This window comes from Lissotriton vulgaris, chromosome 8, assembly GCF_964263255.1.
Source record: "Lissotriton vulgaris chromosome 8, aLisVul1.2, whole genome shotgun sequence".
Classification (NCBI taxonomy): domain Eukaryota; kingdom Metazoa; phylum Chordata; class Amphibia; order Caudata; family Salamandridae; genus Lissotriton; species Lissotriton vulgaris.
This window is the reverse complement of record NC_141696.1, coordinates 399,803,971-399,876,059: the sequence shown is the minus strand read 5'-3', so window position 1 is coordinate 399,876,059 and position 72,089 is coordinate 399,803,971.

Below are 72,089 nucleotides of genomic sequence, written 5' to 3'. Positions count from 1 at the left end.
CCCCCTAAAACTGCGAGAGCACCAAAGAAAGAACAATCTCATAGGGAGGCAATTGAGAATCCCCCCTCCACCCGTATGACGAGACAAAGCGTAAGGCTAATGGATGATCGGGCCACTGAACAAAGGAGTATAAGACCACAGAGACATGAAGAACTCAATATAAGAACCAAAAGCCGGAAAGAAGGAAGAACAATCACCAGTCATCAGATGAACGAAATAAACATGAACTTATACGAGAGAGCTGACAACAAATGGATATTCCTGGACCTGATACCAGCAGGGAGGAAAGTAAAGCCGATAAGAAATACTAACCCCCCGAATAGGGCACAGGTTTTGTCGGCATTTGCAAAATGCGTCAGTCTGAGGGGGATCGGTACAAAAGACCTTCAGCACGTTGGCTTTGTAGAAAACAGGCAGGGTAAGGAAATAACAAAAATCACGCTATACTCAGACCTGGTAAAAAGGGCAATCCTGAATGCCACAAAGGAGATAACGCAACAGGGACTAAGGATTATCCCAGAGAGAGATATAAAAACCGTGAAAGATAACAATTTCTTAAAACAACATGCCGGGCTTCAGAAGAGACAAGTGATCCTATACAAAGAAACAAAAGGTGAGCGAAGCTCTCTGAACATTGTAATTGAAAATACAGGCAATGAATCCTCATGGGGGAACTGGTCGTCACATAGCACTCCCGCGGAGGAAAGTATTGAAAGGAATACAGTGGCTACAGATGAGGCAGGAGAGCTGAGTGACGTCGAATAGGATAGAGGGGGTTCGCAAGAACTAGGTCTCTTATCTTGGAACGTAAATGGGCTAGGCAACGCACAAAAATGGGAATACATAAAGGAATCCATAAATAAAGTAGACATTGCCTGCCTGCAAGAGACCTGGTTATGCGACGATACCCCAACCTTTGACGGTTATGCCCAGATACATCAGCCCGCCATAAAGAAAAATCGTGGGAGGCCCTCTGGGGGTCTGTTGACATTGGTATCAACAAGAGTAATGAGGGAAATAAAACTGTTGAATACAAAATGTAAATGGGTAGAATCAAGCAGAATTGAACTCATGACGGTGGATCCAAAATATAAAATGATGATTTTATTGAATGTATACATGCAGTGGGAAAATGGGGCGGAGTATGAAAGGGAAATGAGGCTTTTTAAAGAGGATGTAGACAGTACTTTAGAAAAGTATCCCGCAGACACAATAATGATATTGGGGGACTTCAACCATAAACTAAACCCAAGAAAGGCTGACCTTTATAATATGGAACAGTTAGAGGTATATGGAATAAACCCGGCAAGGTTCCCAGTTGGGGAAATTTCGAAACAAGACCGGGAATTAATACACACCTTAGGAGGCAGGGGTTTTCACTGCATTAACGCAAGAACAGAGTCAGATACACCGGCAGGAAAAACGTTCATGCAAGGGCAACAGAATTGCCCAATTGACTATATATTCCTGCAGGCCTGGAACTTTCACCAGATAAGAACCTTCAAGTTAGTTCAAAACGAGATGAGTGATCACAAACTCCTCCATATAGTAATAATGGGGGGTAGGAAATTACAGAGAGAAATAGTGATTAACCAGGAGGTTGAGTACCCCAAACGAGTGACGGCACGTCTAACAGAGGAATATTTGGAAAAATTGAAGGCCACGCAAATAAAAATGGCACCTGACAATTTTGAGAATAAAAAACTGGAATGGTTTATTGTAAAACTAGAAGAACTGGTTCAATGCCTAAAGATAAAATTAAAAAGGGAAGATCCCAAAAGGGTAAAACAAATAAATTATGGTAAAGGTTTCTCTGTAGTATGCCAAAACAAGAAAAGGGAGATAAGAGCAGCACAGAGGAAACAAAAAAGAACTTTACACAAGAGAGACACGATCACCTGGTAAAATTGAGAAAAGAATTCAAGCAAATGGTACTCTCTACAAAAAGGTTACATAAAGAAAAATGCTGGTTAGAACTTTTGGAAGCCATAGAGAATAAAAATCTAAGGCAATTCTGGCAACTAGTAAAGGCAGCAGCCGGAACACCAGAGGGTGAATTAAACTGTGTGGTGAGTGAGGCAGCATGGGATACGTACATAAGGGAATTGTACGGGGCAAGGACTCCCAGTCAGGAGATGGAGATTAAAACATGGCAAGATATTTCTGAAGACCTACTTGTCAAATTTAATGAAGAACAAGTTGAGCTCACAATAAAAGAACTTAAGCTAACCCGGGCAGCAGGCCCAGACAATCTGCCTGCAATAATCCTGAAGACCGAGGTTACATGGTGGGCAAGATTCCTTGCCAATATGTTCCAGGTAGTGCTAAAAGATGGAGTAATGCCCCCAACCTGGAAGGGGGCCATAATTAGGCCGATACACAAGAAAGGGAGCAAAGAGGAGCCAAGAAATTACCGGCTGATTAACCTCCTAGATATTGGAGAGAAAGTGTTTTCTAAAATTGTATTGAAACAACTGAATACATGGGTAGATGAGTGCCAAATAATCCCCACAGAACAGGGCGGATTTAGAGCAGGCCACTCGACAATAGACCACGGGTTTGCTCTATGGGCGATGGCGAGGAAGTCGACGGAACAGAATGGCAAGCTATGCTGCTGTTTCGTCGACTTCAAAGCAGCCTTTGATTCTGTAGATCGGGCCTGCCTATGGGAGACATTAAAGAGGCTAAATATCCCGAATGATCTCCTGACTATAATAAAAGAACTACACAGGGAAAACTGGGGGCAAGTAATAAAAGATATGGGGGGCTCCATAACTCCTAAAATACCCATATCTAATGGGTTAAGACAAGGCTGCGTGCTGGCCCCCCAGCTTTTCTCTATCTTCTTGTCAGATCTCCCGGCCTATTTGGAGGTGGAGGGCAGCGCCAGTCCAAAAATGGATGGAAACAAGATCCCGTGCCTATTGTACGCGGATGATCTGGTGATAGTAGATCAGACCGAGAGAGGCCTTCAAAGGAAGCTTAATGCCTTTAATACTTACTGTGCTGATAAATTCTTGACTATCAACTTGGATAAAACTAAAACCCTATGTTTCGGGAAAAAGTTAAGCAGATTCAGTTGGTACATAGGTGACCTTAAATTAGAGACAGTAAATGAGTACCGATACTTGGGTATTTGGTTTGATAGGACACTAAATTGGAACACCCATTTGGAAACGCAAAAAGCAAAGGCACTCTCCTCCATATGCGGACTTAAAAGGTTCAATGGGGAATATGGTGAGATGTCACATCGCCCAATGCTTAGAGCCTTTGAGGCAATGATCCCCCCCCAAGTTTTAAACGGCGCAGAGATCCTTTATTTGAGCGGTAGGGGATCCTGGGACATGATAGAGGGAAATTGCATAAAAAGGCTCTTATCACTTCCTCAATCTGCAATGATACAAGCCATCAGAACAGAAATAGGCACAAAGTCCTGGGCGATATTAACCCAGATGGCTGTGATCAGATTCTGGAAGAGATTAGAAGACCCTGAAACAAAAAAAGTGGCATACTGGTGTCGCAAAGAAATTCAGAAAAGCGAGCTAAAATGGGCGAAGTCCAGTAGGGATAAATTGAAGGGAATCTGTAATACACTTGAGTTCGACTTGGACCTGAGCTCATATCAAATCACTAGTACTAAAGGTGATTTGAAGCAAAGAGGGAATGAAGTCTCGAAAATGCTTGATAGAGGCTATTTAATAAAGAAAAAATCAGTGGTACATATGCTAAATGCGTGGTCTCTTGATAATTGGTTCCCCTATCTTGACAGACTACCCAATCCTGAGAATTCGAATTGGGATCAATCCATGGCTAATAAACAGAGACCTTAATTTAAAAATGTTAGATCAGGAAGGTCACTGTAGGTGTAATTTGAGAACTAAGGGAGACCTGCTGCATATCTTGTTAGACTGTTTGACACTCCTAGAACATAGGAAACTTTTGCTGCGTCCAGTCTTTATAAAATACGATGTAAAAACAAGATCACAGGCAGCCAGTCTCTTAACAGAAATCCCCTATATCGATATTGCAATCGCCCTCGGGAAATTCTTAAAGGTGTCATTGAGTGCGTTGAGAGCCAAAGAATAACATGTAGTACTGTATGGTTTTTAGCAGAATGAAATTGTTCGGAGTAATAAGAATGTGAATAGGTTTTATTAGACAAAATAAGTTTTAAGATAACTGTAAATTTTACTGATTTTTTGTACTTTTGATAATGGTGTGTACGAACTTTTTAAATGGACAAACTTTTAAAAACAATAAGTCATACTCCATTCTGTGCTATTCTCATTGCATTGTTTAAAGACTATGGTCACAATAAACATATATTTTGACTTGACTTGACTTGACAGTGGTACTAAACAGGCCACTATTTTTATCTCCTCTGGTCTGATGCTCCTTCACTATTGTGAATAATGTAAGGTTAGCCCTATTGCAGGTGACATAGCATAAAATGATACAGTGGATATTCAAAACGTTACATTGGTAAGTTAGCTTTATACACAAATAAAGTGAGCCCAAATCTCTACCAACATCAGACCAAATGGCTACATTTTAGATTCAAAACATATCCCACATGTTTTTTTAAATTGTAAAATACTATTTAATTCATGTTGACAGTGATAGATTTGTAGGATGTCTTACTGCTTCAAAATGTGCATGTAAGCCAGTCTGTTTTTTGGGAAAATAATTGTGAGAGGTATACAATTTTCTTAAAAATGCATACAGGAATGTGTACACATTGGTGACAGAGTAGCACATACCCAAAACCATTTTCAATGTTCTTTACTATAGCCACTTAATAAATCAATGATGGAGGAAAATGAAATACTTAAATGGACATTTGCAGATGGAATGTTCCATCCCATATATGTTGGAGTATACCATCTGGAGAACTCAAAATTCAGGCCCAACTCATGACTCATTAGGAAAATGTAGATGTGAATTGCATTTTAATCTTTTTGGCTAAAGTGCAAGGAAGCATGTTTTGTACAGCATTTTTTCATAATGGTAAAATAAACTTAAAATTAATTTAAATATTTAGCAGCAAAATGTGTTGCTCTGTACTAAAGTAGATTAGAAATGAATCAAGCTCTATGTATTTACTTATACTGTAGAAGTCATTTGTTAATCCACAAAAAAGATATATTTCTTAATTTCTTCTACAGAATAGGTATATCCAGAGTGCATGATAACATAGCATGTGTATTTGTAAAGCACACGTTCACCTCCAAAGGGGCATCTTGGCACTGAATAACAGATATTTTTTGCTACCCAACTCAAAGGTACTCATTTTATCGACCTGAGAAAGGATGAAAGGCTAAGTGGACCCTCCGGGTTTTGAACCGATGACCATGAGGTTGAACACAGGGCCCTGCAGTGGATGGATTAGTCCACTAATCCAACAGACCCAGATAATTCGATAAACCACTGCAGTACTGACTCCATATAATATTTTTTACATTTGAAATATATTTTAGTTACTTGAAGTAAGTGTTACTATTGTGAAATGCATACAAAGGAGGCTTTCAGATAATATAAATATTGGTACAGCGTTGCAGTATTTGTTGAAATACACTGATACATATTGTTGTTTTTGTGAATCAAAATAATGTAGATTTTTTGGCCTCGTAAACACACTGTACACAGGTATTTTTGGTTTATTTGCCTTTTGGTGACATGAATTCACATTTCTAAACAACCAAATCCAACCATTCAGGGGTGTTAAACAGTTCCTGGAGAGAATAAAAAAGAGGCAAGATCATACATGATATAGGAGCTATCATGGGGAATTACAAAACTGTGACCAAATGGTTTCTGAAAATGTTGCCTGCATGCAAGAGATATCGATGATGTAGAACCTAAATTTGAGATCCTTGATGCAGGTTAAATATGAAACTTTTTTTGTGAGCAAATTTCATGATCTGTTCTGTTTACACAGATACAAAAAAATATTGTATGTGTCATTTCAGCTTCATCAAAAGCAGATGAAGGAGAAATGGGCAACGTAGGTGGGGAAGCAGCTGGTCACTGTGTTTTGGGTGCTGGGACCACTGACACAGATGGACACAGTGGCATGGAGGGTGAGGGGACTGACACGGAGGCCACCAGCTCAACATCATCTTCAGTGGCCTCCACAAGCGGAAAGTGCCTAGTGGTGGCGGACCCTACAGCAACTGTTCCACCTGAATCTTTGTCTGTCACCCAGAGAGCCATCTCCATGCTCTCTCCTGCTCCTCCCCCACTGGCCAAACTAGCGCCCTAAAAGGGGTAGTGTCTCATTTGCTGCAGGCCCCTCACCTCGTTCCCCTGTGGCTATTCACCTACTATTATACATCTATGTAGGCCAGACTGCACTCCTGAATGTTATCCAGAGCCTTAGTTGCCACAGTAAACAAATGGTAGCATACCTGGAAGGCATTCATAGTGCTATGTGTCTCTAATAGAGATCATTTACAGGACTTGCCGCCTCACTCGCTGCAGCCTCCCAACTAGTCCAACCTTGTTCCCCAAGTCAGGCCCCTTCCCCATCCCAATTCCAAACCCTGTCCCAAGCACACTCCGGTGTGTTTACTTCAACTTGATATGTGATGATAATAAACACATATGCATTACAATTAAAAAAATGATGTGGCAATTGAAAATGTATAAAATACAGGAATAACACTAGACATTACACTAGACAAGTGTGAATGTTACATTCATAAATGCATTAACTGATTGAAGTTTAGGACTGACATTGATTTAACAGGTATTTAAAAAGTCAACATTACACCTTGTCTAATGCAATTTCTACATTATGCTACATTTTACTTATCACAATGATGTGTAATGCATTTGTTATTAATTTGAGAAATTATGCTGTTTTACACACCTGTATTGTCACTTTTTGATTTTTGTATTGATGTCCTTTTTTGTGTAAGTGTCCATTTTTTGAAGAAGCTTGCACCAGATTCACATATACAATGTAATCATGCAGGTGTGTTTCTTTACATTTCTTAAAGGTCAACATTACACACATATGCATTGCACAATTTTATGCTTTTTCTTGTGAGAGAGATTTAAAAATGCATGAGTCCGCAGCTATTGTAAACAGACAAGTCAAAAGGTAACATGTAAAAGTGGAGCATACCTTCGATACCGGCTCTAATGAGGTTGATTTTCTTAATCGAGCAGCAGGAGCAGAGTCAGGACTTGGAGGATCATGTAGATGGTGGAAAAGGAAGTGTAAAAGAGAGAAAGGTGTGTTTCTGCCTGATATCCCTGGCAAATTGCCAACTTAGATGTGGAGGTTTTGCCACCACAGTCGCGTTGGGCCGAAGGCACATCGTGATTCGCCCATTGGACAAACTGACTCTCTGCCCTGTGACATCGGCTTTTGCCTATGGCGCCGTTGACGTGGGTAAACATACTTGGTGGAGTCGGCGGCACTACAGTGGTCTTTCATTCATCGACACAGCAGCATCTAAATAGAGTGGGTAGACTGCATAGTGGGAGGACAGTGGAACCATTACCACCAAGATCTAAATAAGGCCCAAATGCCCACATGCATCAAAGAAAATTGCATTTGCAAACGGTGAGAATCGCATAATTCGGCCGTTTGCGAATGCAATTTATTGGTTTTGGATCATCCTCTTTGAAGTGTATTTTCGCTATTTTAGGATTCGCAAAATGCTTTGCGATTCCTTAAAAAAATCTCAATACGTGCGAATCGCATTTTTTTTGCGAAAAAATTGTATGCATGAAAATTCGTTATTTGCGATTTCTCAAGAAATCGCAAATAAGAATTCTTAAAATAAGAAGAAGTCAAACCTGCTGGTAATTTCCTCAAGATTGCACAATGCAGGTGTAATCCATCAAGAGTGCATATAAGGTGCCCCAGAAAGCATCAAACTTTTTTTCACAATGGCAGCACTCTTTTTTTTGGCAAGTAGGCAGAGGTTGAGAGCTGCAGCAGGATGGAGGAGAAGGATTATTCAAGAGAGAATTTTCAGAGTGCGCATTACCTTACTATGGCAGACAGAAGCAGAAATCTATGATAAGTATAGCTTAATGCTCATTTAATTTTACATTTAATTGCTGAATTGGACCCAATTTTGCAGAGACAAACACGCAGGACACAAGCCATACCAACCCATGTTCAGGTATTATGTTCACTACACCTCCTTGCCTCTGGGTCATTTCAGGGTGTAATAGCCATTGCTGGTGGTGTCTCCCAGAGTTCCCTTTTCAAGATTCTTTAATGCTTTTCTGAATGCCATGTTGCAAAGGATAAGGCATCACATTAAATTTCCGTGGCATTTTAACGTTTTCTTTAACTGTGACAACATACGGTGGGATCCCAAGATGGCCCACATCATTTGGACCCATAGCCCAAAGACTTTCAGGAAGAGAGAGCAACTCAGGTGGAAACTGATCTCGGGATAAACACATAGAAGATGTCAATTTCTTCCCTAACGTAAGATGTACACAAGAGGGAGAACAATACAATGTTGCATGTAGCCTTTTCAACAAATCCAAACCCAATAAATTCTCACCACAACCAGTTGACAGAATAAGTGAAGCATCCAATTCATAGGGACCAATAGAAACAGGCAAGGGACAAGAAACTGGATTACGAACTGGGGCGCCAGAAAATCCTACAGAAGTATTTATTAAGCCAGACAAAGGTGCCCCAGGGAGTTTAGAATGAATAATAGAACTTCTCATCGCATCAGTATCCAAAAGAAACAGCTCTGAAACACCCATAGCATTGACAATAACATACGGTCCTTTTTGATCTACTGGAATCGACACAACTCCCTTGCTTCGTCCTTGGCTGTCCTATTCAGTATGGAAATCTTCTCCAATCCTATCTTCAACACGATAATCATCATTATAATACTGCGCAGACTGAACTCTCTGCTGATCAAAGAAATTCGTAGCAGATGGAGGGAAAGAACGCTGCTACTGAGAGGACACACCACGTCCTCTACCTCTAGATCCTGACTGAAAATTACCACAACCTCGTGGAGCAAATGTCCCATTATTACGCTGCAATAAAACCGGACAACTATTCTTAAAATGTCCTTCTTCCTTACAGTACGCACATTGATTAGGACCTGCCAAAGATCGTGGTACAAAAGACTCAGGCTTCTGGAACACCTTCTGAAACTGTGGAGGTTGAGAAAACTGAGACTGTGCAGGACGTGGGGGATAAGCCTGCTGCAAAAGAACCTTCGTTTTCAGATCTTTATTTTTCTTCTCTTGTTTCCTCCTTATCTCTATTCTCATAATACTGTGCAGTAGCCATTATTTTAGCAGGGTGAAGAAGCAGCCCATGCACTTTCAGAACTCTTTAATTTATTCGATGATTCGGGAAGCAGATTATATACAAACTTATCCACAAACAATCGCTGACCACCCTCTACACTCTATGGTCAATAAACGTCTCTTCTAAACGAGTGAAGAAATCCGAAGCGCTTTCGTCTTTCTTCTGCTTGCATGCGGCCAGCTTATCCCAATTTACTCGCACCACAGGCATTATTGTCTTCATTAATTCAATTATTCTGCCAGGTAAGGCAGTAATCAGATCATCGGGCTTCGCACCACCCACTTGACCTGCATCGGCGGCTCTAAGAGCAGCCCAATCACCACCTAATTCAGCAACATGATTTTCTCTATGAATCCGTGCCCATAATTCTTGGGGAACAACATTCCCAAATAACATATCAATATCAGCCAAATTCATGATACAAGCCTCAACTGTTTGAGACAATTCTTTATAATACCCAGCAGGGTTTTTAGGGGGGTCCGGAAGAGTCTGTTTAAGCGCCAATACTTCAGACCTTTTCCAGGGTTCGTGGACCCATATACGCTGGAAATGGGCAGGTATCTGTGGTGGACCAACTACCTCTTCTCTCCATATGGGAGGAACTTCACGCATCGGATAATTCTTAATACCCTGTTTATGAACAGAATCAGTCTCAGAAAGAGTCAGGGACAAAAACATGGCCCGAAACGCAACGAGTTTATTCACCGCTTCTGCAACTTGTGGTCCTACAATAAAACCTTTATCAAAATCAGCTTGCAACTTCAGCAGCTCCGAAGGAACTGAATCTAGCTCCATATCTTCCCATCCCTTAATAAGAGTTTGACACATAACATTAAAAACATATCTCTGTGTAGGCTCCACCCACTGATGAAAAGAACTCATAATGTCCTCTGTACTATATTCTAGTCCTTTCTCAATCCATTTATGAGCAAGAGATCCCAAGACTACTTTCTCGTCCGTAAGAGGAAGTTGACAGCGAGATTGTCGTCTAGAAAAAGCTGGAGACATATGCAAGGACCCAAGAAAAGGAGAGAAGAAGCTCGAGACAGCATCTGCTAATCTCCTCTGGGAGGTAGGAGAATCCCTAAAAAGAACAGGAGACATGACAGGTGTAGAAGGCAATGGAGACTGAGATGTAGCCGATCAAGGAACAGGAGCAGCGGATTGTAGAGAAGGTGGGGGCTGAATTACAGAATGTAAAGGCGGAGCAGAGGCAAGCAAAGGAGCATTAGTAGGTTGAGCCAGTTGCTGAACAACCGGAAATGGAGCAAACACTTGTTGAGCAACAGGAGGGGGTAATAGAGGCACATTAGGAGTTTGGGCATAGGGCGGAGGTGAATTCAATAAACAAGACATTAGGGAATCTTCTTGCAATTCCTTACTTTTATCTGAAGAAGTAGGCAACATCGGATAGCATCTATCTATCGCCATGCGATGTTGTCTTTCCAATATCTCATTCGCACCATCTCCTTCATTATTTCTAAACTGCTGCGCAGCCTGTATAATTGACATGTCTTGTGCTTTCTTATCCTTTTTTGCTTGCTTAATTTCTTTCTGTTTGGCTTCCTTACGCCAAAGGCGAAAAGAGTCAAACATTGCCGGACGGGCTTTCCTCCTGAACAGAATCGCTTCCAAATTATCTAATATGGCGGGGTCAAAACTACCATTTTGGGGCCATCTTAAAGCTCCACTATTTTTCGTGTACCGGACCCATGTCTCATTAAAGGTAATGGGACCAATACCATGTTTCGAATAGAGCTCATAAGTGGGAGTTCCAACTGGAGGAATCGGGCAGGATGCCTCTAACTGGAGATCCCTAGTACAACCTAAACAACAAATTCTTTTAAATTTACTCTGTCCAGGCATCGTTACTTCTCTAGACTGCTCACAAACAACAAGGGGTGTAAATTAATAAATACAGTACAAACGTACTCACCCCTTGGCTTCAGGTATTGCAATAACTGAATAAAAAAACCAAAAACAAAGCAAAACAAAGTTTGTGGGAGCGGCCCACCAAATACTTAACTAAGAATCGTCCTACACCAGCGGAGGTCCGTCTATCGGTTCGCTTTACCAAACATTATCAAAGGGTCCAAGGCAGGGTGACAGTCAGGGCAGCAGTCGTTAGCAGCTGTCAGAAAGGAGTAGCCGCGCTGCAAAAGACCTTCGGTCCACTTTAGACATACAAGGGTCGATCACATGGTGCGCTTCCTCCGGGATTTTCTTGCGGGGCTCCTCACGACCCTCGGGCTCAAATGCTACCACTGAAGTCGCCCCACATTGGGCGCCAGTTGGAGAACCGTAGCCTTAAGGTTCGGCGGCGCAGGGTATGCCTGAAATCCCCGGAATTCACCTGCCTTGTCAAATACAGAGACACAGACTCTTCGTCTGGCGTAGAAGATCGTATTTATGAGCTGCAGCTAGTACAGTGGTCTTAGAAGTCGTTGATATAACGAAGTTCAAAAGAGACTGCCACTTAACTCCGTGGCGCACAGGCTTATATACGGTACAATACAATGCAAAATACAAACACACAAGAGCACGAGGCATACGCAAATGTTATAGACAATACTTTAAGTCTAAAGTAACCAAAGTTCCAGTGGTTATGTTTGTCACTCGACCCCTTAAGTAAATTACAAATGAATCCACACAATTCAGTTTACAAGTAGAGAAAACACAGTTGTATGCTCTAGAAGGACAGTTGTGAAACAGGAGAATGCATGAGACGTGTAGCGAAGGACAGCAGATAAGACAACCTACAGGAAAGAATGGTGCGAACCAATAAATCGTCCGGACGGAGATTAATCAGCGGGAATTAGTGTATTCGGCCAGACCCTGACACTCGTTAGTAAACCAGGGCGAAGAAACCACCTGACACGTAAATGCAGAAACGACAAGAACATCGTGCTCACCGTACTGCCTGAGTGAGGGCAACACAAAATTGCGGCGACTAAAAAATGGAGGCTGAGCAAGAACGAATTCGCAATTTACAGAACCTCACACATGTGGATAAAGAAATAACTAAAGTACATTAATCAAATGCATATCAAATCTACATCACAGGGAGTGCTCCAAGCTAAATGATTTTTACATCCTACCCAATGCAATGTCAGCCCCATTTGGAATTCATCCCACATAGCCATCCTTGGAACAGTTACCCTTCTCCTGTGCAACTCCAGCACTGGTTCCAATGTCAGATTATACAAACCTCTTCAAATGGATCAGCAATCAGTGGAAAAAACACAACTGTAGACACACATATCAAAGTACATAATAGCATCAAATTGTTAGAAAAATGATAGCAGGACTAATGTATTCTAAACCAAACAAATGTTAAAACTCTCCAAAATACTCTGATGTGGTAAACCAAAGGTCAATGGCCAGTTCATGTCCTCATTCTATGGTTCAGCACACTGCTGTGCCACTAAATTTGCACTTCATGACACTGCCAGGGAAGTTGAACCCTCTCACAAAGGGACATCAATTGGGCATATCAGGCACCTCAATGATCTTATTTGTGATGAGGACGTTTGGTTTTGGAAGAGGTGTCCTTGGATTGTGAAGGTACGACTTCGGAAGAGGAAGGGGTGGACTAAAGTTTTGTGAGGTTGGGAGTTGGAAGGGGTGGATGACATTAGGAGGGGGGCACTGGGAAGTGGAAGGGGTGGATGGGTCAGGAGTAGGGGTGAATTTTGAGAAGGAAGAGGTGGTCTTGGCTGTGGTAGAAGGAGAAAGATTCTTTGATGGGTTGGTAGGAGATTTTGTAGCAGTGAGGGCAAGGGAAAGGACGGGACTTTAGTAAGGAACTTGGGAGGGGGTGTGGGAAACCCATAAAAGCATCACATTTCATACATCAAACACACACAGGGATAAAAGCAATCAATGAATATTAATCATTTATAATACATAGACACAATAAATAAGTCATACACATGTGTAAAACCACAATCAGACCCACAATGAGTTTCTTGATCTCAAAGCAGATTTCAAAAAGCTATCAACATTAAAAACAATATCTGCAGTAAGCATTTGAAGGAACACAAGGGTGGGTTGTGCTTGTTTAAAATGTCGGGACTGTAAAAGATGAACTATATAGGCCTTCCTGGGATTATCAGAATACCTACAGAACAAAACAAAATTCATAGTGTCCTGTGGAGACACATGGTTGTAGATGCAGGATACTAATAAGGGTACCTCCTGCCATCCCCAAGGAGATTCTATTAACTGGGCAACAAGTTTAACCTAAATCTGGTCCTCAGGTACCTATCATCGTTAGAGGTAACAAATGTGAGATAAGGTTCTGTGAATAAAGTTGTTTTCAACACCAAAAAACCCAGCCCGACACCTTCTGAAGAGTAACAGACTCTCAAATAATTTGTGTTTTAAAAGAAATTTTCCTAACCCAACCACGGTGTACCTTGACAATCTTACCTGGACATGTAAATAGGTCACGCCTTCCTAAATTCTGTAAGATACATTGAGATACTTGTGCCAGGGAATACATAATGCAAAAACAAGGGATTAACAATCCTGCAAAACCACACTGTTTAAGAGTGGACCTTTGATCCGCATATCAACCCAAAATAAAAGTGGGCAGAGAGCTATTCTATCAAAAATAAAAAAGGGGGTGTTATTATCACAGGGTATGGAATGGCGCTTCGCAGATCACGTGGAATTAGCTCACAAGTGAATTCCGTATATGGTGCTACAGGTGAGGGAGAAACCCCTAAACCCTCAATCAGGACCAAGGTCCATCTAAAACAACAACAGGCCCTGCACACATGCAAATGAGTGGATAAACAAAATACAATGTAATTGATGACAAAGATGCAAACAAATGTTCTTTCTTGACGTGTTGTTAATTAATGGTGTATTACTTCACAGGCCAGCCAACACATGCTTTGTCAAATGGGTGTAAAACCCTTGACTTCTTCAGGGCTGTACTCAAGTTAGGTGAGTAATAGGACCTAGCCACTGGTGATAATTCTGACTCAGCGGGTCCTAAAGAAAACTTTTTCTCAAAGTGTTGTGAATAATTTCTCGTGATTCTTTAAATCCCAAGTTTAAGTTAATATAGACATGGTCCTCAATACAAGTTGCTATGTCAGGCAAAGTGAGCCACGGTATTTATCTTAAGACAGAATGTCTCTGCGTCTCATTAGGCAAAACCACATCAGTTTGGCATCAATCGCTGTTAGACCTGACATCATTGGCGTGAGCCTCACTTCCATTTTTGACGGATTGCCTCCCGTTTTGATATGTTTTTGCTGGTATATGTTTTGGGCCCTGTGCCACTGCTAATAAGTGCCATAGTGCAAGTGCTCCCTATGTTAAATTGATGTGCTAATTGGTCATTCCATGATTGGGTATTTGATTTACTGTCAGCCCCTAGTACAGTGCATCATGTGTGCCCATGGATTGTAGATCAAATTCTGCTGGTGGGCTTGCAGCACTGGTTGTTGCTCCCACAGAAGCAGCTGTAAAGTGTGTCTCAGGCCTGCCATTGCAAGGCCTGTGTGTAGTCTGTGACTACCATGCCGACTTGGCCAAGTGCACCCACTTGCCAGTCCCTAAACCTTCCCTGTGCTTCATATTAGACACCCCTATGGTAGGCCCAAGGGCAGGGTGCATTGTAAGTATAAGGTAGGACATACTCTGGTGTGTGTAGCATGTTCTAATAGTGAATTACAGCCATTTTCGTTTTTCACTATTGAAGGCTACCTGTTCTCATTGGCCAGAATGGGCAGTTAAGCTTGTTACATTCCTACAATCCTAACTGACTCAGGGAACATTGTAGAAATTTAAATTTAGTATGCCTGAACTCGGAATAATAAAATACATCTTTTAGTAATGTTTATTTTAATATTCACTTTTAGAAAGCAGGCATTTGCTTGCCTAACCATTTGAGCCCGCCTCTGCTGACTTGTGTATTCCTTGTCTGGGTTTCTGTGTGACAGGGCGGGGGAATTCCAGGAGACAGGCTGTGGCAGCCCAGTGGTGAATAGAGAGATCGGCACCCAGATGGGAGGGGGGAGTTGCACCTGGGCTCTGACTAGGGCTGGGCCTTCCCTCTACAATGCTGGTCCACCCCCCTGTGGTTTGTCTGATGTCTCTGCCCTGCACTGTGAAAGAAGAGGAGGAATCATGTCAACAGAGTGCTCCAGAGCTGCATCTTCGTTCCCCTGTGCTGGCTCCACCTCCTGTGGGGCGTCTGATGTTTCTGCCCTGCACAGTGAAAGGAAGAGAAGAGTCATGTAAACACAGTGCTCAGGAACTGATTTGAACTAGGCAGAGGCCTCTCTGCCTTCAGAGAACAAAGGCTTTTGGGGTATAAATACTGGGACCAAGTCCCTCAGACTTTAGATCACTTCTGGAACAAGAAACCTTTCTGCCAAGCAGAAGAACCAAGTAAGCAGCAGGAGTTTGGACTGCCCCTCTGCCAGTGTGCTGTTTGCTGGGTTGGCCTGCAGTAGTTGCTTCATTGCCAAGGGAAAGGAGAAGGAACTTTTGAAGGACTTTCATTCATCTCTAAAATATTCTCCAAGGGCTTGAACTGTGCTTGCCTCCTGCTGAAGTCTCAGGGCCAAAAGACTTCACCTTGAGCTCCCTCCTGAATTTCCTTGCTGGGAATTCTGACTCCAGACACTTGCGTTCCGCTGGGAGCTGGAAGCGCAATGCATCGAGAAGAAGCGAGTCGCCGCCGCAGCTGAAATCATCGCATTGCCGAAGAAACGAGCTTTCGTCGCATCTCCCTGGAAGCGTGTGTTCATCGAAGCTGTCTGCTGTCGCATCACCGGAGAAGCGCGTCTCTGGGCCTGTCGCGGCTCCAAAGTACAGAGTCGTCGCAAGGCTGCCAGGGCATCATCACATCGCCATTGCATTGCCGCATCAAGGGCGCCATCGTCTCGCATCGCAACTGGATCATCGCATCGCATCAAGGCACCATCTTGCGCACTGCATCGGGACCGCAGGCCGAGAATCTACGCATCACCTCCACACCGGTAAGGCTCATGACGAGTCCCCTACTCTGCGCAAGCATTGAGGAAGGACGCATCCGTTCCCCCTGGTCACGGAACCGACTCATCTCCCTTTCTGCGAGCCTTTTATTTACTTTGCGTCACGCATCCAGGTACTTTGTTGAGAACTTTGTCGCATTTACCATCAACTTGTACTAAGAGACTTTTATCATCTTTTAAACAATCTTAAGTGTAGTATTGTGGATTTTTGTTGTCTTATGTTTAAGTCTATATAAAGAATACTTATTTTTATAAAACCTGTGTTGTGTCCATCTGTAGTGTTTTCACTGTATTACTGTGTATATTCACAAATGCTTAAACACTGCCTCTGAGATAAGCCTGTCTGCTTGTGCCAAGCTACCAAGGGGATGAGCAGGGGTTATTAAGGAGTGTAATACCCTTATCCTGACTTAGAAGTAAGGGACCCTTTTTGGAGAAAGGTGAATACCATTGCCAACTAGAGACCCCCAGATCTAACAATCGCCATAAAACACACAACTAGGCGAGTACGTCCTAACTGCTCCTCTGGGCTACTGGGACTGCGTATACTACCAGTAGCTATTATGTCCATAAGATCATTTATATTTAGTTCTTCATGAACTAGATAGGCGAGGTACTCTGGGGGACACAAAGAAGACATCTCAAAAATTTATTTTCAATCACCTGAAAGGAATTGTGCTTAATATAGCCCCAGATATCACTCCTATCTGATACTTCAGAAACACTTTTAGCACGATAAACTAGTAATAAGGTTCTTAAGGCTTACTGCCCAATCTGGAGGCAAACCTCCAGGCTGTAGCATTAGCCCTAGTAAAATTGGACTTCTTCCAAATGAACAAAGGACTCCAGCATAGGTCAGCTTTGAACAAAACACCCCAAAACGGGAAAGCTTTAACCCATGTAAGAATCTGTGATCCTACCTTGTAGATTTGTGTCTCTGTGTTTCTTGGACCAATTACCATCACATGAGATTTGCTAATGTTAATACTGAGAATCAGCTCTTCCATAAAACCTGCAGATGCGTTTATAAGGGCTACTAGACCGCCAGCAGTTTGGGCCATAAGCACTTCATCGTCCACATACAGCAGGGCTGACAGGGGCTGACCGTCTACCTGTGGGCAATCTGTCTCCTCACCAACAAGAACTTGCTCTCATTTATTTCATCAGATAATACAACACAACATTGGATTTGTAAAGTCTAAAGGTGCACAATAATCATTCACCAAAGTCCATTACACACAGTGACAAATCAAGGAACAGTCATTGGAGAAATTATCACTTTTCTTAGTAGTAGTAATCTGCACCCAATCAAATTTCCAAAGGGAAATTAATAAGATTGTGGCAGCTACCACTCTAACTATCAATTACTAAATATCTAGTCTCGTTGTCAAATCTGGTGCAAACTAACATTTTTGATCACCACGTGAAACTGGATCGTCTTACAAAGTACTCTTGTATGCATCACTTAAAGATATTTACATTGCGCTTATTTTATTTATTTATTTACTTTTATCGTTTATTTCAGTGGTTTAGCCAAAGAGGTGAGAAAGTTGGATGCTACAGAAAATACATTTGCAAAAGGAGCCACACTATAAAATCACATGAAACAAAACATCAGATTTGGACAATCGTAAACATTTCGCCTCTAGAATCTTTTAAATTATGATACATCTGCTATGACACTTATATGAACGGTGAGCATATTCCACAATTATTTGATAAGAGATAAAAAAAAAGATTAAAAGAGAGAGAGGAAGCACCTGGCGGATAGAGATCAGATAGGAGAAATCAAGCAGAGGAACAAAAAGCAGAGAACATAAGTGGTAGTTAAGGAGCGAACACACGAATTAGAAAACGAAATGTACATCGAAAACATCAAGTATTACAGAAAACATGTGACAGTAACGGTTTCAATAAGGATATAGGTCAATGACTGCCATTTCAGGCATTTTATACATGCGTGCTAAGTTGCTGAATCACGTCTACTGATGTGAATGTCAATGTGTCAATATCACCAAGCACTTGGCTTATGAACTGTCTGAATTGGGCATGCACCCGCAGTTTCATAAATCTTATTATTGATTGAAATACTGTCAGTAAAGATGTTCGAAATGTTTGATTGGCAATGTATGCAGATTTTCTGTTTTCATCATAGTCGTTGCCTATTTTTGATTGCCAGTACACAAGCCATATATTACGTGGCCACCATCAAACACTCAGCACAACAAATAGCTTGACTCTGCATCCTTTTTTGGTACAGTGGATTTAAAGTAGCAATATCTTCATCTCAGAGTACAGATTTATAGCAAGAAGCTTTAATCATAATTGCTTGTTGTTAGATCCTCTGTTGACAAATATCAAGCTGTCAATTGCATTAACAGAAGGTTCTTTTTATTTTGTCACACCAGACAAGTGCAAGATTCATACACTTACAAACCTGGAAAAGTCAAGAAAAGTGATAAATTATACCTAAACTAAATTAAAGCTGAATATAAAATTAACTGGTGTTAATTGAGTTAGAACAATTTGGCAAACTCTCACATTGAGAGTTGTGTGACACTTGAGAGAGGCAAGGAACACTACAGTAATCAACACCATGCAAAAGAGATGTCGGCTTGTATTTTAGTCCCCTAATTTAATTGAGGTTAATTTATTGGCCATGTGCATTCACCTCGGTGGCAAACGTGATTTTATATTGGAGGATACGAGTGTACCTCCATGGCAAACATAAAGGAAGACAACATTCTATAAGGGGCCATAAAGGGAGCGACAAAAATTGTGATTTTCTTTTTTCTTGCAAAATACCTTGGATTTTTGTAACACGTGGATAATGCAAAATGCATTTTACTGTTTGCTGGCATGAACATTGTATATAATGCCACACCTTGCATACAATAGTCGTAGGAGATGGTGGCAAGACACACATTTTATAAGATAATGTCTCTTGCTCATAGCACAAACAATTTTTACAGTTTTCCGTATTTTCTTCAGATTTAACTAGTGTCATTCACCCAAATAATTTCACGAACAAGTTACAAACAAAACTAGACACGAAGGATATCCTGGGAAAATTTGAAGGTTTTAACTGGTGTGAGAAATTGACTTTTGTTACTTTAGACGTAACGGCTGTATGAGCATTTTTATCTGATGAAATAAAGAAATCTAACTGAGGAACCTCTCCTCTCGTGATTTATCAGAATTTGGACTTGATACTGGTCCTTATTGAACCATGTGTTGTGGTGCACCTGTGCGTTCATGTTCAAATTTCATGAACAAGTGCCTGCAACAATGGATAAAACACTGTGGCAAACAATAAAATAAAAAGGGAATTATTATCGATTTTGCATAACAAATAATACATTTCACTCGTGTCTACTCTAAATGTGATTATAATAATTGTTAAATGTGATAGGGCTCTCCAAATGTCCTCATAGATTGTGTGTCATGCAGTCATCAGATTTCCTAACAACGAGTAGCTCAACAGACTCACCCAGGAAGTACATAATCGAATCCATTGAAAATTAGTGTAATAGTTCTGAAGTGGTGTTTAATGTAACCAAACGCTCTTTAAATCCAGCAAGAGTTCCTAAGGCACAAATAAAGTACATTGGTAAATTAGTATCTTTATCTTTTGTCTTAAAGTTTAAAAATGCTGGTACTCTGTCAAATGTCACATACACACATATATGTATTCACACACCTACTTAAACATCCATACTGGCACTCACCACCTACCAGTACACACACTCATATATCCACTTAGTGAAAAAAACAGCCACTCACACAGAGCCTCAATTGCTGCTAGACCCTCTCACACATCCACTCACTCACCCATACAGCTACTCACACAACCATTTACTCACCCATAAAGCCACTATCACTCTCACTTATCACATCTACAGCCACTCACACAAGCAATCATTTACCCATGCATTTATTCACACACCCAGTTACTTATCTATACACTCAAGTCACACAACAACAGACAGAAGAAGACATATTCACACTGCAAAAAACATACATATATCATGTCATTATTCATTCTTAAACTAAAATTGGTGGTTCTAACAAGAACCATTGTTTTTTTCTGTTTTTAAACTTTTTTCTGTTTTTTTATATTTTCTAACAGTTGTGGGTTTTTTGGGTGGTTGTTGTTTTGCTTTCTTTATAGAAAAGTTGAAAGCATAGTGCTTCTCAACCAAAAGCACACACCTTTCATCAAACACTGGAGCAAAAATAGAACTAACACTTATGAGTGTGATGCAGGCAATTAGAGCAGGGATTGACTTTTCCCCCATGCTTAATATTTGTTTGCACTTGAAGCAAAATGCTGGCAAACTCCTGAACACGGCCTTGATTATTTAAGAAAGGTCAGGAGCAGAATGAAAGTCTGGATGGGCACCCTCTCCAACAGATGCTCCTTGCTGGCTGGTCTCCCTCCCTATCTCTCTCCATTCGTGCGGGCGTCCGCACATGCGCATTTGTCAGGAAGAAGTCGGCGCGAAACTAGGAAGTGGGAGCCCCGGGACGCCGCATGTCAGGTAAGTCGTTTGAATTAATTTTACAATATTTTAAATCCTTTGGAGGGCCTTTACAAGAGGGCGGAAGGGAGGCGGGCGGCGCGTAGTGGGGCTACGCGAAGTGTGTGGGTGGGCGTAGATTTCCCCCACTTCGTGGTGCTTTGCAAAGCCCCACTAAGCCCAGGATTAATATTTACAAAGTGACGCATCTAGGTAGATGCGTCACTTTGTAAACCCTTGTGCCACATTATACCTGTGCCAGGTATAATGTATGCAAGGGGGGCGTATTGACGCAAGAAAGGGTCATAGAAGTGACGCAGTGAAATCTATGAGATTTCACTGCGCCACTTCTAGGACGCAAATGCATAAATATCTTACACCTGCCTCACAGCAGGCATAAGACTGATGCAGGCTCTTTCACATGGGGCTTGCCCCATGTGAAAGGACACATTTCTGGAGTTGTGTCACTTTTGTGACACACTCCAGCAATGCGTCACTTTTGCGCCATACAGGTACGTCAGAAATACTGATGTATCTGTAACTCCTTGTTGCGACATGATGCGTCATACAGTAAATATGACGCATCAATTATGTCGCAAATGGGGCGCACTAAGAAGTCCCTTTTCATAAATGAGGCCCTGTGATTGGGAGGGCCTGAAGCACCTACCTATGGGCCCCTGCACAAAGACTATAGCAGTGGCCTGTGAAGGCCTGCAGGCATAACTGGGGCAGAGAAGCCAAGGGCCTCTCTCTCGAACAATGTTCATGGCCGAAGAAGGACCCTTTGGACCTGCACATGATTCCAAGAGTTCTCCAATTGGCTAACACATGATGCAGGCTCACACTGGTGACTCATATTTGAGAAGGGGCCTCTCACAGATCCCTCTGCCAAGTTCGGGAGATACCAGCTGGATGCTACTGAACATGGTGACATCCTAGCAAACCAGCATGCTGATAATCATAAACCCCTTTTGCAGTCGCAGGATGGGACATGCTAGGAGCTGAGGGAGGCTTTCAGGCTGGACCTAGTAGATATGTTCTGAGATCTTCCCTCCTGCAGCTGAGGCCTAAAAATATGCCTTGAGACTGAAAATGACAATGTTTGAAGAAGATTCAGAATAAACACAGTGGCCTACCACACAAAGAAGTAGTGCACCACTGATATAATTCTAATGCTCACTTAAAAGCCTTTGGTGGTCCCTCACTAGAGGTGGCTCTCTTGTTGGGCCTCTAGCCCTGTGGTTACCCTAGAGAGCCATCACATGGAGGCCATGACTCAGTTTGGCTCTAGCCCTCTCAGAATTGAGCTTTGAAGATCAGGTACCTCCAACACATCAAAGCAGAGGACAGTAATAAGAAGGAAGAGACAATCAAAGACTTACCTGGAAGAACCCCAGCAAAAAATAGAGCATCCTCACTTTCAAACCAGACTACGTAAAACAGCAAGAAGCAAATCCCAGTGGGCTCAAGACCTGGGCACTGAGCAGGTTGAAACAGTCAATAAATCATTCATGATACAATTTTTTGCAATTTTTCCATGACAATAAATCTGGCCTAAAGATTGTATGAGAGGATATGACTGACCTTGGCAGCCAAGTAGACATACAAGAATGCATCATTTGCTACAAACATGCAAAACAGTGATCATCCTCTAGAACCTGGGTACTCACAAACTTTCTCTCGGGGGCCAAATTGAAAGTGTGGTTTGCGGCCGAGGGCCGCACCGGTGGGGGCGGCCCTAGAGGGGAAAAAAAAATCACTGCCGTTTCAAAACATTACTAGACAATGCTGTATTTCCAAAGCAGTTGTAACTACATGGCGCACATGTTTATAACATGTTTTTATTAGCAGACAATAGCAATGTAAGAATGCAGTTTGTTGTTCTAGAAAAGATCATGCCACAGACAGTTCTGGATGGCTCACTCTGCAACATTTGCAGTCACTTCTTGCATTTTGGTAAAAACTTGCTGTTTTTCAGGGACAGAACATCAGTCACAGAAATACAAACCTTTTCAGATAACCGTCTGGTTCATCAGCAGACCTAAAGCAATTGTTTTGCAATGTAGCAGAGTTTTCAAAATGCATTTGCAGGGAAACAAAGGTAATGCGTAAATGTCCTTTTCATTTTGGGAATGAGGAAAGAAATATTAACCACTAAAAACGCCATATCTGTCCTCAATGATGATTTCAACATGAAAAAGAGTAGAATTAATCTAATATTCAGTTGCATATGGCAGTCGCATTAGAATTTTCCTCACTGCAGACATTGAACACCATAATATGCTCCTATTCTTAATGCCATCTGCCATTTGAGGACATATCAGTTGGCAAATCGTTTGGCAATTAGCGGGCATAGAAACACAAACACACATATGCCCCCCAAACAGCAGAGCCAGTGCACATTGAGGATAATGAAGGTATGTGTGGCTTGACATTTATATTTAGGGCAAAACTAGCTGGCAAGCAACTGAGGGATGTCTCCTTACTGCCTTTCCACTGTTCTCTCTTCTTCCCTCTTCTTCGTCTTTATCCACCTCTCTTATTCTCTCCTGTTCCCTTTTCTCTCAACTAATCACCTCTTTCAAATTCCCTCCCTTGCTCTCCTAATCCCTTCTTCTCTCTCTTATTCTTTTCTTCTCTCTCTCATGTTCCCTCCCTTTCTCTCCTATTTCCCAATTACCTTTGCAGTTCCCTCATTTTTTCGCTGTTTCCCCCTTCCACCTCAAGCTATTTTCTCTTCCCCCTTGCTTCTCCTCTATGCTCTTTGCTTCCTTTCTTATCCCTCATTTTGTGTCTCCTGTTCTTGCCATCCCTTTGAGTTCCCTCTTTTATTCCCCGATTTCCTAGTTTCTGTTCCCTCATTTGCTCTTCCAATCTCACTTTGCTCCTCCACTCCTCTCTCCTTCATCTTCTCCTGAACATACAATGAAGCAGATTTACGGTGATATAATTTCGATGCAATCTATCAGCAAAACAGATTCTACAACTGCTGGAATATATTAAATGCATATGTTTCTTCATGGCATTTTGGAGTGTACCAGACAACAAGACCCAGGAAAAATCTCTGAAGTTGCCGCGGCATCGGCTTGAACTAATATGACATGAAATATTTTACATTACAAACGCCCGGGACTTCTGGAACTAACTGCACATACAATTTGTGGCCGCTCGTGGACGGCGGCAGGTGCCTCACCACAAATCACCCAACCTGCGGGACAGGCTTTGCATTAACACAGTGCAGGTTATCTCCTGTGCTCGGAGTGAGGGGTCAGAGGCCAAGAGTGAGGGGTCAGATGCCAGTGAGCTGAGGCGCAGCCCATACATCTGCCACATTATGCAACTGCCGGTTGTATTTCAGTGCCCTCGACAATATGACCTTTACACATAAGAAGCAGGCATTCCTTCCCTCCAAGCCGGAAATGGGATGTTTCAGCAAAATGCATTTAACATTCAGTTATAACACATAGTACTGCCCGCGTTTCACATACCTGCAACTAGAGTGATGCTGAAGATTCTCCGGGGCTGCGAGGACGTCGACTCAGACATAGAAAGCTTCTTAAAAGGTCCTTTAAAAGTCAGCTGTAACAGCGCTAGTTACAGCTGATTTTTAAAGGGTCTGTGCTTCGCGCCGTGTGTGACGTCTCTGAAGCTCAGGCCAATGAGAGGCAAGCATAAACAGAGAAGATGGTCGCAGGAGCAAACGTTGTGAATACGTATTCACTACGTGTGCCCCTGCGTTCGGCCATCTTCTCTGTTAGCAGGTAGGAACTCCTGCACATACACGAGTATGTGTATGACTCGTATGGTAAAGAGGTCCGCGGGCCGCCAGTGAAGGCCAGGCGGGCCGCCACTGGCCCGCGGGCCGTACTATGAGTACCCCTGCTCTAGATCAACGAAAAAGACTTGGATACCTGGTCATACCAATGTAATCTCCATATCCAAGGCATAACTAATGGATTGGAAGGAATGGATGTAAATGTCTATGTCTAGAGGATTCGGTTCCAGAGGCCCCTCAGATATATTAGACTGCCAACACCACTTCAAATATAAGGAGAGAGTTATGAAGTCAGTCAGGTCTGGAGGCCAAACATCGTATAGTGGCATTAAAGGCAACATTTCTAATTTATTTCTCCCATAACACTTCAGAAAAGGAGAGCATTTAAGCTAGCCCCATCTTTTCTGCAAAGCAAAGGCCTTTGCTATACGCTGTGCCAGCTCTTCTTTATGATCTCTGAATGAGAAGGGCGAATTCATACATCTAAGCTCCTTAAGGAGAGCTGCTTGATTCATGGTCCAAGTCCACCCTGAAATGAAATAGAAGATGGACCAGTGACAGCAAAACTTTCAATTTCAAGTATTAGGCCGTCTTTAGGAGTGGGTTTAGGGTCCCATTAAACCAGGGTGTGATCTGACCTTGTTCGTGGGCAAAGAATTAGAAAAGACATAACATACACTTGGCGGGACCGCAGTGCTCTTGTGTTTAGGAAAACCCCATGTGATGTATCTAAGCTTGATAGAAATGTGATGATATAGAGAACCTTTACGCAGAGATTATTCCCATTTCTCAGCAGACCATAACAGATATGCATGATTTGATCACATCTTCCTTGACTACTCCTTGACAACTCCCTAATGTCCAGGACAACTTCAAGGGGCTCATAACCATTTCTGATCATGGGACACTATCCTCACACAAGACAGAAAAAGGAAGACCTGATGCTTTAGTGAAGCTCTACCGAGAGAGCCTGTTGTCATTAATAAAAAAAAAGTTTTAAGGATTTCATAACAAATAATGATACTGAGTAAACAACTGCTGGCAGTTTCTAGAAGGTGATAAAAGCTGCTCTTTGAGGAGAGTTCATAGCAGATGCCTATAGACTATGAAAAATGAAAGAGGCGTTATGCTTTCAACTAAGGTCAGTGTTAAGAGACACTGAGGAAGCCCACAAATGAACACAGTCCCAAAAGCAATGAAGAATGATAGTAAACCTATTGGGACAGGTTACAATACTGGAGGAAGATGTGGCAAAATAGCGGCTAAAAAAATGTGGTTTCCATTTCCCTTAATTTATGGACAAATCAAGTACATTTCTGGCTAACCTTCTGGGAAGCGACAGATGAAACATTATATAGTAGAGATTAGAGACTGAAATAGCTCTATGTTTTGAAGAGATGTGGACAAAGCTGATTGCTTTCATGACTTCTATAGAGGTTTGTAATAAAAAAACCTCATAGACCCAGCATTCTCTCAAACAGTGTATAGAGTGTGCAAAATTCCCTATTGTCTCACTGGGATATGGCGAGAAACTAGAACAATCGATTTCTAAAGCGGAAATTCTAAAAGTAAAATCAGAACTGCAACCATGCAAAGCCCCGGGTCTAGGTAGATTGACAGTCCTCTTTCAAAAAACCTTTGGTGCTCAAAGACTTCCCATCCTAAAAATGTATATCTTGAAATAATCAAGGGGAAAAAGATAACCTCCTTATTGCAAAATCTAATATTTTGCTTTTCCCGGAAGTCAAAATGCTCACTAAAATTATGATGGCCTGACCTCAAACTATCATCAGGGAACTCATACACCATGAGCAAACTGGCTAAATTGTTGTAAGGTAAGCTAGTGACAATCCCAAAAAAGTCTGTGTCCCTGATCTCCCTAGATGCTAGGAATGCATTTTACATGGTTGATTGTGTCTTCATATTTGATACTCTGCAAGGACAGCTTGGGGAGTCCTTCAGAAGGAGACTAATTGCAGCATATCATGCCTCTAAGGCAAGAGTTATGGTGTTCATGTGGATTTTGAAAAATTCCAATAGAACACAAGGCAGGGATGCCCACTCCCACTCCCTCCTTTTTGCTCTTAATCTGGAAAATTTTGTCCAAACAACTCTCAGAAATCCCGAGATTTAGGTGGTATTTCTAGCAGAGATGAGTTCACACGATTTATGGAGATGTTATACTAGCTCCACAGCCAGACCCCTCCAGACCACGCCCACGCTTCATAAAGGTATTGGAGAAGTTCCAAAGAGTACCTGGCTTTAAGGTAAAGTGGATTAAATCAGGAGGCCAAAGCAACTCCTCTCCCCTTGCAATGGTGCCGACTCTTCCAAAGGTGGTGCCACGACCATGGTCTAGCTTTACAAGTCTTTACATAATTTTTGAATCAAAGAAAAATGGAGGGGTGACTGCTGAGGCAAATCTGCACAAATAGAGGATTACCATACAGCTGATAAGATGGGGAATGTAGAACAGAAAAAGATGCATTTGAAAGTGGACAATAAAACCTCTGAGCTGCATAACGATGAATATGGACTGCAAGAAACTAGATCATTTCTGCTACTTTCATGTGTAGCACTGTGTCCTTCAGCCACATATAAAAATGGCTGCTATGAGAGAGCTTACCCTCTTTGAAAACAACCATAGCCATCAATATTGGAGAGAGTAGTCTACTGCTATACCAGCTTCTTAACAAACTTGATCCAGATGAGAAACTCCTTCTTAAGATGCTAAAGTGTGAAAGCTTTCTATTCAGCTTGATGATGACCAATGGCAAGATATAATACTCAGAGAGGAGGATACCATAGTCAACCATATTGGCCAGTAGAGAAACACCCTTGAAAATACTATACTTCTTGAGATACATGCCCAATCAAATGGAAAATATGGGTCACCAAAAGGGAACTCTCTGCTGAAGAGAATGTGGGAGACTTGGCTCGTCCACTCCTGCACTCTGGTCCTAATGGAAGCTCCAGCTCTCCTCAAATAATTGAAGATCTAACAAACACCCAGTTAGATCATTGTTCTGAGGAAGTCCTGCTCATATTTCCTTTCTAGAAGATTTGCCACTTACAATGCAGAAAGTAAAAAAATATCGTCCACCTACTCTTAGCAGTGAAGCAATGAATATTGTCAAAAAGGGGGCACTGCAAGGATTCTGGGGAAACAGGTTTGGTTTGTCAGGATTTGGTGTATCCTGGCAATGAAAAACCTTTTCAAATCTGTTAAAGTGAAAGAAGGAGTTAAGGAGAATGTGGGTAATGTGTTCAACCTATTTTTCCAGGGACGTTTGAGAACCTGAATGTCCATGCTGACTGAAGGCTCTAAACATTCTAGAATATTCCAAGTTGATTCTCTGCTATGTCAACAAGCAAGATACTGGAGACCTATAAAGACTCTAACATGTTTTTTTAATTTGAAATTGTAATCATGTTATCACATTGTAATGTGATGGTATGAATGACTTGGATGATAGGGGACTTTAGGGTGAAATGGGGTTTTTATTATGGAGGGGACCTGCAATAATTGTTTCACTCTTTTATGTTTTCATATGAAATACAATAAAATGTATTTAAAATGAAATCCTATTAGGAAGGTCTTGTGAAGTGATGCCAGGTTATTTTCTCTTGAAAGTACTTGCAATTAAAAGTCTGAGTGATAGTAAGCAGTGAAGTCCTAAGCTAGTTCTTACATATTCTGGCAACTAGATGGCGATTGCCTTTTTAAATGCAGCATTGAGTGGATGAATGCTCATTTATTGCTACACTAGCTCATAAACCTTATACATGTTTACTTGCATTGCTATAGAGATAGTGGCCCTATGGCTAGGGTTGCATTCCTATCCCTGCATTAAAAGCTGTTTTCCAATATCCAACACCTTTTGCACCATTTCATGAAACTAGTCGAAAGATTGAGTCATCCAATTTGACTTGATCCTAGTGAGATTTATGAATGTCAATGTTAGAGAGGGAAAAGTCATAAATGGGGGCTAAAGTGCTAAATCCCTAATACGTCTGCATAAGGTAAAACTAGTTGAACTACAGAAAAACACACTGATGTGATTTTCACTAAAAGTTGCTTAGGTGTAACACTTCCTTGGGTTCTTTAAAATCCATTCAATTAAAAGGTTTTTCAAACCATTCATTAAAAAAAGGATCAAATGTGGACAAAAAAGTTTATGCATAAATGTGAGGAAAATCATACTACCCTGCATTCACTTAGGTCTCTAGGTTTCAGAAATGCCCAGGGTTTGTAGGATTCTCTGGTTTCTGGCTGATCCAGTTTCTCCAAATTATGTAGCCGGTAGCCATGGCAAGTGAGAGGAAAATTGGTATTTATCTCCGTCTCTGCTAGCACATATGTCAAAACTATACTCAATGACATTGTGGATGGAGATCCCCTATGCCCCAGGGGGCAGAAAGAGTATCAAGGCTTTAGGGTTGGGGGTGCAGCCTGATGTCACAGGGTGGCCCCCACCAAATCTTTTTGAATATATGCTGGCATCCAGTGGGCATTTTGTCCATACCAGTGGTAGCTGAGGGCAATTTTCTGTTGGGTAGAGAAACTGTTGGGGAGTCAGTGGTGGAGGGGATGACTTGATGTGGGCTGACTCCCTTCCCATTCTTTAAAAAAAAGTAATTGTTGGTGAAATTGTTTTTTTTGCCCCCCCCCCCTGTGGACATGTTGAGTTATACCCCCAATTTGACTCAAGGGGGGGAAGGAAGACTGTCAGGTCCATTATGGGTGGAGGGCATGGTATTACGCCTGGTTGGTCACTTCTATTCATTCTTTGTTAACCATTTTTCTCTGGTTTATAGTGGGTGTTCTGACCATTTGAGGAGTAGACTCTTAATCTGCCCTAGGACTGTTCAGTTAGGTGTGGGGTGGGGGCTTGACCCAATACCTGGACTGCTCTTTCCTTTTTAAAGTAATATCCGTGTTCACTAGTGGCTGACTTTCTACTGGGGGCAGATTGAGGGTAACCACAGACTATTGGGCCTGTTACTGGAAGGAGGCACATATCAAAGCCAGGGTTGGCCGCCCTCACCTCTTTAAAGTTGGTTTTCAAATAAGACATATATAGGGGATATATACAAGTCAATGTCGTCAAATAAATACACATGCCTTTTTACACTCACACTCACTCCTAGTTGTTCATATGTACACACACATCCACATTGACACACATCACGACAATCAACATATAGGACATAAATCCTAACAGGCCAAGGTCCTGATTATGAAAACTGGCCTAGTCACTCCCCAAACAAAGTTATCTTTCAGATGTTTTTAGAAGTGCAAAATATATTTGGTCAATGTAACTTTTCACAATGTAACATAAATCTTAATCCAACTAAAGGACAGGTTTGAATGGGAGTGGCAATAACACGGTCTACGCGTTTCAAACCCTGTACACTGTGGGGGTTCTCATCAGGACCAACAACCACAACTTCAGACAAAACCACCACCGTGGGTTTCTTCTGCTATATGTTTTAAAGTGTGATTAGCCACAAGATTGTAATGTGAAGCCGCGTTTCACGAACGCGGCTTCACATTACAATTGCCAGGTGGAAGCTAGGATGTACAAGCAAAATGTTGGCATATTAAGAAGGGGCCAACGCAGATATATACAGCGCGGCAAGGGGAGCTGACTCTTATTTATAACTCTTGCGCACAAGAAATTAAAGGTGAGGGCGCTTAGGTGCTTTAAGAATTTCAGCGAAACAGATGTTCTATGGCCGAAAAGATCTTTGCTTGATTAAGCTTTTTACCTTGGATACATGGCTGAGATTTTGTAGAGATCTCTTCCCCCCCTCGCTGCCCGGCCACTCTCAGCCGAGCATCGACGCTGAGAGCCGGTCTCGGGTAAGCGATCTCAAAAACAGCAGCCATATTGGGTGTGGGTTAGCGCGGTGACGCGCTCTAGCTGCACATATAAGGGGTAAACGGTAGGCGTGCGCTTGACTAAGAAGTGCACTCTCACCCTCCTGAGGCGGAAGCCGGGAGATCTTGCTATCCCTCGCCGAATATTTTTAAAATCATTTGTGTTGTTTAGATTTTATGTCATTCCACTCTGCTTGATTAATAAGCTTTTTACCAGTCATTCCACTTTGCGCTCTAGCTGCACATATAAGGGGAAGGTCATGCCTCTGCGCAGCAGACGCGAATAGCGGACGCGCCGGACCTGCGCTGGAGTCGTGCCAGAGTCCTGCCCGTCTGCGCCCGTCCGCGATCGGACGGGGCGAGGGGCCATAATCCCTGGTTCTCTGAACAATACCTCTGTGACATAGAGCAATACTTTCTTACATATGCTACGACCAACCGAGGAGACGATATGTCAGCATACACTAGACCCTGCAAAGCCCCCTCTACTATGTCGGCACCTTAATCGGCATTTTAAAACACACGATCACCTGGACTGAGATCATACCTCCACTTCGCAATATAATATGGCCCTTTTAAATTGCAGATCCTTGTCTGAACATTGTACAGAGATAGCTCTTTTAATTGAGGAATACAAGTTAGATGCCATATTTCTTACAGAAACGTGGTTGCAAGCAGGCAACGACCCAGGTATTGTCCGCGCTCTTCCAACAGGGTATAATATTTGTAGAATGGATCGCTGTACAGGACGAGGTGGAGGCCTAGCAATTATTTATATGGACATCTACCGATGTCGTCTCCTTTCATCGGTTTTTAAAGAAGGAGAAAGTCTCCCCTTTTCCCTAGAGCTGTCCCCTACTGACTGTTTAACAGGCATACTAATTTATCGCCCTCCTGAGGCGTTAAAGGAATTTTTCCCGAAATTGATAGATCTGGCCTCAGAACAAGTGGTAACCATGGCCAATTTTACTATTCTTGGAGATCTAAATATACATTTAGAGGATTCTTCTCATTCTTCCACCAAGAATCTCTCTTCTGATCTCCAAGCCTTAGGTCTGGATCTAAAATGCCTCCTTCCAACACATGAAAAAGGTCATCTTCTTGACCCTGTATTTAGTAACCTATATAATCTTACCTCTGGAGATCCCATCCCCATACCGTGGTCTGACCACTTTTTAATTCCCTTATTTTGGGTTACTAAAAACACTCAAGGGACACAATTACCAAAAATAATGTGGGACCGAAAATGGGACAGGTTACCCTTGGATAAATGGCAAGCATCTTTAACAGCCACTAAGCCCATAGTTGGAACAAATATTGAAGAAGAAAATACTAACTTCAATATCTGGATCCAAGAAGCATTAGATATGGCCCTCCCTAAAGTCATTGTACAGAATTGCAATAGGAAAAATCTGTCTCTATGGTTTAGTTCTGAATTGAGATTATTAAAGCAATCCTGTTGCAAGTTGGAAAGACTTTGGAGACGAACTCCCTCGCTAGAAACAAAACAAACATATAGAACAGCCATCAGGAGATACAAAAATTAATTTAAGAAAACCCAGGCAAAATTTTATGAGGATAAAAAAGGGAGTGCAGCTAATTCTCCTAAAGAGATTTTTCGAATAGCTAAATCACTGATTACTCCGCCACAACCCCTACCTTCCAGTGAAGGAGCGCTTAAACGCTGCAACCAACTAGCAATATTTTTCAAAGAGAAAATAGAGACGATATATAATGCCTTTTCCTTGAATGAAGTCGATCCAGTACATAGTAACATCGTAGATCCTACTCATGGTCCCATCTTGGATCACTTAAATCTCCTAAATCTAGAGACACTTGATGTAATTATCAGTAAAGTTGTCTCAGGATCTCCACTGGATGTAGCTCCGCCTAAACAAATAAAAACAGCCATTAAAGCTGTCCAAACCACCATATTGGAGGTTTTAAATCTTTCTATATCAACATGCACAATTCCCCACATGTGGAAATGTGCTATGGTAAAAGCATTAATAAAAAAAACCAGCTTAGACCCATCCATACTTTCGAATTATCGTCCAATTTCTCTTTTATCATAGCTTAGTAAATTGTTAGAAAAACATGTTAATAATATTCTTACAGTCCATCTTGAAACTAACAATTTGCTGGATGATATTCAAACTGGCTTTCGTCCTAACCATGGGACAGAAACAGCTTTATTGCTAGTGACTGAGGAGGCTAGGAGACTGGTGGATGAGGGAGGAGGAGCTGCGATCATCCTGCTGGACCTCAGCACAGCATTCGATGCGGTCAACCATTCCATCTTGATCAACCGACTCAGAATGAGCGGGGTGTCGGGTGCTGCTCTGAAGTGGTTCACCTCCTTCCTCAGCAATCGCCACTTCCAAGTCTTTGAAGGAGGCGTAGTTTCATCTAGCCAATCTCTGGATTGCGGAGTCCTACAGGGATCGGCCTTAAGTCCAACGCTTTTTTACGTTTATATGAAACCGTTAGCAGCTGTTATTCACCCATTTGGCATTAAGATCGTCAGCTATGCAGATGATACCCAATTAGTGGTATCCTTGGGCCACGATGGAAGATCATCTGATAGACTGGCACCCTGCCTTGAAGCAGTGGCCGGATGGATGAAGGACTCTTACCTCTGTCTTAATGGAGATAAGACGGAGATTATGATATTAGGCAATTCATCCCCTGTACCATCGATTCCCATCTGGCCCTCATGCTTAGGACCAGCTCCACCACCCAAACCTTATATAAAGAGTTTAGGTGTGTGGCTTGATGACAAACTTAACTTTAGTCATCAAGCCACTGTCTTAGCATCAACATGCTATGGGTTGTTAAGGATGTTACGGAAAGTTCTTCCTCTCCTCCCATTTGAAGCACGCAGGATTATGATCCAGGCATTGATTTTATCCCGGTTAGATTACGGGAATTCCCTGTACCTTGGAGCCCCACAATTTACAATAAATAAACTTCAAGTGGTACAGAACAGCGCTGCAAGATTACTCCTGCAAGTCCAGAGGAGACAATCTGCTAGGCCCGCCCTTCGTCAATTGCACTGGCTTTCTATGGGTGCCAGGGTTCAATTTAAAGCGCTATGTATAACTCATGAAGCTATCTGGAAAACAGGTCCCACCATTCTTCATTCAATGTTATCACTGTATCAACCATCTAGATCCCGCCGCTCCAGTAACCAAGTCTTAGCAATTACCAGGAAGGTAAAAAAAGCTAGGTGGGGAGGTCACTCTTTCTCGTACTCAGCGGTCAAGCTATGGAATGCTCTCCCTCAGCCAATAAGAGAGACTCGTAGCCTAACTGCCTTCCGTAAACTCTTGAAAACACATCTATTCGAGTAATAATTTTTTTATATCTCTGTAAATTGCCACTTCTGGTTTTAAAGCGCTACAAGGCCTCCGGGTAGCATAGGCGCTATATAAATACTCTTTCAATTCAATTCAATTCAATTGTGGCTTAATGTTTGAGTGTGGCTTCTACTCCTCTCAAATAATAACCCAATTTCTTACACACAATGGGCCTTATTTATGAAGGACTTGCGCCGCCGCTGCATCACTTTTTCCCATGTTAAAAGTGACGCACCGGCGGCGCAAGTCCTTCATAAATAAGGCCCAATGTGTTTAGTTTTATAGTGATGTGCATTGGCTCTGCAATTTTGCCTAACCCAATTTCTTTTCTAGAAATATCTCAAAATTCATTGTTACCAGTATGTCTTGAATCTGAAAATAAGTATTCTTCTGTGAGAACTGGGAACATTAAAATTTTCGCTTCCTGTGATCTTATTTTAAACTCAGATTCCTCAACCTTTGTCTGCATATAGGCACCATTTACTATGCAGTATGCAGTACATTGCAGTATTGTTTACACAGGAAATCTCATTCCAACAAATTAACTAACTGGACTGGTCTTACTGATTATTTATTCATGGTTATTTACGATTTAACCAATTGCTACTGGAACATTCTCTGACAACATATTAATTACTTTTTTATGTCAGATAACTATAACTTGGACTTCTTTCCCACGACGATCAGCTTGGGAACCATCACCAGTCTAACCTTAGAGCAGGTAGCACCAGTATCGATCAAAAATTATACAGAATGGCCATTCACTTCTTCTTCCACAAAAGGGCCATTCTTGTCTACCTCTAGGGCTGCACCAAAGAACTATGAGTGTACCTGCAAATTGCTGAAAACTATCATTACTCACTGAAGGTTTTTTCTGGAATCTGAAACTCTGTTGAAAACCCTGCATATTATTTTAAATTTGCTGATGCATGACCGGAGCATCAGGTACATTCCCATTGAACTGCCTTGGATTTTACATGCTCTGCACAGAAGACAGTAGCGCTGAGATCATTGATTGTATCATCCCATTCTGTGCCACCTGATCTGTTGTTTTTTGGGATTTATTTTGAAATCTATTTAGATTAAACCTACAATCCTGTTTCTACTGTCCATTTCTCATTGGTGTATTATTAATATTTTGACCAGGCATGTTGCTAATAAAGCCTTTATCTCCACTACAGTGACCACCAATTCCACATTGCACAAACTGTACACCATTGTTTTGTTTATTAGCACCTTGCGCTCTAACACAATACTGAAACCAAAACCAGGTGTCTGAAAACCACCTTGTCCCTCTTTTTCAAAAAATTTGTTTGAGCCACATCAACATCAAATTCTCCTTCAATTTTTTTCTTTCTGCATCACAACAATCACTACAATACTTCTTGTAAAACCCAATATTTCATCCAACGTTTTGACCTGCCAACACATCACATTTTTCTGAATATGCAAACTAATCTTCAGACATTGTCCAAACACAAAAGCCAATACGAATCCAGGAACTCCTTCTTTTGTAGCATTTTCAAATCTACTACACTGTCCTTAAATCTGCATCAATCTCTCATACTATACATGCACTGATTCACCTTGATTATGTATCACTTTTGTGATCCTTGCCCAATTTACTTGTTTCAGTTGAACCTTCGTTTTCAAAAGCTCAATGACCCTAATACATCTCTCTATAACAATTGCAGAAGGCTTATTGTGAGGGCCTTCTCTCTGTGGTTCTTCTACTGGCCATTGCACTGCTGTTTTCCACTCAGATCTGCAAATCTTGAAGCACAGCAATTGAAATTAAAGCATTCAAATCTGTCTAAAGCTCTTTTGGAAGAATGTATGATGTTACAAAGCATACAATTACAACGCATGCCTTTAAAACGCAGTTTTTACATCGCAACATCCTTGACAACGCACGCCATTACATCATATGACACTACATCGCATTTTTAGAAACTACCTTAACAACGCATTTCATTACATCGCATTATACCTTTTCAATGCATACCATTACAAAGCATACCATTACATTGCATGTAGGGTAAGTATTGGATAGCATAGGGGTAAAAATTACTATTCAAACTCCAGGGGGTGCAACAGTAGGATAAGTGTTAGATGGTGTAGGGGTAAAAATTACTATTCTAACTCCAGGGGGTGCAACAGTAGGGTAAGTGTTGGATAGTGTTGGGGTAAAAATAACGATTCTAACTCCGGGGGTGCAACGGTAGGGTACATTTTGGATAGTGTAGGGGTACCATACGTTTTAATGGTATGCCTTCTAATGGTATGCGTTGTAATGACTGCGTTGTAGTGACATGCGATGTAGTGTCATGCGATGTAGTGTCATGGGTTGTAATGCCTGCGTTGTAGTGACATGCATTATAAAGGATGTTGCGATGTACTGACTGCGTTGTAAGTGTAGTGGGATATAATGGTTGCGTTGTAAAGCATGTTTCCCCTTTTGGAATGGTACAATCCTTTTCAACTCTGTATAATGTAATGTAAAATCTTTATTGTTTCAGTTAATAAAAACCATACAATATCGAAAGAACTTATATTCTTTATATCCTAAAATTTTGCAAAAGATTTCAAGAAGATTATGAAAAAGTGATTTCATACAAAAATATACAGTGCTCATGACTTTTTGGCTAAAACAAAACAATCCTTTTAGAACCTAATCTATAAAAAAACGGTATGCCTAAACCAATTTATGTTTACCAAGAAGCAGGGCTTACGTTGCTACTTTTCTTAGTCCCAATATTATAGTCAATGATGCAGTTCTACTGCCAGTTCATATTAATACTTGTCAAATACTACCCCAGCAATGGCGCCATGGTTTTGTTATCCTTTTTCATTATTTTCTGTTCATATTGAATCAAAAATGTCATCATCTTTCAATTTAGATGGGAATCCGTTGCGTCCAGACCCTTGATTATTGCGGTTCTACAAGACCTAATGCCTCTCTCATTAAATACCTTTTTCAAAAACCACACCCGGGTCAGCCTTAAGCCAGGACATATACAAATAAGATGAATGAGGTTTGCTTCTCAGTGCCACATAGTGTACATGACATAGGCCCATTGTATCTCCATTTGAGCTGATCCGCTAAACTTAGTAATAACCCAAACCTGGTGGCCATGAGTTTCCTTTTTAGATAGTATGAATATGTTGTCCTCAAATATTCTGCCGGATGTAATTTTGTATAAGACTGTATTACCATCCAAGCGTGAGACCTCTTTGCAAATGTATTTTTATCCTCAATTAATGCGTGTACTTTACCATTTTTTTTACCACTTTACAAAAAACGGGAAAAGAGGGGGACTGTGCCCAAAGTTCTTCAGACTTTGTTTCTTCCATGACCAATTTCAAAAACTTGCCATAAATCGAGTGCTGATCTTCTTCCTGGGCTCGCCACAAGGCATCGTGTAAAACGTTGGCTCGACTCAACCAGAATTTATACCAGCTCTTGACATATGCATAGTTTCTCCCAATCCCTTGATGGATAAGGCCAAATTCCAACCTCACCTGTGCTGGTGATGCATTCTGCAGAAACTTAAAGACCCTTTTGTGTGCTCTTGCTTGAATCTTATCCAACAGTTCAGCATCTGTTACGTGTAGAACGTGTAGTGCGTTTTCCAATGTCGGCATCAATTTGGCAGCCATTACATCTAATAAAGGCTTTAAAGATGGACCCTTTAGTTTTTTTGAGAGGACACAAAATGTGTATGTTAGACCATTCCCTTTTGCTTCCAAATATTGTTTATGTTTTGGGAAATTTAAACAATCATCAATGTACAGACCTAGATATTTGTAGTTATTAACTACCCCTAATCTTATTTCTCCCAGCCTGACAGGAAATTTGCGTCCTGCCCGCTTTGCAATAGCCATCGTCTTTGTTTTCTTTATATTGATTTCCAAGTAATTGTCTTTCGCAAATGTCGCTAGTTCATTTAATGATCTTTGTAAGCCAACTCGTGTCTGGCTGAGTAGGACTATATCATCAGCGTAACAAAGATGTGTTATCAGCAATGGACCTAGACGAGGGGGATGAGCATTTGTCTCATTTAATTTTATAGAGAAATCTGCTATAAAAAGATTAAATAAATGGGGGGCTAATACGCAGCCTTGCTTTAGCCCTATTGCAGTGTGGATTTTCTTTGAAATTCTCGTACCATTTGCAATTTTTATTCGTATCCATGTTCCAGTATACAATTGAATAATGGCACGCAGCAGTACTTCTGGGAGACCCATTTTCTTCAATTTACACCACAATAGTCCTCGCTCTATGCTGTCAAATGCTGCTTTAAAATCAATAAAGCAGAGCTGCAATTTTAAATTCAAACGTTTACACCTTTCTGCAACCATGGTCAATGCAAGTATGTTAGTTGTTGTACCGAACCCCTTGCGAAATCCGGTTTGATTCATAGGAATCAGCTTACTTTTAGTGGACCATTCTACTAGGTCCTCCATGATTAATGAAGCGTAATATTTCGCTTCCACATCCATTAAAGCTATGAGCCTATAATTTGCAGGATTGGATCTGTCTCGGCCCTTGAATATTGGGTTGATTATTGCACCTTTCCAACTCATCGGCAAATTATTTGTTAATTTTGCCTCCAAAAACAGTCCTGATAACGGGCTCGCCCAGTATTCATAGTCACCAGAGAAGGTGGCCTGCGGTATTCCATTAGGCCCTGGGGCCCCGTCCCTTCTACCTGATTTCATTATTTTCTGTATAATACTTCTTGGGCTCCCATATGAGCTTTGGGACCTTCTTAGTAAATGTGTATAGATCACTCTTAGTCTAAGGACATATGCCACTTGGTATTTGAATTCCCTGACACTCACATTTTTCTTTGTTCTACTCATTTTTGACACCACAGGGTGGTTCCGTCCATTAGTTTCCATACTTTGTCATATCCTCCAATTTTCTAATCCTGCAATATTCTGAGATTAGGATTCATTAAATGATTTTCGGCAAGCCCTTTCTTATATGACTCACAAACTCTCTTTTGTTTTTAATCACCCATAATTCTGTCAAGTTTCTCAAATGAATGATGAACACAACTACCTTCTTCTGCACCCAAAAATGCCAATTTATTTTGACTATACATTAAAATGTTGTCTTTGTGAAGTTTCCCGATCTTCAGCCACGATCTCATCTATCTTGATACTCAGCTCTTCTGCTCCTGTCTTTTACACATGCTCTTGCACATGAGCCTTTTTATACGAAGGGGGTCTCACTTAGGCCAACAATCTCTCCATAAACACATCCTCTCCTTAAGGATCACTCTCAGAGTTTTTCATCTATTTCATGTTCTCATTTTTGTAATTGTTTTTGTCTGATTCAACAGTATCACACAGAAAACACCCATATAGCTTCTAGCACTTCCTGTCTCCATGCCTGTTTCCGAAAATGTAAACTCACATTCTTCCAATGGTTGACAGCTTTAACAATCTGCCCTCTCAGAATTTTCTTATGTGCTCTGTCATTCACTATGCAGCTCCACTCGTTAGAGCCTCCGAATTGTGCAGGTCTAGGCTGCAGCTCCATCTCAATCTGGCCATGACTCAAATTCTCAATATTTTTCACTTTAAATGTATCATGCACAAGAAATTGTAACTTTTTACTGTCTACAGTAATTCTGTTCCAGCCTTTAAGCCACAAAAATGTGTGCAATTCGTGGTCCAAGAGCAATTTTTAGGTGTGGGTACCAATTGGGGGTGGAGTAGTTTCTCGAATTGGAGGAATCACAGATATATTTAAAAGTGCACGCATTGTAATCTCAACCTAGCTCACAATAAACAATATACTAATCCAAGCAATCACAATAGAAATGAAACTTGAAAAACAATCTGTAAAACTAAAATAAATAAATCTTTGTCTTTCTACTGGGATATGGGATGAAAAAAACTCCCAACAGAAAGGGAAACATTTGTTAACTGGTGTCAAATACATTAAGATAGGTTCCTGAACAGTGTTAATCCACATTTAGAGCATGCATGTCTATCCATGTGCACAAAAAAAACAACACTAGCCAGATTAGTTCATATATAGATGTATTATTAAGGGTTGCATAGAACTTTAGGCTACTGGCCTTTTCACAGACAATCTTAATATATTATCTTAAGAGTGTTAGAATTTGGGTTGCTGATTTGAGGGGGTGGGTGAAACCCTATTCACGCAGGAACCCCAGTCCTTGTCAGGGTGAGGCACAAGCAAACCCAAATTAACCATTGCTCAACCGTCTGATAGCATGATACAAAGCAGTCAGGCTTAACTTAGAGGCAATTTGTAAAGTTTGTATGCAGCCCTTCAAACAGGAATAAAGTGAAAACACAACACAAAAAATCCCACTTCAATTTAGAAACATAGAGAACATTGTAATAAATAAAACAAGCACAACATTACAAACATCCAGTCAATAGAACTTGAGATATGCAATTATAAAGATTTTAGTGACAATAGCGCTAAAAGTACAAAGCATGAACTGTGTTTTTTTAGTCATGCCAGACCAGGACAAAGCTACAGGTTCAAGTTGACTGCGATGGAGTGTGGGCCAGCTACAAGGCCCTGTTAGGGATGCTGAACAAGAGTACATTAAGGGGACCTTAAATACTGCAGGGAGAGCTTGGGTGGTCCCGCATCGAGGATGCATCATGCAGCAGAAGTGATGCATTGGTTCCGAGGATCTGTGAAGCTGCAATGCAAGGTCCTGCATCATTGTCGAGGATCCAGTCATTCAGTGCTTTCAATACAAAGTCTGGCATTAAGGATGCACCGCACAGTCGGGACGATGCGTCGGTTCTGAGGAGCTGCGAGGCTGTGATGCATGAACCTGCATTGTTGTCGGGGCTATCATCAACAAGAGATTTGAGATGCGAGGCCCACATCTTTGTATAGAAGGCAAAAAGTATTCAGATAGTCATAATCAAATCAGCATCAGTAACGCATAAAAATAAAGCCAATTTCCAGAGAGAACAACATAAGTGCATTAGCCAACCAAATATAGCTCAGTAATGTATTAGCATAAATCTATGATTTTGATAAGTTGAGGGAGAGTCTAATATAAATCAGAAAACAGTCTGTCATAAAGACTACTCAATTAGAAAGGCAGGGAATCTTTATTTAGTCAACACTCTGACATGGAGATCTTTAAGTGTAAATCAAATAAACAGGTTGTCATAGAGTCTGCCTTTGAAGAAACAAGAAAAAGGTCTTGATCTTAAAGGTTTCTAGCAAGTCTAGTCAAGTCTGAGAAAAGTCTGACAGACATCACTGAAAAGGCACACTTTATAATTGCAGAGAAGTGAAAAGCAACCCTGTTGATTTGGAGTGAAGTCATATCATAGGGCTCTACTAACAAAGCTAGACAACATAAACCAATCAACATTGTAGAAACTGTGCTACATAAAATAAATTACTTTAAGAAACACCTAACTCATTCATAATATTAATCCCTTTTACACTGCAAACAGTAGAAATGACATTGCAGCCTTGAAATAAATGAGGAAATAGGCCATTTTATATTGAATGAAAAAAACAGTTTAACACAGCTTACTCCAAAGGCACACAGGCCTATGTGGTACGATAAAACAACACTATGCAATAAATCTCATTTTGACTACTTATTTTAAAAGGAAAAACACTAAAGAGAAAACAAAAAGAAGGTAGGAAACTTGTTTGTGTAGTCTTCAGCCACTTTCAAACGGATGTCAGTGCAAACCAACCAAAAGACCAGTAAATTAAATTTGCAATATAGTTATGCTAACTAAAACACATGCAAATTAACCTAATTTCCCTATTCATTAAAATACTGTGATTTAAGTAAAAACAACATCTAGAAAAAGCAAGTTAGCTGTAATTGTCAAAGTCCTATAAGAATCATCCTGAGACTACCCAGCATATAAAAATTGGCTATAGCTCATAATGATGCCACTGATACACAACTAGCTAAACTGTGATTTTTTTAGCTTGTTGCCCAGACAAATCAACCTAAATTTACAGATCAAAAGGGTATCATGCCTACTGTCACTGAGAGATCTCCACAAAATACCCCCACCCCCATATCTACCATAATATATAAATTACACTACTATGTACATCTATGCAATATAATAGAAACATAATAGAAACAGACACAATTACAAAAATTAAGACTAAGAAGTGAAACACCATTGACAAAATATTTTTAAAAAGAGTAGATGCTAATAATAATATTCCTAATAATTGAAAGTCTGCACCGGGTAGGCCTGATTATCGTATCCCATGTTGTGCACAGACAAACCAACCACTGACAGCATGCCAAGAAAAACTATCAAATACATACTGCTAAACTGCTGATCAGTCAGAGACAATGTTTCTGGTATATCATATTTGATCTCCAAACATAGTCAAGATGCCCATCCAATAATGGAAATATGACCCCTCTTCTTGGCACATCTGGTTTGGCACCTGATGATTCCTCATGGATAACGTTTTTATAATAACAATAGAGAAAGGAGAATGAAAGGTGGAGGGGTCATAAAACATAAGAAGCATATGTCAGGATGTGCTCCATCTAGCACAAACTCCATTGCATGCTTGCGATTAAATATTCAGGCATCCACAACTTACTGAATGTGAGCCACCTTACTGTATCACCGACCAGATCAATAATAAAGCCTCACTGAAGAACTTATTGATTTCACAACAAATGCAATATTGTACTCCTATGATTACCTATTGCTTGGAAATTAGAAAAAACACTGGACATTTTATGAAGATGTATTGATAACCACATAGTCTATATTCCTAAGAGAACAAAGAGAAAATAAAATGATGCTTCAATCTTAGAAACTCACTCTATAAAGGAGATAATATAGTCCTCTGCATTGTTGAACCAATCAATATAACAGGTGATAATCCTATCAAAATTGACTGTTCCGAACACTCCATAATCCCTCTATCAGTGAACCTGTGATTCCACTGAAAATGTTACCTAAAACCAAGGGCCAGGTGCCCAAACATATGCCCTTAAAAGCTCTAAACACTGCACCTTTCCTGTCACTGTTCTAAACCTAGTACCAGGAAATGTATTCACCCTATCGGAACACAAAAAAACACCTAAACCCTCAAGAGCATGGATACTCGGATGCCCTACCCAACACTATCAAGATACTAAAGGGGAGTTCACACCTTCTCTAAACGTGAAGAGGCAAACCATATATTTTCTTGAAGGAAAATAGAAGAAGTGGCTACCTGCCACTGTAGCTAGTTTAGACTGTGTGGGAGAAAATACAAAGTTGATTTACTGAACAGTAAAGCAATCTTCCTCAAAGACCAAATCAAAGCAACAAAAATATTTCTCCAGTAAACTTTTGAACATCCTTATATTAATATGCTGAATAGAGTATTGCTAATGTTAACCATCAATTAAATTTAGATAGTTAACTGCCTTTTCTCAGCAACATATCTGAGCAACAGGAACAAATAATTTTCCCAACCAAAGTTTTGAGCTATTCACTAGTTCTCTTTCCATCTAGTTTAGCCAAATCCATCAGTTCTTCTATCTTCCATCTGTGGAATATTTTCACAGACATATTTCTTGAACAAGACACTGACTTTATCTAAATACAATCTAAGACACATCAAAAATGGTAAGGTTGACATAAATGCAATGCAAACTACTATCCTATCACTGGTCTTCTCATCTCATTCTTGCCAAACCTGTGGAAAGATGTACTGGACAACAACTAAGGCACATATTAGAGAAAAGAAGGTACTGAATAGATATTCTTCTGCTTTTGGTGAAGGGGAACTGCACTGACAATGTGATGTCTAACATCAATGGCATCTAAAATATTATGGATGAGGTTGAATCATGTTTATGGAACCAACTTCACCTCTTGGCAGCATTCTATACAGTTGACCACTGTTTACCACACAGCTCATTGACTACCTGGCTTGATGTTGATGTGGCGGTCCTTCAAAATTTGAAGTCATATCCTCATGATTGCTGCCAAATGGGACGGATAAACATTACAAACGCACAACCATTACTTACTTGTCCTTCTCCTTCAACATATAATTGACCCACTGGAAGATCTCCTAGACTCTCATGGCCTATCATTTTGCCTATATGCAGATGGCATGCAGATTCACATAAAAATGTATAACAAATGCTGCCATCTATCTAATATACAAGAATGGATAAATAAAAACGAGAGCTTATCATAAGCCATTTGCCAAACGCCAAATGTCAAAGAAACCTTACAGCAACCTACAAGAATCAAAACATTGCTGTAACCAATCCACAAATTCAAATATTTTTAATTCCTAACTGATAATAAATGAAGCATTGCTCCTAATGTTAGTGCTATGGAACAAGAAGGTAACTATCAACTAAACTTGTAAGATAAAGCTTGCAATTAATTCCCACTGAAGATCTAAACAAATTACAGGGGAATTTGTGACATCCTGTGCAGAATATGAGCACAAAATATACTCCTTGCTAATTAAATACTCTCTTGTGATGAACTGTTTGAAGCATCCTTGACGTTTAATTATTTGAGCATCGTATCGTATCGTAAGGGGTGCTTATAGAGCGCACTGACACCATGGGTTTCCTGGCGCTGGCAGACCACAACTGCACATATCACACAAACATGACTCCTTTTACAAGCCTGCCCAACATTTTATCTACCAAGGGAGGCGCGTGAGGAGATGCTAAAGATGGAAGGATGATGCAAGTCACAGTTTCCTGTTTGACCATAACCCAGTTCAAAAAGTAAGTTGATTAAAGAAGTCCTAAAACATCAGTACATATTACAAGAAAGCAAGTAAAAGTACATATGTAACCATATAAATTTGCATAAGTTATTCATAAAAGAAGAAGATAATATACATCAGGAAATAAAGACAGCTGGCTTGTATGCAGATAGACATGGTATAATAATATAGTCAAGCCAGGAGATACTTTATTTCGGCTTCACAAGACCATAAAGGCACAGATAAAACATTGGAAAATTCAGTACAATTTATCAGTATAAAAGTTTTGTAAATATGAGAGCAATAAAATGTTAAAAAAAATTATTAAATATCCTGATAGGCGCTGAGTAATAATATAAATATACAATTCTTTGAGTAATAAAAATAAACATACCAAAACAATATTATTACCAATTATGGGAAAGTCAAGGAGGCTGAAGGTCTTCTTGTTGAGAAGGTGTAGGACCAAAGAACCGCTTTGCACTATCGTCTAGGAACCGTATTATAGGAGACCATAACTGCAAACGCTTCACAGCAGGAGATATAGAATAAACAAAAGTGGTATCCAATCTGTGATTATGGCAAACAGCGTACCACCATATTTGAAAGGATAGTTTTGATTAGTCCTTTTAATTGCTTGTGATGTGCTGGAATGTAACTGCTAACAGTGAATCCAAAATACGCAGCCACACTTCCCCCAAAAATATTAGCAAAGGAAAAGGGAATTGTGGTACAGAACATTTAATTGAGCTGAGTACAAATCTGCATCTAAATATTAAGCACAAATGGACATGTATAGAGTAAATGTTTTAAGTCAGCATGTTCAAAGGGACATGACCAGCAAGTGTCAGGGTGTGCAGAATGCATTTTATGTACGGACATAAGAGATAATAAAAGTCTATTGTATATGAAGAAAAGAGTTTGTGTATTGTTTTCTGCCCTAGAAGAGTTCCTATTTTTTTTCCAAATCTTCTTTCAGAGGGAGATGGGCCATTACCATAATTAAATGATGCTCCCAGGATAATTCTACATTTGTTTTGACTCTATCTATAGAAGAGGATATCAAATGAAAGGTAATATTAGGCGCTTTGGGATTTGTACTTAGGAACGTATCCCACTCAATGTCTGAAGAAGAAGAAGATTGAAAGTGACTGTATGCAGTGCATACTGCGGTTTGTAGAGTCTGAAATTTACTTTGTAAACAGGAAGGCAGGTGATAAGGATGATGTGCTTATGGGAATGAAAGACATGTATCCCGTTCAATGAGTTTATACACCCTTTTTTCCCCAGCGATATCCAATATATGGGTTTATGGTTCATTAGTATATATTTATTGTGCCAATTAATGGAAGTGAGGAAAGTACCAAGATCCCTAGGGGATGAAGGAAGAACAGAATCAAGAATCTTACAGGAGTGCTTAAGGATCGGTGTAGACACCTTTTGTGGTTTACGTATAAAAGACAAGTATTCTTGAAAAGGGGAAAGAAAATAGATTTCAAGCTCAAACCATAGTGGAAAATCCAATGAGGATTCTGAAAACCACCTAGAAACTTGACGTAATAAAAATGCCTTATGGAATTTAAAAAAGTCCGGAAAGTTTACACCCCCTTCTGATTTTGGATGTGACAACTTTGATAATGACATTCAAGATTTTATGTTATTCCACAAAAAAGTAATGTAAATCAAGAATTAATCTTCTGAAAGGATTTGAGTGATATAGGTAATGGGTTATTGGAAATAGTATAAAGTGTGATGAGAACTAACATCATTTCAATGATGTTAAGGTTTTAATAGATTGGGTAAACCATATTCCAAGATATTGGATGTGTTGAGGACACCACCTAAAGTTGGATATTAAAAAATCTTCCTTAAGAGAATATCTGGTTAGAGGTATTATTTTGCATTTTTCATTATTCAGCTGATATCCAGATACCAACGAGTAGGAGTCAACTTGCTGTACAAAACGCTGGGAGAGGAATCTGAGGTTGAGAGAGAAACAATAGAACATAATCGGCATATGCTGCCAATTCAATTTGATGGGGGTTAAACGTAAATGGTTTTTGCCTTATTTTGAATAAAAATGGTTCTAGTGCCAAATTAAAAAGAAAAGGGGATAAAGGGCCGCCTAGCTGAACACCTCTATGTAGAGTAAAAAAAAAGAGGTTAGGCCATTTGCAAAAATAGCAGCCTTAGGATCCTTGTGCAAAAGAGAAATAAGGGATATAGGGATATCATTTTGGGTCCAAAGTCAAACCATTAAGTGTGTGAAAAATAAAGGGCCATTATACACGACCAAATGCCTTTTCAGCATCTAAAGCAATTGCTGTGAGAGAATCAAAGTAATATGTTGAAAAATAAGCATGTGTTATCCGTGATATACCTCCCTTTGACAAAACCCGACTGTTGAAAATAGGATTCAATTCATGTGGCTAGGGCTTTCGAATTTTTTTATAATCAACATTAACTAAAGGAATAGATCTGTAATTTTTGCAATAGTGCAAGTTCTTTCTGTCCTTTGGGATGAGACAAATCAGAGCATATGAAAAGGAACGTGAAGATCCATGTGAATGTAGAAAATACGTTAAAAGAATGAGCAAATGTGTATAAAATTCGACCGTAAGTCCATCTGGATCCGGGGTTTTGTCCTTTTTATCGGCTTTCAAAGATTTATGCAATTCCATTTGGGACACATCTGACTCCGAAAGATCAAAATTCACCAAGGGGTCAGAACACTGTTGAATAGTAGAGAGATAATCAGAAAAGCCAGAATCTGAGGGTACAGTCTCTGACGTGTAAAGTGATCTATATCACTGTACAAATTCCTCTACAATGTCAGAATCTTTATATTTTGGTGTTTTGTGTTCATCAATAATGGATTCAATATGAAGTCTATTTTATTTAATTTTGAGGTAGTTAGCTAACAGTTTACCTGACTTACTTTGGCTGCCATAAAATGTTGCACTAGTCTTCAGTAAATACAGTAAGGCATTATCTGTAGACACCTTATTAAATTGGATTTTAGTATTAATACATTCTGATAAGCATTGTTTTGATTTAGAAGTGTAAAAAGAAAGTTCCAAACTTTTTATTTTAGCTAGGAGCTCAATTGTGGAGATACATGGTTTTTTTTCACTTGTTGGAGACATACCTAATAATAAATTCACGAGCAGCTGCTCTAAATGCATCTAAGGTGGTGTGAAAGGACATATCATCAGTTTCATTAAAATGAAAGAATTCATGTAAGCAAGAAACAAAAAAGGAGGTAAAAGCAGAATCTGAAATAATTAAGTAATTGAATTGCCATCTCTTACGTAGCATGGGTTTGGGAAATTCTATCTAGTTGAATCGAAACACCCTATGTAACCTTTGATACACCCATTCTAAAATACAGACTACAATTTTCGAAACCATAGACACACCAACACCTGTTACTACATACTCACTCACTGATTTCTAGGTCTACATACACATCCACACATTCACCCATACAGTCACTCATACATGCAATTACTCATCAATACAGCACTATCATATGCACTCATACACCTATACAGACACTCACACACCGCCACTCACCCATAGAGTTACTCACACACCTAGTCAGTCATGAAAGGATTCTATCAAACCCCCGTTTACTCACCTATACAGGTATACACACATCACCTCACCTAGTCACACTTACTCTTATATAATCACTAAAACAAGCACACACTCATTCATGCAGCCATTTATATACTCCAACACTCACATATACTGCCTTTCACTTAAGTAGTTACTCACAAATATACCACTGAGACATCCATTCACTCATCAACACAGCCATATACAAAGTCACTCACCCATACAGCCCTTCACAGACTCACTCTTGAACCCATACACCTAGTGAATCACCCTCTCAAACATCTATGCACAAAGTCACACACCCCTACCCACCCACACAGACACTCAGGCACCCATAAAAATACTCAGGCAACCAATCAGTAACCCATATAGACACTCATGTAGCTACTCACCAACTCATGCACCAGCTTACACAACAGACAGACTGATAAATACATTCACACCATTTAGTCACCAACCAATGCATTCAGTAAGACACATTTATTCACTCACTTTTACAGTCAGTCACACACCTACTAAATCCTCTATCCAGACACTTATACACCCACTCATTCTTCAATACACCTTGGCATATATGTAAAACATATTTAAACTTTATAGAAACACACAGTCACTGGATAATGTAATCAGTGATGTCATCAGTGATGTCATTTAAGATGTCATCAGGAATGTCACTGACCATGTCATAATGATGTACTATGTGACGTCATCAGCAGTTCCTTGCGGGACGCGAGTTATATTTAGCACTATAATGGCGGAATTTCTCTGGTTTTGTAGGAGTGAAATGTTCAACTAACTATAACGTCCCTGAAGCAAGTGTTTTTTTCCATGAATTCCTGAAGTTTTTTAAATGCTAATTACTAAACATAATGTCCTTGAAACCTATTGTTTTTTCAGTGAATTTCAAAGGTTTTTTTTATGCTAATTTCTAACTATAACGTCTCTGAAAACTGTGTTTTTTTAAGTGAATTTCAAAAGTTGTTAAATGCTAATTTCTAAGTATGCCTACAGAGGTAGGATGTGTGCAGAAAGAGGAAGACTGGCACAGAAAGAAGCAAGAGATGTGCACAAAGAACCAACAGAGGAGAAGAAAGAGGTCTTGTTGCAAAGTCATACTGTGCCCCCAACTTTTTTCTGACGGGCACTGGTGGTAACTGACTCTGACTAACCAGGCCCAGAGCCAGTGCTTTGCTGAAAGACACTTAGAATATACCTACAAACACTAGGGTACACTTTGCTTTGGGTTATGCCTGTGATTAGCATGACCTCCCCTGCATGGCCCTAGTACATAATAGGGCAGAGGGATTAAAACTACGTCTAATTAAGGGGTGCGGAAGGAGGCAAGAGAAGAGAAGAAACAACAGAGGTGCCGAAATGATATGTGAAGAAAAAAGAAAGTGAAGTGCAGAAAGAGGCAAATGATGTGGAGAAAGAAAAGCAATGCAGAAAGAGTCAACAGAGGTGCAAAAAGAGGCAAGCGAGGTACAGAAACAGGCAAGAGAAGTGCACAAAAGATGCAAGAGAATTGTTTAAAGAAACAGGCGTAGAAATAAGCAAGAAAAGCGCAGAAAGAGGCAAGTGTGATACAAAAACGGAGAAAAGGTACAGAAAGAGGGAAGACGTGTGCAGAAAGAGACAACAGGGGTGTAGAAAGCAGCTAATGAGGTGCAGAAAGAGGCAACAGACATGCAGACAGAGGGAAGAGAGGTGCAGAAAAAGCCAAGAAAAATGCAGAAAGAGGCATAAGAGGTACTTAAAGAGGCAACATGGGTGCAGAAAGAAGCCAGACATGTGCAGAAATAAGCCTGGAAAGTACAGAATGAAGCAAAAGGGGTGCAGAATGAGGCAAGAGAAGTGTAGAAAGGAGCAAGTGAGGTGCAGAAAGAGCCAACAGACGTGCAAAAAGAGGCAAGAGAGTGCAGAAACAGGCAAGAGAAGTGCACAAAGAGGCAAGAGAATTGCTGAAAAAAGCAACAGAGCTGTAGGAAGAAGTAACAAAAGTGCAGAAAGAGGCAAGTGAGATGCAAAAACAGGCAGGAAAGGTTCAGTAAAAGGGAAGACAAGTACTGAAAGAGACAACAGGGGTGCAGAAAGAAGAAAATGAGGTGCAGAAAGAGGCAACAGACGTGCAGAAAGAGGGAAGAGAGGTGCAGAAAGTACAAGAGATTTGATGAATGAGGTCAAGAGAAGTACAGAAAAAGAAAGAACTGTGCATAAAGAAGCAACAGAAATGCAGAAAGAGGCAAGAAAGACGCAGAGGGAAGTAAGAGTGACTTGGACACTATTAGTACCAATTTAACACCCACATTTAGCAATAAGTAACAGATGACAATTCTAGGTTTGCAAAGGGCTTTCCACCACACTGTAACACTTGTCGCCTCATTTTTGGTAACATTTGACCCGTTTTAGCTAGAAACAAGGATTTTTTTGGTTCAAATCTGCAGATTAGGCTGCAGATGATGTATCATGTGGCTAATGCAGAAAATGTATAATTGTGAGAAAGTCGGTGCAGCCAAACCGTCACATAATTCCAGTGGCCCTGCTCATACCTCTGACTAGGCCCACAAGTGCTCCTCAGTGATTCCTTTTGTTTTGACTGTCTGAGTTCATAGTTGAGCTTTTATGGAAATGAGGAAGACTAAATCCGAGGTTACCAATCCACAACACAGACTACCATACCACATAATTACTCTCCATAACACATAATCCCACTCTACATAATTCCTATACACTAAATATCACATACTTTCTATCCACATAATTTCACTGCACAATGTAGCACATAATTACACTACACACAACGTACAGCCACTCCGCTCCCAAAAACATTAGTAAAAATGATTTTATTTACAAAGCCAATAGCTCTAATTCTGTCAAATGCGAAACCTAATTCATTGCAAACACTTCTTTAACTAGTAGTCGCGTTTGCAGAGTGGTGGAAAAAGGGTGCTGGGCCTCCAACCAGCTATCAGGATTTCCGGTGTGTAGGGCTTACAAGGGGTACCAGTAGGGCTTTTTGGCCCCCAGAGTTCCTCAGGAGTAAATTGGACTTCATCCCACATCCTGTAGTCTGCCAGGAAGCGTGTTTGCAGAATGGTGGAGAAAGGGGTGCATAGGCTCCAAAGATGACTTAGCAATCCCACTGTGCGGGACTTACTGGAGGTAACATGAGGGATGGTTGGCCCCAAGGACATCCTTGCGGGCCAACTACCCCTCCTATTACCTCCAGTGAGTCCCACACAGCAGCATTTCTAAGTTCAAAGAGCAAGCCATGCTCTCTTTGCCCAACACTCTCCAAACGCGCTCCCTGGCACGCTTTTAGATAGGGATTCGAGTCCCCTTCACTGCTGGGAGTCCTTTAGGGGCCAACTAGCCTACCTCTTACCAGCAATAAGCCCCACACAGTGGGCCCTATTCACAGAACTAACTTAAGACAAAATCCTAAACTTACTACTTTTGGTATTCACAGAAGTCATTAAGTAGTATTAAAGTTAGGATTTTGTCTTAAGTTTGACTTAAGACAGACTTAAGACAGATTTAAGACAGACTTAAGACAGACTTAAGACAAACTTAAGACAAACTTAGGACAGACTTAAGACAAATCCTAACATTACTACTACTAAATGCCTTCTGTGAATACCAAAAGTAGTAAGTTTAGGATTTTGTCTTAAGTTAGTTCTGTGAATCGGACCCAGTGGGATTACTGAGAGGTAGAAGAGGACTACACCCCCTTTCTTCACCACTCTGCAAACGTGCCTCTGGCACGTTGTTAGTTGAATACTGAGGGTCCTTGGGGGCTGGATTGCAGAGAGGTGGTCCGAGGCCACACTTCATTTTGAACCACTCTGCAAATGCTCCTCTTGGCTCACTGCTGCTCGGAGGATGAAGTCCACTTGTATTGTGAGGTCCTCAGGACACAAGAGGACCTCAACATTCCACAAGCAGTGCACCAGAAGCTGCGTTTGCAGAGTGGTGTAAAAAGGGTCATGGCCACGTACAACCTCTCTGCAACGCAGCTCTGCGGTGCATACTGGAGGTACCTGGTGGTCTAGTTGGCCCATAGGGACCCTCAGTATTCAAGGGGAATTCATTCTCCAACTTACAATGCGCCACAGGGTGCTTTTGCAGAAGAGTGCAGGGAGGGGGTATGGCCTCCGGCGAGATGCCAGCTTTTTTTCTTTATTTTATTTTTACAAAGGTGGCTGTGTGGCCCACTTCTTTTACTATTTTGGGGGCCCTGGGGACCCCATCTCCCAGGGCCTGACCCCTTTTAAAAAAAAAATGGGAAGGGTCCCTCCTCCTGAAGCCAATTTAGGGTCATGCTCTTCTTCACTAATAAGTAATTAAATTAAAGGGAAGGGGCAGCGTGGCCCCCTTCCCTGGGCCACTATTGGCCCCGGGAACCCCATCCACCTTGGCCTGGCCTCTTTTTAAATTGTTTAAATCAGGGGAAGAGGCCATGTGGCTCCCCTCCCCTAGGCAACTTTTGGGTGGGCACCCCGGGACATTGCAGGAGCCGGCCCTGGGGGGTGGTAGTACCCAGGGCCATCAAGGGCTCCAGGAGGGCTCTGGGTCCGTAACAGATATGAATATTTGGTGCCCCCGGGAGGTGGTGGTCCCCCGGGCATGTGGGGGGCTCCAAACACAAAAAAAACGGAGCCCAGAGGGTTGGCCATCCCCAGGGCTGCGGCAGGGCACAAGCCCTCCACACACATTTTCTTTTTTAAAAATGAGAGCCCAGGGGAAGTGGTGGTCCCTGTTGTGTCTGAGGGGGCTCGAGCCCCCAACACACATTTTTTTTTAAATGAGAGCCCCAGGGGGTTGGTGGTCATGATGTGTGAAATAGAGTGTGGTACCAAAGTTACATCAACCACTTTTACAGTAGAGCATTCAGTAAGGTAGTGACCATTGATTAGAAGGAAAGAGAATATCACAAATCCAATTGACTAGAACAAAAAATGGCGATGAGGACCAACCAGATGTAAGTCCAAGGTGGAACTAAAAAATCTTGTTTAAACCAGGTGACAAAAATAGAACAGCCCGAACTGCCAAGCCATGTCTTCCCTGAACCCGAAACAAGCTTCCGAGGACCGGTTTCTGGCATTCCAGCCGTCTTTAGCTCGGCTTGCTTGAATCCAGTGGCAAAGTGAGCAAGGGACTCACGTCTGAGCATACCCTGCCACACTTATGGCGGCCAAAATTGGTCCAGGAAAGACATGGCCTGGCAGTTCGGGCTGGACTGTTCCCATGAGGCACAGGGGCAGACTGATTTGCATATATCCATGTCTGAACTGGGGTGGCAGAGTGGGCTAAAGAACGGTGATGGATTAAACCCAGATCTTTTGACTGGGTGTGAGTGTTTGATTGATTCAGATGCTCCGTCCATCACCACCCCCTTTTGTACCGGTTCTGTAATACAGCAGAATGATTATCTACGTCAGAGGCTGCAGCTGTCGCCGCCATATCTAGACCATCAAGGTCAGGGACAAACATTTTTATGGCAAAGAGCATTTCTTATGGGGTCCGCCCACCCAGAGATCTTCCAGGGAGAATATTAAGTGCACGTTATACGCTATACAAATGGGTGAACCAGTTCTTGCCAGTACCTAAAACTCTAGCTGTCAAGGATTGCTTTAAGTCATGGTTCATTCGCTCTACAACTGAATAGCCCTCAGGCCTGTATGGAAATGAAAATTTGACCTGCACCCCTTATGACCCCATGGCTTCCTTATACGCCTTAGAGGCAAAGCCTGGACCCTGGTCAGAATGGAAGGTGCCACATGCAAAAATTCCCACAAAGACACGCAAATCCCTGATGACAGTTTGTGCATCAGCACTACGTTGTGGCCAGACCCATAGAAAGCGTGTGCACGAATCGATTGCAACTAAGATAAACTTAAACTCAGTATCTGAAGAAAATGGACCACAGTGATCTAAATAAACACAACCAAATGGTTTATTAGAAATGTACAGATGAGTGTGTGTTGGGTGCACAGCAGTAGAAGGTTTGATTTGCTGGCAGATGTCGCAAGAAAGCACATAATCACAGGTTTGTTTATGCAACCCACGCAACCAGTAATGTTGCTGTAAGATAGTAACAGTCGCTGACACGCCTGCATGTGCCGAGGCGATGCCTTCGTGTGCGTCTGTTATCAATGAAAGTTTGCGGTCCGCGTTGGGAATCAACCTGTCACCAAAGTCATTAATTCTCACATAGGGAACTTTATCTAGACGTAACTGATAAGAGTATTTAGAAGGGAAACCATTTGGGTAATTACCTTCCTTCTCTGTAGCTGCTATTGCTGCTAAAATGTCATCATCAATCTTACTCCTGGATCTTGTAGCTGCTGCAACTGTGTATGTGGCTACTTCTGTTTTAGCTGCTCCGTCAGCCAAACTGTTGCCACCATCGTGTACTCCTACGCGCTGGTGATCAAGAGTATGAATTACTTGTGTGAGAAACAGACTTTCTTTAAGTTCTGCGACTCAAACCCAAAGCATTTTATGCTCGATTGTGCTACCTTTGGAATCACAATAGTCATTCTGAGTCCAAAAGAATAAGTTGTTGTAGAAGGATTGAACACAGTAGTAAGAGTCACTTACAATTAAGATTGTCACATGAGGTTCAGCAAACTGCAGTGCAAGCACCAGAGCACGCAGCTCTGCCAGCTGGGCGGCACAGTCTCCTTATGCCGGCGTGTGTACGACACTGGACTTGAATTCTCCATTCACCATGGCACCTGCCACTATAGCAGAAGCTGCTGAATAGGAATGTTTAGAAACCGTCGCCGGTTGCGCAGAACCGTCGGTGTAAATGATACAATGTTAATCCTCAAGTGGGCGCATAGACAGAGGAGCAGGATGAACAAATTCATACTGTAAGAACTCCTGTGTTTGCAATGAGGAGTCAAAGATAAATATGAAATCAGATGATGTCAGCGAAGTACCCCATTGTATCCAATGAGGATGTAAAGCTTTTGAATTTGGTTCACTGGCTTTTGTCACTGCCTCAAGCGCAGGATCAGTGTAACAACCAACATGCGTTATCCTTGCGCCAGTGCGCATTCCTTGAGGATCGCAATCTGGACTACTGTCAAGACTTTTTCAACTGTTTAAAATCGCATTTCAGCCGAAGTGTACAAATGTGACTTATAAGCTGTAGGTACTGTGTCTCCTTCAATAAATGTCAAGTATGTAAAACCAAATGCGTCTGGCACAATTCTTATGACCAGGTTTGTGTGGTTGTCATGTGTTAACAAGGATTTAGATTCAAGAAGATCAGACTGCAAAGATTGCAGTATAGCTGAATGTTCCGAAAGCCAGCAGGCTTTTGTAAAGGTTGGTTGTATCAAGGCATATAGTGGATTGTTATGTTGGGCATATTCGGGAATGTAAGTTCGCCGAAAGTTCAAAAATCCCAGCAAAGATTGTAATTTTTTCAGGGTTTTTGGAGAATGCAAACGTGTGCATTTGTCTAGGAAGTGAGGCGCCAAGCCTCTGCCTTCATTGTTGAACTCATAGCCCAGAAACAACACTGTGTACTCTGCTATGTGCGACTTTGCAAAGTTAAATTTATATCCGTAGTCCGCAAACAAAATTATGATGCAGTCCATGCGACAGAGATGCGGCCATAATTCATCATCCATGAGATAAATGTCATCAACATACGAGTACGCATCAGGGCCAATGCCGTCTAACAAAGAGATGACACATGCGGCAAAAAGGCCTGGGTTATTCTTGTAGCCCATGGCTAATCTTTTAAATTGTTTTTTTTTCCGCAGGAAGTGAAAGTTGTCCATTGACTACTTATAGAGGTTATGACTAAAAAGCCATTTGAAATATCCAGAGTGGTTTTAAATCTCTTACAAGACTATCCACGAGGGCTGAACTATGGGTATTCAGACCCGCACAGTTTCAACAATGAGAGTTCAAATGTCAATAATCCAAAACTGGGCAGTACGACCCATCAGGTTTGGTTACAGTAGGGGGCGTGACTTGGCACCCGTGGGTAATCGCGGCGCCTGAGTGAGGCTCTGCCACGGATCCGGGAGACTCGTTGCTCAAACGCCCCCGTTTCTGAATTGGAGGCTACCGTCAGCCGTCGGAACGTTCCTGCGATGCCTTGCAACCCCTGAGGCATTTTTATCTTCAACGGAGACGGTAGAAACTGTTGTTCTACTTCTGAGGAGGCTCTGCTGCTTGCTGCCGCCATTTTGCGCGACCTGACGCGGTGCGCTCCTCCCGTGAGGACGAACGCATTTTGCCTATCCTTCTTTGCTGGTGGCTGCATGGAACTCGGACAACCTTCGCCGCTCCTGGGATGTATGGAACCCACTGCAGCATCATAGTGGAGACACCTTACAAGTGAGTGCACCGCTTTAAGCCCATTCCAGTCCAGCGCAGCCGCCATTTTGTGCAACCCGGCGCATTATGCTTTTAATGCAGGTATGCTCTCTGCAATTCCCCGAGGCTTTTGGCCCTACCTAGGCCTTCATAGTGCCTCACAAAATGCTTCACCCTGCGGGAACTAACTATTTCTTGCCATTGTTTTGATGCAGTGTGGAGGCGGCAGACTGCTTGTCATCTCTCTATTAAATTGCGCATTTTCATGACAGTTGCTTCAAAACTTCAACGACTTTTCCTTTTACCTGGTGTATTTCCTTGATCGCCTCTCATCTGGATGGCACTTGTGTTTGCCTATTCACCATTTGCTCGCAGGCTTGATTTCTTCAATGATCCTTTCTGCTCCTGCTGGTTTCTTTCACACCTTTAATGGTTACGCAATGCATTTATCCTGGAAGCCTTGCCAGTATGCTTTCTCCTTCGCTGGTTCAGCAGTCTTCCTGTTGTGACCCATGCTATGTCTGCAAGTTCTCCCTGCACGCATTTTTGGCCTGGCTGCTTCCTTACTTCATCAGTTGTGCTTGATATCCTCTATGTTTATTCCCTTTCTACTTGTACCTCATGAGCAGCATCTAGCACTGGACCTCTCTTCAAGTGACTCTTTTCGCCATCAAATGTGCCTCCCCTTTTTTCTCTTCAGAATTCTTTTTCGTTATCCCCACATTTGCTGGTGACTTTATTCTTCTCCTCACGTTATAACAGCACGCTTTATACACATTCCTCTCCAGCTGCTTTTTATGGGACGACTTAAATCTATGTCTCGCCTACCTTCTAAAGCGCCTACAAAGGTGACTTTTGTGAAAAATTCTAAAGTCTTCTCCACTTTCTCTCAATTAGAAGATTCCCTTGCCTCGTCTGGCTCGGAGGCAGCCATGGATTCTTCACAACCAGCATCAGGGAAAAACACCATGAAAAGACTAAAAAGGATCCCCCTTCACCGGCCAAGCAATCAACACCCGTCTCTATGGAACTTTTGCTGGAAGAGATACGATCATTTCGTCCTTTTCTTGAGGAAATCGGGGCACTTCGCCCTTTCATGGAGGAAACAAACGCTAAACTTCAAGTTCTAACAGGCAATTGGTCACAAATCGAGACAAGGGTTTCCTTGGTTGAGCAATCTGTCGTATCTTTTCAGGAAACTCAAACCACAGTTTCGCATTTGTCCTCACAGATGGGCGCACTTCAGAAGCAGGTGGAGGAGTTAGAAAACAGGGGCAGGCGGAATAACCTCCGCATTTACGGCTTAGTGGAAGGTCTTGAAGGCTCGGACCCGCCTGCTTTCTTAAAAACTTTTCTCCCCAAGTTGCTCCACCTACCAGAAGGGACGTCTCTCAACATTCAGTGTGCTCATCGCCTTGGCCGTCTACCGACGTCTATGTCCTCCTCACAGCGACCAAGAGGCGTCATTCTCTATTTCCTAGAGTACACTGATTTCTTGAAGGTTCTGGCAGCTGCCAAGACTATCTCCAAATTGGCATGGTCTGGTTCTCCTCTGTTCTTCGCTCAGGATTATGCCAAAGAAACTGCGAATCGTAGGAAGGCTTTCCTGAGTATGAGAGAGGTCCTCCACTTCATGGGTGCTCGTTTTGGCCTGTATCATCCTTGTTTGTTTAAAGTCACCTACAACAACAAGACGACTACCTACGAAGATCCAGTGAGATTGCAAAGTTTCATTAATGCACATCAGACATCTGCTATGGACGCCTCTGGACCTTCCTCCTCTTGTCCTGGCTGATTTGTAGTTGTGCCTACCTTTGTCTTTTTCTCATTTTGTCGTCATGGTTACTCTCTTCTGGTGTTTTTCACTTGTTTGACTGTTTCCTCTCCTGCGATGCATTGTTGATGTTTGTTTCATGGTCTTTTTATTGACTAATGTTCATAACTCATTATTGTTTTTACCCCTCCTTTGTCTCCACAGGAACCCTTCTTTGTCTGATGATGTCTTCCCGGACCCCTGCCCAGCTGTTCTCAGTTGTGTTGCCTTACGTACATGGCCCCTTCCCCCCTCGACTTCTTCTCGTCTCTCTTTTTTGTAGGTATGTTTCCCTCCTGTTTTCTGTTCCTCTTTTGTTTTTTGCTCTTGTCTTCTTCCCTTCTCCCCATGTTTCGATTTCCTTATTTGTATAATGATGATGATTTTCTTTTTTCAGGTTGTATTTCTTTTTCTTTCATTTTTGCTAATCCCTTTTTTCTTTCCCCTCTATTCTTCTACATTGCTTTTCTTTCTTCTACTTCTTACTTCTTAATCTTGGGTCTTTCTCCTATTATTACATATATCTTCAATGCACATTGCTTTCTTCTTTTTCAACTCACTTTCCTCTTTCTTCTCGTACTTCTATTCACTTCTTTCTTCTCTCTTGATTTACTCACTTTTATTGAATTCATTATGGATTTCTTATTTAACAAATGTGTTGCTCTAATGTACAAACTATGTCTTTGAACATAACTTCCTGGAATGTTAAGGGTATTAATTCCCCAATTAAACGACAGCGCATTTTATCTCACCTAGCTAAACTAAATGTTGACATTGCATTCTTTCAAGAAACTCACCTTTCTGGCATAGAATCTGATAAGCTTAAAAGAGGTTGGGTGGGTGAAGTCTTCTATTCACAAGGTGATGGTAAGCGCAATAGTGTTGCTATTCTATGTCGCAGGTCGCTCCCCTTCACAGTCATTTCCCATGAATCAGATACTAATGGCAGATGGACACATGTCAGACTATCGCTTAGAGGTGTTCCCAGTTCATGGATGATAATTTCATCCTTGCAGGAGATTGTAATCACCCTCTGGATCCTTTTTTGGATAGGAAGTCTGATGCTACTTATATTCCCACAAAGCCACATAAACTTTTTACCCAAGCTATTTCCCAACATAAGCTTGTTGATTCCTGGCGTTTATGTAACCCGACTTTGCAAGAGTTTACTTTCTACTCACCCCATCACCGTTCCCAATCACGACTTGACTATATTTTTGTTTCCCATGATCTTGCTCAAACGCTCACTGTGGCGGAAATTGGTCCAATATTGCTTTCAGATCATGCCCCAGTAGTAGTTAGCCTTGAGGTTCTCCCTAAAGTTGATGGTCCTAGAAGATGGCGTTTTAATAATGCCCTCCTTCTAGATCCCAAGTTTTCCACTTCCTTCTCTACCTTTTTTGATGAATTTTTCCTTTTCAATGATGTCCCACCCGTTTCAAAACACAATCTCTGGGATGCTTTTAAAGCAGCTGCACGCGACTTCATTATCAATTTTGTCGCTAAAAAACGCAAGACTGCTCGCCAATTTACTAAAACCCTCCTCCATGACATTAAGAGATTGGAACACGCCTATTTCACTTCACATTCCTCAGATAGTCTGACAACTCTGGTCGCTGCTAAGATTAAATTTAATAAAAAGTCTACTGAAGATGCTTCTTTGTATTTGCTTAAGTCAAGTGCCAACTTTTATGGTGGTAGGAATAAAGCTGGGAAGATTCTTGCTAATTACCTAAAGGTCAAGCACATAAGGTGAACATTGAACCAGTTTATGACACTAATGCACACTTACAACATAAGGATGCTGATATTCTTTCTACTTTTTCCCATTTCTACGAGACCTTGTATACCTCTGACACCCAATCTTCTCCTCAGGCTCTTACTCACTTCTTTTCCACCATTCAAACATGTACACCTTCCCCTCCTGACCTTTCCTCCTTAGAATTTGACATCTCACAGAAAGAATTGCTTACTGCCCTCCAACGTCTTAAACTCAACAAAGCCCCTGGCCCGGATGGTTTTACCGTTGAGTTTTATCTTCACTTCTCCAAACTATTGTTTCCAAAACTTCATTCCCTTCTCCACTCTTTTGCTGAATTAGGTACTTCCTCTGGTACCTTTTCGGACGCACATATTTGTTTAATACCCAAACCCGGGAAAGATGTCCAATATTGCAAAAACTACAGACCCATCTCCCTGGTTAATATTGACTATAAAATCTTTGCCAAATCATTAGCGATAAGATTGGATCATTTGCTTCCTGACCTCCTAGGTGACGAACAATCAGGCTTTGTTAAAGGTCGTTACATTACTGACAATACCAGACTTTTATTTAACATATTAACAAAATCCTCCCAGCTCCAACATCCTCTCGCAGCGATAGCCCTAGACGCTGAAAAAGCGTTTGATAGGGTTGAGTGGCCTTACCTCTTTCATACTCTTAGATGGTTTGGGTTTGGCCCTAAATTCACTTCCCTAATCTCACTATTATATTCTCGTCCACGAGCTGCAGTTTATGCCAATGGCCAAATTTCTCCTTATTTTGACCTTGGTAGAGGAGTTCGCCAAGGATGTCCTCTCTCACCTTTTCTTTTTAACCTTGCTTTAGAACCCGTTTTGTCCAGACTACGCCAAAATCCTAATATACATGGCTTTCAGACTAGGGATCTTTCCATTAAACTCGCTGCCTATGCAGATGACATATTACTTTTCATCTCGAACCCTGCGGTCTACGTCCCCGCCTTTTTGGAGGAAGTACAGACCTACTCCTCAATTTCTGGTTATAAACTCAACCATGATAAATGCGAAATCCTTCCCCTGACAAAATTCACCTTTAAGCCTGATTTCAGCACCTCCAATTTCACCTGGAGCTCTTCCCATATTAATTATTTAGGATGGCATATCACTCCTTCCATCCCGGATACTGTTTCCCTCTGTCTTACTAAATGCATTCAGAAATGATGTGACCTTACAGCTAAGTGGCATCCTCTCTACATGTCTTGGTGGGGTCGCTTAGATACTATTAAAATGATGCTTTCCCCTATTGTTCTTTATACCCTTTTCAATATTCCTATTTCTATTCCAGCTACGTTTTTTAAGAAAATTAATTCAGTCTTATCGTCCTTTTTATGGCATAATAACAAACCCAGAATGTCTCTTGCTAAACGCATTCGTCCCGCTTCTGAAGGCGGTGTCAATTTTCCGGATTTCCCGGTCTATCATAAGGCTTTTTTGTTGCGTCAATCTTCCTTTTGGCTACAAGACCCTGATTCCCCCTGCCCTCTGTGGACTAAGGTTGAGCACCTTTTCCTTTCCCCTTTCTCCTTTGCTGAGTGTATCTCCTTCTCACGCAAGCCCTCTTCAATTCTTACCCCTATCCATAAATTCACTCTTAAACTCCTCTTATCCTCCAATCCTCCTCCTCCTGTATATGTTGCCGACTTCCTTTCCTCCACTATTTGGCACAATAAATACCTTTTACTCCGGGGTAAGCCTTTTTACTGGAAATCTTGGAGAACCAAAGGTCTGCTTTGGATATCACAGTTATTCTCACAATCCACCTTTTTGCCCTTCCACATTCTTTGTTCCACTTTTGATTTACCCCTCTCTTTTGCTCCCAAATACCTCCTCCTTAAAGCATTGGTCATGGAAACTTACAACAGACTTTCCAAGTCTATCCCTTCTTCCATCTCACCTGATCCCATCATTGAACTTCATTCTATTTTACAAACCCTTCCCAAAGCCTCTGTTATTTATAAACACCTTCATGCACATACACTTCCCAGATCCAAATCCAAGGTGGAGGAGCATTGGGAGAATGATTTTTCCATATCATGGCCAATTTCTCTTTGGGACAAGATTTGGATAAAGATTCCTAAAACTTCTAGTGCTGCATCTTTAACGCAATCTATATTTTTTATATATAACCGTTTGTTACACACTCCTTCTACCCTTCACAAACGTTTCCCTGCCACATCAGATACATGTTGGTCTTGCTCTTTACCTAATGCCACTTTATTTCATATGTTGTTCCTTTGCAAGAAGGTACGCGCCTTCTGGTTACAAGTTTGGGCACAAATTAATGTTATTTTTTGCACTAGTATTCCATTCTCCCCTACCCATATCTTTTTGGGAAGTCTTTCCCCTTGTTGGGACAAGACTGATCTCAATGCTCGTATTGTTGATTTATTATTGGCTGTTGCATTTCAACAAATTACTATTAATTGGAAGTCTTTGTCTGCTATTACTTTTAAAGCATGGTGGTATAATGTTTGTCACAATCATAGACTTGATACTGCTTTTGTTTTTCCTGCCCAGTTGGCAGCTAAGCGTGCTGATTTATGGCCTCCTGTTTCGCTGTATTTAGATAATTGTACAACTCACTCCTTTCATCCACAACCTGCTCAGCAGGAAGTTTCCGAACCCCCTTGATGCCCTTTCTCTTTCCTCATGTTCTGCAAAAATGTTAAACTGCATAGTTATAACTGCAGTTGCTTTTATTGTATATTTACTGTACCCTTTCTTTTTACTTCCTGATACCCATGATTAGTTTATTATATTTCGTATTGCTCATTTCACTTTGTAATGTATTTTCACTATCATTCTTGTAATTTCCCTTCCTTTCCCTTCCCCTTATTGTTTGTCCTCATAGCTCTTTACTTATATTTTGTATTCCTACCTTGCATTACTATTAATAAACTTATTTTGAACTCAAAAAAAGGTTAGGTTACAGTAAAAAGATGGTTATTCATCGGTGACACACATGTTCCAATCACTCCTTGATACTCTCATTGATCTAGAATTTCAGGAGCAGGAGCTTTTGGGGTTGTGGCTGTGGCATAGACTGCAATGGTATCTCATGTGGGGATGAAAATGTATCCCACCCAACCCGAGTACGGTGCAAAGCCAGTACAAGCACCAGAGCCCAATTTTCTGCAAAGTTCTGTGCATGCTCTTTCGGCACTGTGTGTGAAAAACTAGGGAGGATTACCTCTTCCCCCCACGGAGTGGCCAAAACGAAAGGCGGGGCCAATCTGCTTCCGATAACAAGATGTCATATGAAGAAGTCAGATTCCCCCAAAAAATCCCTTTAACAACAACTTGTATATCACCTTCAATTAAAAATACAATGTCATATAGTCTGTCAGGGGGAGCCACTCGGGTGTCAGCAGTTTCAACTATAATGAAAGTGTCAGTTGCTGTCACCTTCAGAAATGGACACAGTGCTTGCCGCATTATTGTAACCTCTGCTGCGCAGTCTAGTAGCGTTACTGCCCATGTTAGGTTCCAAAGTTGGGTTCTCACTGTCTGCAGCTTATCTTGCTGTTAATGCAGCAACTTTCTTTTTCGAAAACAGAGGTGTTGACGAGGTAAATCGTCCCGCTTGCCTTTAACGTCAGTCTGATGAGGTTCCTTGTGTCCTTGCTGGGCACCTCGACCTCTACCGCAATCCTGGCAATCTTCTCCACCGGCTTGTGAGCCTAATGTTTCCTGTGAAGAACGAGTAGAATGCTGATCAAGGACCTGAAATCTATCAGGAGACCTAATTCTCACCCAGTCGCACAAATCATAAGTGCGCTCAGTAGTTTCGGGTATTGGTGACGCAGCACGCAACCCTTGTTTCTGTTGTTGCTTCCCCTGCTTTTTATTTTTCCAATTCTTTTTGGGAAAAACTGTACTGTCGTCTCTATTGGACAGCTCTGTCTGAGTTTGTGGTTGCGCTGCTGTTTTAGCAATAGGCTTAAAACCCAAACTATTCGGTCAATGGTTTTATATGCCTCTGTAATAATGTTCGTAACTCCTGGGGTTTCGCTGCATCTGGGACAAGGCGCAAGGCATTAGACATCTGAAAGTTAACCACATCTCTCTTTATATTTGCAAGAATGAGATCAGCAACTATGTCAAACACTCGGACAAGCCTCATTCCCAATTCAACTGCCGCTTCCGGACCATGCTCATCCTGAACATGCTTGATCACGGAGGGCAGGACAGTCATAGAAGGTGTGCCGAAGCACTTCACATACACTGCTGTGAATACTTTACCCCAGTTTTCACAATCGGTTACCTCCGGTATTAAGTCTTTCTGCAAACTAATAGAGAGTATCCTGTGTTTTTCCACAGGCGTGGTATTAGGCAATACTGCTTCCAGCTGGTCAAATTTCTCAGCAAGCCAATAAGGTAAATCGTCCTAATTCTGGGGATGCTTGCCCATAACCGAATTAACCATGACAGGACTAATCAACATCCCGACCGATCCAGCTGGTTGCGCCTCAACCCCAGGTGCCCCCACCTGAAGATTGCAGAAAACGTATTGGTCTGAAGCCTGATGAACCCCTACTAAAGAAGTGTGCAAAATACGTAATTCATCCACCGGGACTTGTAGATAACGTGGGTGTGGTGTGGACCCGGCCAAAACTGGCCAAGTGGCCCCTGCGATCGATAAAGGGCCTAAACTGACCAGAGTTACTGTGTGGGGGAACCAACTATGATGTTGTCATCCCAAAATCGAAACTTCGAGTGTCGTGTACAGGTATGGCTGTGGCAGTATATGAACAGAACAAGTCATCATCTCCATCCTCAGCCTCAAAGGTAACCCAAGAGTAGAAAATCTCAAATGGGAACTCTGTCGCAGCACCAACCACAAAAACAAGCTCAATACCTGCGTCCGGCACTCCATATTGTGTCAAATGACGACAGAGTGGTGCGTGACTATGCGCAGCAATATCTACTGCCATTACGACAAAGAAAAGGACACTACTTATCTGTGTGGTGGCACAAAAAGGGTTAGCAATTCAATATAATAATGTAAACATGTTTAAAATCTCAAGCTTGGATGAACCTATAAGTCATCCATATAGGTAGGTTATGCCGTCACAACTGTTGTCCAGAAACAGGAGCGAGGGTTTTGTGTAACCCTGGGCAAAGTAGTATGATACGCTCGCATAGTTTGTGCAGTTTGTGCTACTTCGCACAACACGAATTGCACGTAGCACAGTGCAAACACGCGTAGCGGTCATTTGTTTCTTGCTCGCAGTCCTCAACGTCAAGATGGCAACTGCAAGCGAGCAAAATTACGTCCCAGCAAGACTTTTTCCTCGTTCACGATCAGCAGCATCTAGTTGCCGATCACAAGTGTGGAAAATAAACCTCCCGGCGAGATTCTCAACACAGGGAGGTCAGGTTTCTCATTGTGAGTAGTCGCATATGCTCGTGACCGCTCGCAATGGGAAACTACCAGACCGCGTTGAGAAATCTGCCGCTCGAGTAGAAATCTCTTCGAGCAGCAGAAAATAACCGCTGGCACTGTGCAAGATGCAGTTTGCACTGATTACACAGTGCCAACAAGCACCAGGCACTGTGCAATCAGGGCGAACAGCATTTTGCACAGTGCACTACGCAGTTCACGTAGCTGCGCGTAGTTCGCACAGTGCGAAGTGCACTTTGCATAGCTATGCATAGCGCTACTACGTGAACTACGCCCAGGGTTAGTAATGTGGACAAGTATAAGCACTACTAAAGTGTCTTGAAAATAACTCCCATTCCAAACGTTAGGTGCGCCATGTTGCAGGGTTTCTGCTCATACACAGAACTATGCGCAGGGAAACCAAGACCACAGTGTATTGTGGTGTACCAAAAATCCACCTCAGTCCCCAGAACCACGATCAGACTAGCATTAGTGTCTCATTCGTTTTCTGTACTACAGCGAAGCTACCAATGATTATACAACCTAGAACAAGTGACTTCTCAGGAATAGTGGGAATCAAGAACACTCTTTCGCTCTAACTCTCATACCAGTCCACAACATGAGTAATCAGAGACACGGTATAGTTTAAAATGTTTATTTTAACTAATGTGCTCTAAGATGCAGTACTTTCGCCAATACTAACAAACAGATGCATAAGAATAATACGATCAGCATTGTTACAATTCCATAAAACACAAAAGGGGAAGTCATATTATAAATGACAGTGGAAACAGGATTATAGTGCTGTTACCACCGTCCCAGTGCTCGGAGCTAGTTTTAATTAATAATTGACGAAGACCTCTAGGTTTTGACGGTGGACCCCATACCTCCAAGATCAGATGGAATGACTCACATCCCAGGACAAGAACAGCTCCTCGATGTTGGAAAGGTTGTCTCCAAGTTCCTCCTCATGCATGCAATGCAATATTAAAAGCACCCGAGTTTAAGTTTGAGCAGCTGCGTTTTCTGTTATGTCTAATGTGCGTGGGACTGATCAACATGAATTAACAGTGTACATTGTTATTCAACCTTGGACGTGCTGTGCAGACTGAGGGCACAGAGCGCGCTTAAATTTGCGAAAAACAGACAGTTGTCATGTAAAAGAGCACAACCAGGTTATTTACGAGAGCCATATAGTGTTGTGTGCAAAAGCGGCAAATGCAGAAAAATGGCGTTTAAGCATGGGCCTCACTTATGTTAACATAGCAATGTTTGCAGTTGATCCCATATCCTTGTCTCACTCCTCTTCAGTGTATATAGATCACATGAAGACATCCAGAACTTCATTTAGAAAAGCAGGAATCAGGTCAATCAATTAGTGGACGTTGTAAAGGTTTCCATGGTGTCCATCAAGCATGTGTTAAGAAAACTCTTCAGTTTAACAAGTTCCTCATAGGTGACTGTCTTATATTTGTGGCTGACTTTGAACAAGCTTGGATGAAAAAGGCCAAAGAGCACACCAAGAGAACGTAGATCCTGCCTCAGTGCAAGAAACTCTAGACGCCTGTCAGCTGTACTGTTTTCATAATCTTGAGAAAAAAACTAAGAATTGCCTGACCTTGAAATACGCTTCATGGGGTTAACAGCAGACAGGACCTTGAGGAGATCAGTAAATTCAACAAAGTATAATATGACATCCCTTGGCCGTCTCGTAGAGGAAGTAGATGCAGGTAGATGACCTAATCTATGAGCTTGCTGAATATTGAGAGGTGCAAGTTTCAGAATTTTAGGAAGAAATGTTTTAAAGAAGGCAGTTGGTCAGAGCTTTCAGAGCCTTGAGGTAAACCATAAATGAGAAGGTTATTCCTCCTATTTCTTTTCTCAAGGTTTTCAACATGTTTCTGAAGAGACAAAACCTGAGATTGAAGAGCATCCATCTTAAGGGTAGTTGATCCCAGGGATGAGATGGTTTATTCAGCAATAGTAAGCCTTTCTTCCATGTGTGACCATCTATCAGTGAGGTGTTGTAGTTTATCATTAGTCTCTTACATGAAGGGACATAAAGCGTGTATCTCCTCTAAAAGAAGGTCCATAGAGACAATCAACAGCGCCTTTGGAGGAGAAGGCGAGTCTTTTTTCACACACTTGGTAGATATCTTCGCTGATGCACCATTAGAGCCTGGTGCAGAAGTGTACCTGTAAGGAAACCACAGACTCCCCCATTGTCACAAGGTAAGGACATTCTTTTGGAGTGAGTAATGAATGTATGAGCAGAGGGTGTTAGTAACAATTTTGCTTTCTTCAATTTGCCCATAAGAGGAGGATGGGAAGGTCAGGCTAAATTGCTTTTCAGACTACACAATCCTATATAGGAATTATCCAACAGTGCCTCTTGACCAGAAGCCAAAAGGTGAAGTAATAATAAATACAAATAAAAAAGGGTCACATTATCTTTAATTCTGGAGGCTGTTGCAAAAAATGATTGTGAATAAATACTCAATTGTAGCGCAGAGAGGAGTATACACTTCATAGAGAGAGCCACACACCAGGAGATCTAACACTACACAATGGCTGCAGCATTGTGAAAAGCCACAAAGCAAAACCTGAAGACTCTCAAGTAATGGGAAGTGGAAATTATACAGACTCAATTTATTCAGTTAACTTGAAGACCACTGTATTTTTAGGAGCATTACAGCAGGAGCTTTATCAATAGAAAATGGCAGGCGGCATTGTGAGGGAGCCGTATATCAGAAAGCAACAGCATCGAGGTACCTTGACAAAGAGGGCAGCTCCAACCAAGTATACCTTCTGCTGTTACAGAGTGTGTGACATCCGTTTTCCATGTCACACTGAAGCAGGAAACGCCGGAGGGCTGCCGATTCCCGTGCGGTCCCGAGGCAAATCACTCGAATGCCGCTATCTTCCGTGGGTGCTAGCCCCGCCCCCATACATTTTCTATTTGAACGTCTACTTATTAATCTATCTACTAACAAGACTATTTCCAATCATGCTGGCACATGCATCAAAGCTTTTCACGATCGCAAACTGTGTGATTGGCAAAAATCGTATGTTTGCGATTGCAAAATTAGATTTTGCAATGCATCAAGGGTCTAATTGCAAATTCTCAAATTGCGATTGCATTTAATGAATCACATTTTGTGATTCCTTAAATGCAATGCAAGAACCACTTTGACGTCGCGATTTCGCTTCTAGGGGTGGCAAATTACCATGAAATTGAACGTCATGGTAATTTGCTAAAACTTTGAAAAATGCACTAAAGTGCATTTTTCAAAGTTGTAGGTTACGCACACACATGTCTTTGGGACATCTGTGTGCGCAACACTGGTGCACAGATCAATTTCAGGAGTGCAACAGGGTGTCCTTTTGACACGAGCAATTTGCGAGGACGTATTGGTACTAGCAAATTGTGCATGCAATTTCCCATTCATTCCTATGGGCTGAAGGCCTATTGGAATGAATGGGAAGCCATTCCTTAAGTGCGAATCGCAATTTGCGACTCGCAAATAAGGAATGTGTAATTGCGATTCCTGGAAAGGGGCGACCACTCGGTCCCCCCGAACGTATGGCAGAGTACCACGATCCCCCCGGGAAGCCATCTTGGGCGGGAGGCGAGTCTCGGCTGGTATGCCCGAAGCGGCGTAGCCGGGGCGTGCCTTTTCCCGCCCTAGAGTGGGTTGGCCTAGACACTGACGCGGCTGGCCACGCCCTAGGGGCAGGCAGGGGCGGGTTTACGCCCGCCCTGAAGACGGATAAAAGGAGAAGCAAGATCCGAAGGCATCCTCTTGTTCCTGTGCTCTGAAGCTGCACCTCCTCGCTGCACGTGAGCTCGAGACGGAACGAAGAGCCAATTTTGAGCGTTGTAATCGTTCTTGTTTGTTTTGCAGATACTCTGTTGGAGAATGCCGAAGAAGGTGGGAAAGCGCATGACTACCGAACAGATGCTGCGTGTTCTCATGAAGGAGATGACCGAACTAAAGAGGCGAGTGGATAAGAACGAGGAAGGGGGACCAAAACGTCCTTTGGCGGGAGCAGCCCCGGGAGGGAAAAACAAGAGGCCCAGGAGGGGAGCAGCGGGAGAAGACATCCCGGGTCCCAGTGCCCCGCTCGAGGCACCAACTCCCGTGCCGAAGGAACGGAATCCGATTCCCGTTGTGGTCACCCCCGTGTCCGAAGAAGATATGCCGCCCGAGCTGGCAGCACAATTGGCAGCGTGGTTGGGTAGAGGTAACGAGGGCGCCACGGCTGTCGACGCACAGGAGCTAATGAAGCAACTGCGTGAGTCACGGGAAGCAGCGAAGGTGTCCACGCCGGCTGCAGCAGTAGAGAGGCCGCAGGGGACGGGTTCAGTAGCAGAGACGACGTCCGGTGCAGGTAAGCGGCCATTGCCGATTGCGAGGGATGAGTCGGCACCCTCTCGTAGGGAAAAATTGGGTCAGCATGTTCCTTTGGCTATTAAGGAAAAGATATGGGCAGGGGAGTATGTAAACATATTCTCGTTGCTTACTGATCACTATGAGATGGAGCATGTCAAGGGCCAGAAGGAGCTCATGCATCCGAGTGTTTGGCGCGCAAAAATGGCCGCCTTTAAGGTAAATGAAAACATCGGCAATTGGGGCCAAGCATGGGGGGTTTTTACATCGATCTTGGGAGAGCGAAGGCCCGATCTGTTACCCGAATTGCCGATTTATCAATCACGAATCATGGGGTACTCGGTATCACACGAGGGTAATCATTGGTTCTGTTATGATAACCTGTTTAGAAAGGCTAAAGAACACGATAAAAACTTAACATGGGATTGTTATGATTCTGTGTCATGGTCCAAAATGAAGGAGACTGGTATGTTGAAATTGCCATTAGTGGGGAGTATCGTTGGCGAATCTTCCCGCCAGTATGCGGGGATGCCCTTTCGGTCAGGTACGGGTACAGACAATTACTCGAAGCCTGCCGGTAACACAGGAAAAAGGGGGGTTTGTTGGAACTTCAACAGGGGTAAATGTACTAGGCCCCAGGGATCATGCAAATTTAGACATGAATGTAGTGGGTGTGGGCAATCATCCCATCCTGAGTCCACGTGCAGAGCCAAAACGGGTGATAACGGGGGTAGAGGAGGCGCCAAACAGGTCTAACATAGTCCGAGGGGCGCCTTTACCTACCCCGATTGATACCTTGGCAATGATTCCTTGGCTCAGTGAATACCCGGATCGTGCTTCTGCTGGGGTGTTGCGGAACGGGTTTTCTTATGGTTTCCGCATCCCAGTGGGTGACTTTCAGGGTGCATCGAAATGTAAAAATCAGCTATCGGTCTTTCAACATACGACCGTGGTACAGAATAAGATCATGAAGGAGGTTGCTCGAGGTCGAGTCGCCGGTCCGTTTAGTGTACCACCGGTTCCTAATTTTGTTTGTTCCCCGTTAGGTGTGGTCCCAAAGAAGGACCCGGGTGAGTTTCGGCTGATACATAATTTATCAGCCCCACGTGGTCTCTCCGTCAATGAAGCGATAGACCCGGAAGTGTGTTCGGTGCGGTACGCATCATTCGATGAGGCCGTAGCCATTTTGAATCGCCTGGGGCCCGGGGCGCTGATGGCTAAATCTGATATCGAGTCAGCGTTCCGGTTGCTCCCGGTACATCCAGACGATCAGCGTCTCTTAGGTTTCATGTTTCAGGGTCATTATTACATGGATAGGTGTATGCCGATGGGGTGCTCTATATCTTGTGCCTATTTCGAAAAATTCAGTAGTTTTTTACAATGGGTCTTCACAAGGAAGACAGGTTTCCGAAATGTGATGCATTACCTGGATGATTTTTTGTTCCTGGGGGCAGCCGGGGACCCGGAATGTGGGCAGGCTTTAGCACAGTTTTGTGACTTGATGAATCAGTTTGGCGTGCCATTGGCACCAGGTAAGACTGTGGGGCCTTCCACGTGCCTCGAGTTTCTGGGGATCGAGTTAGACTCCGCAGAAGGTTGTTTTCGTTTACCAGCCGACAAAGTGTCAAAGTTCAGGACATCCCTGCAGATGTGTATAAGGGGACCTAAGGTTAGACTGCATCAATTACAGCAGTTAGTTGGCCAGTTGAATTTTGCCCTGAGGGTTATACCAATGGCCCGCCCCTTTTCCCGTTCGATCGCTCAAGCCATGGTCGGCCTGAAGGAGTGCCATCATCGCACAAGGCTCTCGGCAGAGGTCCGCCAGGACATGCGCATTTGGTTGGCATTTCTGGCGGATTTCAATGGTCGAGTCGTCTGGAACAAACCAGCCGTGTCCTCTGAGGAGCTGGGGCTGTGGACAGATTCGGCGGGGAGCATAGGTTTCGGTGCCATATTCGGCACGAGATGGTCTGCACAAAAGTGGCCGACATGGTGGCATGACAGTGGATTGACAAGTAACATTGCTTTCCTGGAACTTTTCCCCATTTTAGTGGCCCTGAGAACTTGGCCCGAAGGGTTCAGAGATCACTCGGTGGTATTTTGGTCTGACAATATGACCGTGGTCGA